The sequence below is a fragment of the Oncorhynchus keta genome, chromosome 2 (genome assembly GCF_023373465.1).
Source record: "Oncorhynchus keta strain PuntledgeMale-10-30-2019 chromosome 2, Oket_V2, whole genome shotgun sequence".
NCBI lineage: Eukaryota > Metazoa > Chordata > Actinopteri > Salmoniformes > Salmonidae > Oncorhynchus > Oncorhynchus keta.
The window spans coordinates 49,564,619-49,636,707 of NC_068422.1; the positions used below are offsets into that span (position 1 = coordinate 49,564,619).

A 72,089-nucleotide genomic window follows, 5' to 3' on the forward strand; every position below is an offset into this window, starting at 1 on the left:
CATTCTACAAAAACAAAAATGTGACAAAAATGTAAACCTTTCTGCTAAATTAGGTGAGACATGTTTGTCATCACTGGCATTTGCGCTAGGAAAAGAAGTACATCTTGAGGGAAAATATTTCAGTAACACAGTAATAGTTTTACCTACTTACAGTAATAAAGTAATAACTAAGTAGTAGTAACCTTTTTAAAAAGCATTACAGTGTATGGAACTATTAAAGAAAAGTAGACTCAGAAATATGACACCATACAGAGCGGGGCAACTGCCTGCTTAAAGCATACATTGATACTTGACAGTAAAGGTAACAGCAGAATATGTGTGTGCTATGCAGAACAGACATTGTATGTGTTATGAAGCGATATACCACGGTGACACAAATGATTATATTGAGGGTGGTTGGTTTTTTGACAAGCTGATAGTGTTTGTTATGTCGTCATAGTACTATTTACAATAACATATTTCATAACAGAGTTGGCCTACGTTGATTGTAAAACTGTCATGATATGTTATATATTTGTCCTTGCTTTGGACAGTATGAGGGATGTATGACAAATTATTCAGTGAAACATGAATGTCATAAATTATCACAGATAAATTGTAATAAACAGGTTAACTCGAGCCCTTGTTACATTCTGTACTGATAGTTTGGTTTTCTGGATGTGTTAAGTTAGTACACAGTGTATTACTAGTAAAAAAATATAACCAATAGCCTTTGTGGAGAGCAATTAGTCAAGAGCACTTTGATCTGTCAATGGGCAGTGTAACATTTTAACGAAATCAATACATTTAAAATCAGCCTGCAAATGCATTGCTATGTAGCTAGGTACCTTGATTATATTTCCTTCATATAGTTAAAAAAAAAAAAAAAAATTCAAGCAAGAATCAGTAAATATAAAATATAACAAAAATTGAACCACTTCTACCTAATGGAATCCTATTTTCTCTCTGTCGACAAACAACGACAGATCACAAGAGTAGAACGGATGTCATTCAGACGTGTTCCACTTGAGTACACAATATAATGATTCAAAGTGTAAACAAATTTGTGGACACCAATAGAATATTAAACATGTTGCTAAATTATGATTGCACTTCATCTTTCTGTCTGTGTAAAGCCATACAAGTAGAGTAAAGTGAGAATAACTTGACCAATGGTTTATACACATTTCTGTATGACAATGTATGGGCCTACACTTAATGCAAATTAAGGTCATACAATGCGCTTGATCCTAAAAACAAAACGACAGTCATCAAGAGTCACTGAAAGATCTGAAATAACAAACCCAAAAGCAATGACTTCAGAGTTGATATGCTGGAAAATGGTAGCTCTTTGAATGAATTAACTTTGGTGTAGATATAAAGGGGGCTTCAATAGCAGTGTCTTTAGTTTGCCTCCACTCAATTACATTCTGCACCTGCACGATGCCCAGACATTCCATATCATCAGAATTGACCAAATAATACAGTGTTGACCTGTTGTTTAGTTTTCACTGCAAGGTCACAAAATTGGAATTCAGTGTCACATTGTTTTTGGATGCGTGTTTGGAAATGAATGCCTTGAGTAAAAAAAAAAAAAAAAAAAAATCAGTAGTACCTAGCCTCATAAGAGTACCTTTAAATAATATATTTTTGTACTAAGATATTTTTGTACTAAGATGGCAAATGTCAACAGATACTGTAGGTTCAAACCATTCTAATGCCAAAAAGCTCACATCAGTCACAGACAGGCAACAACAGTATGTTCATACCTGCATATCAGTATATCAACACAATCTTGTATTGCAGTAAGTGCAGTGCCGGGCTGATTGGCAGAGTGTAGAGTTTGTGTCATAATCCTGCGTCTTGGTCTGAAGTGTAAACACAGTCATTAAATGCTCTGCAGTACCACTTGACCACTGCCAAAAGAACACGACTGCCTCTGGAGCATCTGGTAAACATATACTTGACTACATTCACATTATAAGAGCATCTGAATACCGCATCAAGCGGCCATATTTGTTATGGTTATATGTTGGTTCACGCTTTCATGTCAGACCTATTAAAAATTGCAAACCCTATTCAATTGACCCTTCACTAAGCCCGACCGCAGAATGGGGCAATCAATCAAAGCACTCCAATGGATAGAAAGTGTTGTCAAGGGGTCAAGACCGACCCCTCGGACAAGCTCATGTTTTAAAGCATGGAAGCCATTGAGGGCATTGCAAAAAGTGAGTTTATCCAAAACCAAAATGTTTAAATGGCTAAATGATTGAACAGTGCACCAGGAGAGCTTGCTTCTGTGATTCCTGAAACACAGAGACTGTTGGTATATTTTTTTGATTCCGAAAAACTACTTTTGTTACATTGTTTGCTAGCTCAGCTGGTTATTAGTACATCACTGGGACCGTGCTCCCGCCCATCCTGGTCATCTACTCGAACCGGTGCTTGAGGAAGGCCTGCAGCATCATCAAGGACCCCACACACGAGTGGTTCACCCCTTCACCGTCGGGGAGGCGGTATTGGAGCATGAGGTCTGATAACAGTCTCAGAGACAATTTCTAAATAGGGCGGCATTATTTTGGCTTCTATGTGGCGCAGCGGTCGAAGGCACTGCATCTCAGTGCTAGAGGCGTCACTACAGACCCTGGTTTGATTTCAGGCTGTATCACAACCGGCCGTGATTGGGAGTCCCATAGGGCGGCACACAATTGTCCCAGCGTCATCCGGGTTTGGCCATCATTGTAAATAAGAATTGTTTGTTTTTAACTGACTTGCCTAGTTACATTTTAAATATCCGGAACACTTGATTTGGACTGACCACCTGCATGGAGTCTCTGCACCACGCACTTATTCACGCGCACACCCACACAGATACACTCATCCACACCCCTAGACCATGACCTTTTGGTTTTTTAACAATTGTTTGGATACGTTTCAACACTTAGGCCATATACATTTAATTAACTGTTTAACGGAGACATTTTTTTTTTGTTTGAAAAGTGAGGCACGCAATCAAATTAAAAAGTAGACCCTTTTATTAAAATACTATAGCAACTGTAGCCCAATAATGGACTAACTTTACTCCTTGTAGTCCCAAAGACCTTACATGTTCTGTTAGCAAATTAGCTCTGGTAGCCAAAACAGCCAAATACTTCTCAACGTGAATCGATTTTCAATTTTGGTACGGTTCTAGAAACATAAAACCCTCTTCTTCCTTATCACATCAAAATAATTGTATAAATGCAAAATATACACTTACTGTTCAGTGTTTTAACACATTTTCAGTGACAACTCTTTTGTGGCGTCCATCTTCCGTTTACTCACAGGTAGATATGTAATTAGCACAGGTACGCCTCTGTTTTCCGTTAAAAAAAGCACTGCAACATGGAAATACGGCTGTGTGGGAACCCTAACCCTATAAACATTGCATTTTTTGAAAATAATTTCTCACTGATATGAAAGATGTTTATGTTTCAAAAAAACGTACTGCAAGCGATGCATTTAAACGTTCAGAATGAGCACCGGGGCTTTAAACAAAACTTCTCCAGTCAGTTAGCAATTATAAATGGGGTTCGGTAACCTTAGTTCTACACCTAGCGACTTTGAACTACTCCCTTCTGGGCGCAGGTATAGGGCACCGTTCGGCAGGAAAAACAGAACTAGACAATCATTTGTGCCAGGTGTGATATCCCTCCTAAATAGCTCGGGCTAATGTTCCCATCGACCCAGTAAGGCCAGTAAGCTAGTCTCTTTTTATTGGTATGCAACTGTTATGAAAGTTGTATTGTCAATTTGTTTTGCATTTAAACGCTACTTTAAACGTGTACATGACACTGCAACAAAACTTCTCCATGGGGACAATAAAGTCAGTAAAGTAAGGCAACCTAATCAAGAGATTTTAGCCTCATGGAGAGGCTAAAAGAGGCATAGTTCAGTCAAAAATCAGAGAAGTTGTTTCTCTCTTTACTAGAAGCTCGAGGACATTATAAAAAAAAAAAATCTAATCGTGCAATTTCTCAGTACAACTGATTTGTGAGAGGTGATGACATGCATCCTTTAAATATTTAATTAAATCTAGATAGCCTTAGTGTTAAAAACTTAAATCTAGCTTGATGGTGGTTCTACGTTCAAACAACCGCCACAGAAGCTGTCTGGGATTTTCATGTTACGTGTGTGAAAGTGCACAAGTGGGGTTATACCATCCCTGACCGTTTCCCCAAGGCCTTTAATAGTGTATGCCATGGATACACTATTAAAAGCATTGGGGAAACAGTCAGGCATAGGTATAACCCCACTAGTTTGTTCTTCAACATCTCGTAATAAATGGTAAACATAGTCAACACAGTGATAGCTCATTTGAATCCCACTGGTTTCTGCTAAGGTATTCGGATGAATTTGTGACATACATTATGTAATTTCCCATTCTTTCAATTCGCCAGAATTTGAAAAACCAAAAGGAATGCCATGCAAAATTAAAATGGATGAGTGGATCAACAGAGCAACTGATTAAGAGGTTAGTCGACCGATCATAATGGAACAGCCATGGGGTTAGTTATAATGCAAGTGAAATATTTATGTCGTCAGATGTACTTCACTCCACAATAATATTCTGCTGGGGGAACTGGTGTAAACTCAAATCACAGCATACAAAACCTATTTAAAAAAAAGTATAAGCTGCATCAATGCAGTTACTGTAAAGAAATCAAAAACGACTGATTTGGCATTGGTCAATCCCCCCCGTCTCTTCATTTTTTGTTCCATACCCACAATACATTTTGTTTTTAATGGCTAGGACGGGACATTACTGTTACTACAAGCCTCTATTTTTGACCTTCCTCTACCTTGACTCTACTTCTTTTTTGAGATTTTCCCCGCTTTCCTGTTGGGCTCGTAGGGTGTCCGTAGGATGCTCGGCGAATCCTCCATAACGCGGACCAGCAGGTTATCAATGTAGTCTTCCAGTTCACGGATATGGGCGTCCTTCTTTTTCACCACCTCCTTCTGCTTGATGAGCTCGCGCACCACCTCGTCAAAAGACAAGTTGCTATAGGAGGCCACGCTCGGCTGCTTTGTCTCCTGCGGGGGGCAAACCACAGCCATTGTGATGAATTCAACCATGATAGCACCATTTACAAATACCTCAGTAAAAGTGTACTACTCCAAATGATATCCATTTGCTCCCAAATGGGCATCATAGCTAGATGGTAAAAATAGACCCAAGAGTATCTAAAGCAAGACTGAAGGTAGGCCAGGCCAGGGAATCCCACATATTATGGCAGATGGACTAATTGCCTAATTAAAGGTGTTTGAATAATGTCACAAACTATGTCATTACTGCAGGTGTTTATCTCTTCTACCCTGGTGGCAATCAGGACTAATTGAGGGCCTGTGATAAGATGTCACTCCAAAAGGTGTGTTGGCACTGTCAATGCCATTTCATTTCAGGTGCTCGATCTGTTCAAGTCAATGGTATTTAAATCAGAAAACGATAGATGGCTCGAACAATCAGTAATGCTGCGGCGTGGAATCTGATTTGACGTTTTTAGTGTCAGTTCTGGGGAAATAAACGTGTCAACTCTCGTTCCCTATTTAAATCTTAAACCACGTGTCCTCCACAAACCAGCAACGACTGAGACCGTAACCAGCTGGTGGACAAGAGCATCACATTAAGATTAAACTCCCTAGAAAACAGCAATAAAGATTAGAAATGGGACTTTTTCGTTCCCAGGGGAAACAGCAGAGTGCATATTTCGGGAACAAAGGATCAGGCCAATAAACACAAAAAAAACCCAAAGATGCAACCAAACTATTTTGGTTTAGTTTTTTTTCTTTAGAGGAAAACCGGTCTGTGTAGACTGTGCCTCTCTCATTACAGGGGGGACAAGAGGAGCTGCAATAATTTTTAATGAGGTGCCACGTTATCGCTTCAACAATGGACATCCTCCCCCAGGCAGATACAGCGGCAAAGCCATCAACCTGTTTAAAATACTTCACTTATCAGTCTCCTCTCCTCCCCGTTCTCCAAATCAAGCTGCCATCGTTGTGCGGTGTCTATGATGTGAAGAAGTGCCGGACTATATTTACCTGTATACTATATTTCTCTTCCTAGTATGAGAAGAGAAAGATAAACCAGAATGTGAGGGTCCCATCACTAGAGTCTATGTCCAAACAATTCAAGACTATGGTGGGGATCACACTAAGCAGCCTGCACCTTTATTTCCATCATTTTCAATAGTGTGGACATGCTAGGTGTCCTGCATTCCTCCATCGTAGGTAAGCTTCAAGTTATTTTGTCAGCGTTCTGGCAGGCCAAAGTCGAAAGTAACTCCGCAATATGCCTCTTGTTTTCGGTCAGAGAAAAATGTGATTGGGGGTTTAGCGACTGCTTACTCGGGAACTGAATATGCTTTTAGAAACAAAACAGGGAAAATATACTAAGAAATAGGCCTTTTGCACTTCCAGTCATCAGGACAACCAATTTAGCAGATATTTTCCGAACATGAATCAAGTTACAAGCTCAGTTTAACTATACTGTATGAGCAACGGCGTCCAATTCGCACACCAAAGAGCCCCAGATATTATATAAAGCTACACAGCCAGAAGCTGTACTGGCTGGTGACAGATGCCTAGAAATGACCATGAACTAGCTAAGCGAAGACAATTTTTCTGCGATCAGTAGTGAGAAGTAGATAAGGCGAGCACACTTGGCATTCTCCAGTTGTCTCATTACTACATCTAATGAGGTCTACTTTGAGAATTTAAAAGCTCTGTTCTTTGAACTCTCTCATTATCCTTCCCCTCCTCTCTCACTGGTTTATTAGTAAGGGCCTGAAAGCAGAGGAAATGGAACTGCCAGTTCATTTCTGCTAGGCTCTGCAATAGAGTGTATGGAAGGGCACATGTGGCTAAGATAACTCCTCAACACCCACAATGAGAGGTGAGGAAAGCCATTATCTGAATCCCGGTTTCTCATTTCAACATCACTTTGGACATGGCTCTCTTACCATGTTAAACTAATTCAGTAGTGTAATTGCCAGCAACTACTAGAATTATGCACCAGCAGAGCATGTTTTGTGCTTTTTTGGGGGGGTGACAAAACTAAGGTGGCAAATAAACCCCCTCATCAATCCAATGACAATTTCACACATATTTATCCCTACATAGTGCTCCAATTATGGTACCAGTACGATATAATATAACTTTACCTGACCTTAGAGAGACCGAAACTTCACACGGTTTTAAATGATGAGCCAATCAGAGATGATGGCCGTTGTTTTCAGCTGTTAATTAGTTAAATTACACTCATCGTGAAATGTAAACGACAGAAGAGACAACAGCTCAGAGATCAACCTCACAAACTGCAATGTCATGTAAGATCAGGGAGAGCTACTCAATTAAAAGTTGGTGCTGTTCTGAAACTAGGCCCATGCTTTTTGACGTTCTCTCCCCCTTTATCTTTTCCCATGGTCTTTATGAAAGGGTTATTCCTACCAATGTAAACCTTGTTAGAGAATGAATCACTAAAAGTGTGTACGGTGAGCTCTTACATTTTTCTTGCCATGTTTCTCTCGCGCCTTCCGGATGTCTTCATTGCTGGTGGGCTTTTTATCACTGCAAAACATACAAGGATAAGGAATTTAAAAAATCATAAAAATAAAAAAATAAAATCATGTTTACCAACACGGTTAAACCACCCTGTATCATCTTGCCTTAAACCTAAATGACCACAAACGGTAGTGTACGATGGTAGCTGTAAAGACGATGGACTAGCGCCTACAGTGCGATAGGCCTAAGAGGTTCATTGTGTGACAGATCTCAGTGTGGCTAAGAGGGGTCTGTTATCAAGCCGAGCTTCTCTTAAAGCTACACTCCTTAACTGAAGCAATAAAGCATTCTCACCGCCGAGTTTCGCAAAAAAAGCTAAGGGACCGGGGTGAAGAAACGTAACCACTCAAATTCATAGACAAGGTTATGGATACAAAGACTGACCACCCCATGATATCACAATTATAGTTTCAACAAATGATGTGGCTATACAGTGTTTCTCTACATTTCATTTGCTTACAAACATTGGAATAAATCAAGCATATATTTGGGGTTCTGATGGGGTACGACAGTTGACCGAAGCTCACATGGCATTTAGAAGTTATATTGTTAAAGAATCAATGTGTATATATATATCATTATTTATAAGTCAAAAATGGATGCAGCAACTAAGGATTCTAGCTTTAAAGGGGCAATCTGTAGTGCGAACAATAACAAAGTGGACACTCCCACCACTGATTTGGTGGCGGAGCTGAGGGATGGCGCTGGAGAAATGTAACCACTCACAAACTCATTGACAGAGCATCTGACCATCCAGGATATCAAGATTATAGTTTTAACCCTGTTTTGAGGCTAGACAGTGTTTGTTTAAATGTACATTATCCACAAGGAAAGGATTAAAACAAGCTTATACAGTGCCTTGCGAAAGTATTCGGCCCCCTTGAACTTTGCGACCTTTTGCCACATTTCAGGCTTCAAACATAAAGATATAAAACTGTCTTTTTTTTGTTAAGAATCAACAACAAGTGGGACACAATCATGAAGTGGAACGACATTTATTGGATATTTCAAACTTTTTTAACAAATCAAAAACTGAAAAATCGGGCGTGCAAAATTATTCATCCCCCTTAAATTAATACTTTGTAGCGCCACCTTTTGCTGCGATTACAGCTGTAAGTCGCTTGGGGTATGTCTCTATCAGTTTTGCACATCGAGAGACTGAATTTTTTTCCCACTCCTCCTTGCAAAACAGCTCGAGCTCAGTGAGGTTGGATGGAGAGCATTTGTGAACAGCAGTTTTCAGTTCTTTCCACAGATTCTCGATTGGATTCAGGTCTGGACTTTGACATTCTAACACCTGGATATGTTTATTTTTGAACCATTCCATTGTAGATTTTGCTTTATGTTTTGGATCATTGTCTTGTTGGAAGACAAATCTCCGTCTCAGTCTCAGGTCTTTTGCAGACTCCATCAGGTTTTCTTCCAGAATGGTCCTGTATTTGGCTCCATCCATCTTCCCATCAATTTTAACCATCTTTCCTGTCCCTGCTGAAGAAAAGCAGGCCCAAACCATGATGCTGCCACCACCATGTTTGACAGTGGGGATGGTGTGTTCAGAGTGATGAGCTGTGTTGCTTTTACGCCAAACATAACGTTTTGCATTGTTGCCAAAAAGTTCAATTTTGGTTTCATCAGACCAGAGCACCTTCTTCCACATGTTTGGTGTGTCTCCCAGGTGGCTTGTGGCAAACTTTAAACAACACTTTTTATGGATATCTTTAAGAAATGGCTTTCTTCTTGCCACTCTTCCATAAAGGCCAGATTTGTGCAATATACGACTGATTGTTGTCCTATGGACAGAGTCTCCCACCTCAGCTGTAGATCTCTGCAGTTCATCCAGAGTGATCATGGGCCTCTTGGCTGCATCTCTGATCAGTCTTCTCCTTGTATGAGCTGAAAGTTTAGAGGGACGGCCAGGTCTTGGTAGATTTGCAGTGGTCTGATACTCCTTCCATTTCAATATTATCGCTTGCACAGTGCTCATTGGGATGTTAAAAGCTTGGGAAATCTTTTTGTATCCAAATCTGGCTTTAAACTTCTTCACAACAGTATCTCGGACCTGCCTGGTGTGTTCCTTGTTCTTCATGATGCTCTCTGCGCTTTTAACGGACCTCTGAGACTATCACAGTGCAGGTGCATTTATACGGAGACTTGATTACACACAGGTGGATTGTATTTATAATTAGTCATTTAGGTCAACATTGGATCATTCAGAGATCCTCACTGAACTTCTGGAGAGAGTTTGCTGCACTGAAAGTAAAGGGGCTGAATAATTTTGCACCCCCAATTTTTCAGTTTTTGATTTGTTAAAAAAGTTTGAAATATCCAATAAATGTCGTTCCACTTCATGATTGTGTCCCACTTGTTGTTGATTCTTCACAAAAAAATACAGTTTTATATCTTTATGTTTGAAGCCTGAAATGTGGCAAAAGGTCGCAAAGTTCAAGGGGGCCGAATACTTTCGCAAGGCACTGTATTTTGGGTTATGATGTAGTACAACAGGATTCTTCAAGAATCAATGGGTACACACAGTGCATTCGGAAAGTATTCAGACCCCTCGACTTTTTCCATAATTTGTTACGTTACAGCCGTAATCTAAAATTGATTAAATAAATTTAAAAATACTCAATCTATACACAATATCCCAAAATGACAAAGCGAAAACAGGTTTACATAAGTACTCTGAACTTTGCTATGAGACTCGAAATTAAGCTCAGGTGCATCATGTTTCCATTAATCATCCTTGGGATGTTTCTACACAGCTTGGAGTCCACCTGTGGTAAATTCAATTGATTGGACATGATTTGGAAAGGCACACACAATTGACAGTTCATGTCAGAGCAAAAACCAAGCCATGTGTTTGAAGGAATTGTCCGTAGAGCTCCGATACAGGGTACCAAAACATTTCTGCAGTATTGAAGGTCCCCAAGAGCACAGTGGCCTCCATCATTCTTAAATGGAAGAAGTTTGTAAACCCCAAGACTCTTCCGAGAGCTGGCCGCCTGGCCAAACTGAGAAATTGGGAGAGAAGGGCCTTGGTCTGGGAGGTGACCAAGAACCCAATGGTCACTCTGGACAGAGCTCCGGAGTTAGTCTGTGGAGATGGAAGAATCTTGCAGAAGGACAACCATCTCTGCAGGACTCCACCAATCAGGCCTTTATGGTAGAGTGGCCAGACGGAAGCCACTCAGTAAAAAGGCACAACAGCCCACTTGGAGTTTTCCAGAAGGCACCTAAAGGAATCTGAATACTTTTTGAATGCACTGTGTGTGTGTGTGTGTGTGTGGTGTGTGTGTGTGTGTATATATATATATATATATACACACACATACATATACACACAATACTGCTGCATGGTCCAATGGTGATTATACTTGCGTACTGTTTTTAGTACAGATGAACGTGGTACCTTCAGGTGTTTGGAAAGTCCTCCCAAGGATGAACCAGACCTGTGGAGGTCTACAAAAATAGCTTTTTTCCCCTTTTTCTGAGGGATGGTGTTCTTCGGCTTGCAAGCCTCCCCCTTTTTCCTCCAAAAATGACGATGGTCATTATGTCCAAACAGTTCTATTTTTGTTTCATCAGACCAGAGGACATTTCTCCAAAAAGTACAATCTTTGTCCCCATGTGCAGTTTCAAACCGTAGTCTGGCTTTTTTATGGCGGTTTTGGAGCAGTTTTGGCTTCTTCCTTGCAGAGCGGCCTTTCAGGTTATGTCGATATAGAACTTGTTTTACTGTGGATATAGATACTTTTGTACCCGTCTCCTCCAGCATCTTCACAAGGTCCTTTGCTGTTGTTCTGTGATTGAATTGCACTTTTCACACCAAAGAACGTTCATCTCTAGGAGACCGAACGCATCTCCTTCCTTAGCGGTATGACCGCTGCGTGGTCCCATGGTTTTTATACTTGCGTACTATTGTTTGTACAGATGAACGTGGTACATTCAGGCATTTGGAAATTGCTCCCAAGGATGAACCAGACTTGTGGAGGTCTACAATGTCTTTTTCTGAAGTCTTGGTTGACTTCTTTTGATTTTCCCATGATGTCAAGCAAAGAGGCACTGAGTTTGAAGGTAGGCCTTGAAATACATCCACAATACATCCACAGGTACACCTCCAATTGACTCAATTAGCCTCAATCAGAAGCTTCTAAAGCCATGACATCATTTTCTGGAATTTTCCAAGCTGTTTAAAGGCACAGTCAATTTAGCCTATGTAACCTTCTGATCCACTTGAATTTTGATAGTAAATTATAAGTGAAATAATCTGTCTGTAAACAATTGTTGGAAAATTTACTTGTGTCACGCACAAAGTAGATGTCTAACCGACTTGCCAAAACTATAGTTTGTTAACAAGACATTTGTGGAGTGGTTGAAAAACGAGTTTTAATTACTCCAACCTAAGTGTATGTAAAACTTCTGGCTTCAACTGTATATCCAATAGTTCTTCCTGGCTGTGTGTAATAACACTTAAGATTTACTGGGCTATCAATGTAAAAATAATAATACATTAAACAAAAGCATAGCATAGTAGCATAGTTTCTGGTTTGTTCAAGCCTACCAGTGTTTTGTGTCTCAGTTCCTGCTTTTTCCAGTTTCTCTTTTATCGTCCTCGCTGGATTTTGACCCTTGCCTGTCCTGACCCTGTACCCGCCCCCACCTGACCACTCCGCCTATCCCTGAGCCTGCCTGCCATCCTGTACCTTGGCCTCTACCCTGGACTATCGACCCCTGCCTGCCTTGACATGTCATTTGCCCGCCCGTCAGCAAATGTACTGCGCCGTTATTTGTATAACAGTGGTGTGCAGAACAGCATCTCAGAATGCATAATCCCCTGTCACGGATGGGCTGTTGCAGCAGACGACCTCACCAGGTTCCACTCCTATCAGCTAAAATCAATAAGAAGCGGCTCCAGTTGGCCCCCGATCACCAACACTGGACAATTGAGTGAAGAAAAAGAAACATGACAGCGAGTTAATTTTACTTGAGTGGCCTGCACAGTCCCCAGACCTCAACCCAATAGAGCATCTTCGGGATAAGATGGAACAGGCCGTTCACAGCATGAATGTACCGCCGTCCAATCTGCAGCAACTTCGTGATACTATTGCGTCAGCAGGGACCAACATCCCTGTGGAATGTTTCTGACACCTTGTACAACGCCCTGAAGAATTAAGGCTGTTCTGAAGGCAAAGGGGGGTCCGACCCGGTACTAGATGGGTGTACCTAATAAACTGACTAGTGAGTGCATAAACGAGCAATATGGGCAAACATTATGTAACACAGGAACCTGATATGATTGGTTCAGTGAAACAGCTTAGAAAAGGTACATTTTTATGAAACAGCTAAGAGTAAAACAATGTACACTGCTCAAAAAAAATATAAGGGAACACTAAAATAACACATCCTAGATCTGAATGAATGAAATAGTCTTATTAAATACTTATTTCTTTACATAGTTGAATGTGCTGACAACAAAATTGGTCACACAAGGGGTCTGAGGAGCTCATCTCAGTACCTAATGGCCGTCAGGCTACCTCTGGCGAGCACATGGAGGGCTGTGCGGCCCCCCAAAGAAATGCCACCCCACAACATGACTGACCCACCGCCAAACCAGTCATGCTGGAGGATGTTGCAGGCAGCAGAACATTCTCTACCGCGTCTCCAGACTCTTTCACGTCTGTCACATGTGCTCAGTGTGAACCTGCTTTCATCCGTGAAGAGCACAGGGCGCCAGTGGCGAATTTGCCAATCTTTGTGTTCTCTGGCAAATGCCAAACGTCCTGCACGGTGTTGAGCTGTAAGCACAACCCCCACCTGTGGACGTCGGGCCCTCATTACAACCCTCATGGAGTCTGTTTCTGACCGTTTGAGCAGACACATGCACATTTGTGGCCTGCTGGAAGTCATTTTGCAGGGCTCTGGCAGTGCTCCTCCTGCTCCTCCTTGCACAAAGGCGGAGGTAACGGTCTTGCTGCTGGGTTGTTGCCCTCCTACGGCCTCCTCCATGTACTGGCCTGTCTCCTGGTAGCGCCTCCATGCTCTGGACACTACGCTGACAGACACAGCAAACCTTCTTGACACAGCTCGCATTGATGTGCCATCCTGGATGAGCTGCACTACCTGAGCCACTTGTGTGGGTTGTACACCGCCAGCATTCAAAAGTGACCAAAACATCAGCCAAGAAGCATAGGAACTGAGAAGTGGTCTTCTCACGGCCCGCAACCAAAACATGCGGACTCTCCTTCACTGCAGCCGAGGTGAGTAAAACATTTAAACGTGTTAACCCTCGCAGGGCTGCAGGCCCAGACGGCATCTCCAGCCGCGCCCTCAGAGCATGCGCAGACCAGCTGGCTAGTGTGTTTACGGACATATTCAATCAATCCTTATCCCAGTCTGCTGTTCCCACATGCTTCAAGAGGGCCACCATTGTTCCTGTTCCCAAGAAAGCTAAGGTAACTGAGCTAAACGACTACCGCCCCGTAGCACTCACTTCCGTCATCATGAAGTGCTTTGAGAGACTAGTCAAGGACCATATCACCTCCACCCTACCTGACACTCTAGACCCACTCCAATTTGCTTACCGCCCCAATAGGTCCACAGACGATGCAATCTCAACCACACTGCCCTAACCCATCTGGACAAGAGGAATACCTATGTGAGAATACTGTTCATCGACGAGAGCTCAGCATTTAACACCATAGTACCCTCCTAACTCGTCATCAAGCTCTGAGACCCTGGGTCTCGACCACGCCCTGTGCAACTGGGTACTGGACTTCCTGACGGGCCGCCCCCAGGTGGTGAGGGTAGGTAACAACATCTCCACCCCGCTGACCCTCAACACTGGGGCCCCACAAGGGTGCGTTTTGAGCCATCTCCTGTACTCCCTGTTCACCCACGACTGCGTGGCCACGCACGCCTCCAACTCAATCATCAAGTTTGCGGACGACACTACAGTGGTAGGCTTGATTACCAACAACGACGAGACGGCCTACAGGGAGGAGGTGAGGGCCCTCGGAGTGTGGTGTCACGAAAATAACCTCACACTCAACGTCAACAAAACTAAGGAGATGATTGTGGACTTCAGGAAACAGCAGAGGGAACACCCCCCTATCCACATCGATGGGACAGTAGTGGAGAGGGTAGTAAGTTTTAAGTTCCTCAGCGTACACATCACAGACAAACTGAATTGGTCCACCCACACAGACAGCATAGTGAAGAAGGCGCAGCAGTGCCTCTTCAACCTCAGGAGGCTGAAGAAATTTGGCTTGTCACCAAAAGCACTCACAAACTTCTACAGATGCACAATCGAGAGCATCCTGTCGGGCTGTATCACCGCCTGGTACGGCAACTGCTCCGCCCACAACCATAAGGCTCTCCTGAGGGTAGTGAGGTCTGCACAACGCATCACCGGGGGCAAACTACCTGCCCTCCAGGACACCTACACCAACCGATGTCACAGGAAGGCCATAAAGATCATCAAGGACAACAACTACCCAAGCCACTGCCTGTTCACCCCGCTATCATCCAGAAGGCGAGGTCAGTACAGGTGCATCAAAGATGGGACCGAGAGACTGAAAAACAGCTTCTATCTCAAGGCCATCAGACTGTTAAACAGCCACCACGAACATTGAGTGGCTGCTGCCAACACACTGACTCAACTCCAGCCACCTTAATAATGGGAATTGTTGGGAATTGATGTAAAATACATCACTAGCCACTTTAAACAATGCCACTTTGTTGACATACCCTACATGACTCATCTCATATGTATATACTGTACTCGATACCATCTACTGCATCTTGCCTATGCCACTCTGTACCATCACTCATTCATATATCTTTATGTACATATTCTTTATCCCTTTACACTTGTGTGTATAAGGTAGTAGTTTTGGAATTGTTAGCTACACTCGCATTAACATCTGCTAACCATGTGTATGTGACAAATAAATTTGATTTGATTATCACCTGCAAAACCACTCCTTTATTGGGGGTGTTTTGCTATTTGCCTATAATTTCCACCTGTTGTCTATTCCATTTGCACAACAGCATGTGAAATGTATTGTCAATCAGTGTTGCTTCCTAAGTGGACAGTTTGATTTCACAGAAGTGTGATTGACTTGGAGTTACATTGTGTTGTTTAAGTATTCCCTTTATTTTTTTGAGCAGTGTATTTAACCTTTATTTAACTAGGCAAGTCAGTTAAGAACAAATTCTCATTTATAATGACAGCCTACTTTGTTTGTGTTCTAAAAGCATGTTGCAATGTTTTGTAGTGGAAGTTCTAGTTGTATTAGCTACCCAACTCTTCCTGAATAAGCCAGCTGACCGAACGAAAGCACACTGACTGCAAAAGCCATTCAGTTGTGTAAGTCTTCTAATATTTGAAACTTCTCTAAGGGATCAGGAATACTGTGCAATACATGTGCATCTGGGTCGTGTTCATTAAAGCACATAATTGAAAGCGTTGGAAAATGTTTTTCAATGGAAAATGAAAAGGTAAATTTCCTATTGGCTAAGCCCAGGTAGTCCCCACATGTTTCAGTAAGTTGTTTTTGCCGTTTTATGCCTAATGAACATGACCCTGGCTTAGATACCAAACATAGTTGTGTGGACGTGGAAAGCTTTACCTTGCTTTGTAGTGTGAGCTGAAGGGGTTGGTTGGTTGGATGTCGCCCTGAGACTCGCTGTTGAAGGGATTGGGCGAGCGTAGGTCTCCAGAGCTGCCCGAACGGCCCCCGTCGGTCTTGCGTCCCTCCTTCTTCCCAGTCACACGTTCAAGTAGGCTGACCTTCTCCTTCTTCTCCTTCTTCTCCCCTTGGTCCCACAGCTGGCCCTGCTCCACCTCAAATGGGTTGCGGTTGCGAGGAAGGGTGGCGTACTTCTGTGGCAGGCCATCGCTGATATCAGTAAAAGGGTCACAGTGTTCCTCTGTGTTCTGGTAGCCTTGCACCTCACTCTGGGAGCGCCTGTGAGGGGCGGCACCACTCCCTTTCTCTAAGAAACACAACAAACAAAATAACTGATATTTTTATAGAAATAATACTAATCACACAAAAAACTAATGTCTCCTTAGGGGTACACACACACACACACACACACACACACACACACACACACACACACACACACACACACACACACACACACACACACACACACACACACACACACACACACACACACACACACACACACACACACACACATACACACAGTTGAATTCAGAAGTTTACATTAAACTGGAGTCATTAAAAGTTGTTTTTCAACCACTCAACAAATTTATTGTTAACAAAACTATAGTTTCGGTAATTCGGTTAGGACATCTACTTTGTGCATGACAACTAATTATTCCAAAAATGGTTTAGACAGACAGATTATTTCACTTATAATTCACTGGAAAAAAAATTTATACCTCCACAAGTCTGGTTTATCCTTGGAAGCAATTTCAAAATGGCTTAATGTACTACGTTCATCTGTACAAACAATAGTACGCAAGTAGAAAAACCATGGGAACACGCAGCGGTCATACCGCTAAGGAAAGAGATGCATTGTCTCCTAGAGTTGAACGTGCGAAAAGTGCAATTCAATCCCAGAACAACAGCAAAGGACGTTGTGAAGCTGCTGGAGGAAACGGGTACCAAAATATCTCTATCCACAGTAAAATTAGTCCTATATCAACAACCTGAAAGGCTGCTCAGCAAGGAAGAAGCCACTGCTCCAAAACCGCATAAAAAAGCCAGACTACGGTTTACAACTGCACATCTGCACATCGTACATTTTGGAGAAATGTCCTCTCGTCTGATGAAACAAAAATAGAACTGTTTGGCCATAAGGACCATCGTCATGTTTGGAGGAAAAAGGGGGAGGCTTGCAAGCCGAAGAACACCATCCCAACCATGAAGCACAGGGATGGCAGCATCTTGTTGCGAAGTTGCTGCAGCGTCACCTTCCAACAGGACAATGACCCTAAGCACACAGCCAAAACAACACAGGAGTGTCTTTGGGACAAGTCTCTGAATGTCCTTGAGTGGCCCAGCCAGAGCCCGGACTTGAAACCGATCAAACATATCTGGAGAGACCTGAAAATAGCTGTGCAGTGACACTCCCAATCCAACCTGACAGAGCTTGAGAGGATCTGCAAGCTTGTAGCGTCATTACCAAGAAGAATTGAGGTTGTAATCACTGCCGAAGGTGCTTCAACAAAGTACTGAGTCAAGTGCGTGAATACTTGTGTATGTGATATCATAATTTTCTTCTTTTTTTTTAAATGCTACATTTGCAAAAATGTATTTTAAAAACTGTTTTTGCTTTGTCATTATGGAGTATTGTATGTAGTAGATTGTTGAGGGGAAACTAAATATTGAATTAATTTTATAATAAGGTTGTAACGTAACAAAATAGGCCTAACACTAGAAGAAGCTGCTGTCCTTACCCAGCTCCTCGATTGAGTTCATAGAGTCCAGCTTGGGGCGGAAGTGGGTGCCAATGAGGTCAGACATGGAGTGGGCAGCGGAAAGCTTATGGGAGCCGGCCAGTAAGGGTCTCTTGATCTTGGGCTCTGGCTGGTGCTGATGGTCCGGAGCACTGGGCTGGCGAAGGGTCTCCGAGTCACACATGGCGGAGCGGGGCAGGATGGCTGAGGAGGTGTCGGAGAAGCCACCATCGTGCTTGCGACCCTTCAGCTTGTCCTTGAGTTTAGTGAAGGGCGAGCGGGGCTTGTCCTTTACGGAAAGGTCGAACATGCTGGCCGTCATGTTGTTCCTCATGAACTGGATGCTGACCTGGATCTTCCCTCTCTCCTTCCTCTTTTTCCCTGGCCTGGAGTCCAAAGAGTACCAGCTGAAAGAAGGACATAGGGATAATTACTAGACAGGTAATTGTTGTTAGTGGCACATTAAAATGAATACAGGAATATAAGATGAAAACATCAAAGAAAACATCAGGTGTCTTAATGGGTGGTAAAAACGTCATAAATTCAAGTTAAAGCTGTTTGTTTTTGTTCTGAGATAATTTGGGTTTGTTATAGCAACAGGGGTGGTTACATATTCATCCTTTTAAAAATGTATGAATTATGAACATGTTCAGACCTTTTTCCACAAGGAAATATCGGTGTAAGTACCTTTTTTTTTTAATCAGTGGAAAATATAGGCCTATTAATTAATTAATCTAAATTCTAGGCTTTGTTTATGAAATGTTAGCTCATAAATGGGCTAAAGTGATATCCTCTATCGACTGAGGTAAAAACTATCAGTAAACGTACAACACAGAAATCTGAGAGTACTACCTAAGTGAGTTGAGCCATTTCATTTTGAAGAAATTATTAGAAAAGTGGGGATCAAAAAACTGTTCGAGTCTGACATTTCCCTGAGGAAGAGTATCAACTTGTGTATTCAATAAATTATTAGGGTAAAATGTCTGTGGTGGAAGTCCCCAATTTCACCTCGCATAAATCCACAGGCGACGTCGCTTTTCGTCTCCCTGTAAATACATATTATACGAGGGATAAACATAATTCCCTGCTAACTGTGATGGTCTGAATCGTGAAAAGAATGTTGAATAATATGGTTCATCAAGGCCATTCTGCTACTCTGCTCCTGTTTATTTAACCTCGGCCTTTTCTGCTGGAAGTAATACGATTGATGCCTTCGCTGTGAGAAAAAGGGGTGACATTTGCACAAATCTGGCCTTTGTTCAGAACTGCTACGACAAGCAATTGGGAAATTACAAAGGCAATGGTGCAGGATAACCATGCAACTCATACATGCTAATGAGAATGCTGGCTTCTCCATAGCCTAGGTCTAGCCCAGTGGTCACCAACCATTGTGGTGAGATCACTTTTTAAGTCAAAATGCAGGCTGAGGTCTAAGCGCTCAGATAAAAAAAAAAAAAAACATGACTTAAAAAACATAAGCCTATGCAACATTAACCAATTAAAAACAGCTCTGTAGCAATGATGTGTGCAATAGGCAATAGGCCCAATACATTATCAATGCATATTGACTAAGCTTGAATTTCCCTGCCAATGGCATTGCAATGTTGTTCTTCTCAGACAATTTTATCATTATATTTTAAAACTTGAAGTATATGATCACACTTGGTACTAGATCATTTGCTGTATTACTTGTGAGGCATAGCTGAGTGAACATGAATTTAAATAATTTGCTTTTTTTTTTTACTAATTGTGCCTGCATCGGATGGTCAATCTCAGCGGAGGGAGACTGACCAAAAAGAAGACACAGTCTACAAACAGCGTGAAACAAATATAACAAATATAAAAACACTCTTTATCAAAGATAGGCAAAAACTGCTTCTCCAATAGAAATGCCCGATCACACTTGAGGCGACGTCATGGAGACGTTGGCTAGCTAAACATGTCATCGGATCCAAACGGTCGTTTCCCGCCGAACTGCGCATGTGTAGGCTGTCAAATCAAAAAGGCACTCCTTCAATATAAAGTTGTTTAAGACAAACATTAAAATGTGTCAGTTTGTCACGATCACAAGGTTGGAGTAATAACATGGTAAACTACTTAAGAAATGAGCTGGAATCTAGGTTGTGCCTTTAGATTTCTGAGAAATTAAAAACTAAGGAAGAATTTTGCACTTCTCATTGACTTCTCATGCCCCGGCCTGGTCTATTTGGTCTGTTTCACAAGCGTTCCCGGAAGTCTCACGAAGTTGCGCTTCTGGGTTTAGAAACTCTGTGGTTTATTATTGTTTTTTTATAGAAATTGACATTTTTTATAGAAATTGTCGGTGATCGACTAGGAATGCTTTGGAGATCGACCAGTAGACCGCGATCGACCGGTTTGTGATCACTGGTCTGGCCTTTTTAAACCAATGGTTTGTCGACTGCAACAATGTAGAACTGGGAACAAAGCTCACTCAAAATACAAAGTCAACATTTAAACCACCTCTCAAACAGCAGGTGCTCTGGTAAATTCCACAATTCCTCAATGAGCACAACCTCTGTCTGTTCAAGCTATAGGCTACTTCTGTCATTGGAAAAGTGGACAGGCGTGATGTTTTTTGCCCTAAACTGTGGCTAAAGAATCTCCAAGGCAAGGGCCTCTTGGTCAAGCTAGCCTTATTCACATAGTGTGCTCTGTCCTTCGGAGCACGATCTAGGAGCCACAGCATGCTGCTGAGGGGGCCAGCCCTGTACTTCACATGGGTGTCAAGGCCAAGATAAACCTCCCTCTGCCTGGAACCACAATACTCCCACTCTACCAAGACCTCTGAGAAACTCCTCACAATCAACACAGGTGTGCGATAATTAGGGGCTGCCTACCTCAATGTCTAGATGGGGAGGAGAGTCTGTGTCAGCTTGAAAATACAGTTGACGGACACAGCTAGTTAGCAAATTGGGACTGCTCCAGTATTTGGATATGGCAGCACAAGAGTGGGCCTTGGGCTCATTCTAGTTGAGTCAGTTGTGTGGGATGACTAAATACTGGTACATTGACATCTCCACAACAGCTCTGTACTTGAATGACTGCAAACCCTGGAGGTGCATCAGCTCCGGCACCTTAAATAAATACTACCATCAACGGTTGCTTATGACACATCGCAATTCTCCCCAACTAATGGGTGAAGAGGAAGTGTGCTAATGTTTGCATGATGAAATGTACCAATGGCTAATTGACACCAGATCCTCTTATGTTCCTGTTCCTCTGAGCAGAATGGAGGCTTACTCATCATGTAGCCTAGGCATAGCTAACTACAACACATTGTGCCATACTTATTCTACACAGCCAAAAATAACTTTTAAATAGCGCAACTGGATTGGGTGGAGCTGGTGTAGTGTTTTTTCCATACATCCACACCACTGGAAAAATATATATCATTTGAGTCAGAATTAGTAACAAGACATGTTTGGCCAGTTCCACCACTTTCAGTTAGCATAGGCTAATACCCAAAAGAGCACAACATAATGTTTAGCCTATGCCATGTCCATAAATTACAGTTTACCATCTCAATTCCAGTATAAGGCAAGAATAAGCAAGGACAGTATTGCCATTTGTTGATTGTGTGATTGCTGGAATTGAGGCGGAACAGTTTGCTGCTATTAGACAGGAAAGATAATCTGATGGCCTGCTGACTGCTGTTCTTGATGGACTAGTTCACCACCTACAAAGGCTGCACCCAGTCAACTCAATTACAACATGAATGCAAGTCTATTCTCAAAAGACTAACCTCTTGATTCATTGTTCGGTGTCAACAAAGCACATCTTTTAACTAGCACAATGGTGTAGCCTGTGTCACAACAAGACAGATGTACAGGTAACTAGGGGTGAAACAGGTCACCAAACCCAGTTTAGTACGTATTGCTTTTTTGGGGTTTCAGTACAGCGGGAAAAATAAACACCAACAGTTACTGTAGTTCATTTTGGTTAATTTGAGAAAATACAAAACGTTGGTATTCCCGATTCCATAAATGATCATGAGTCATATAATGACTGGTGAGAGCACAATCAGAATACCAACACTTTGTATTTACTTAAATGAAAAACACACGATTACTCAGCAACACTAAAATAAAGTGCAATATGCTTGTGAAATCAATGTGTAAACATGGCTCAGACATCGTATAGGCCTATGGTATGATGTTTTCTTACAAAGATGAAAATATGTGCACTTGTGTGTGACTCATAAAGGGGGCGTGTCTCCAGCATAGTATCTCTCATCTCCCACTCTGGGGTAATGTGATGGGCCGTCATTGAGTACCTTTGCGTGGCACTTGAGGCCCATCCATCTGTAGTAAGCGCAACACAATGCACCATTGCTTATATAGAGCGGGTCCTACCCGTTTGCTGAAAATTGGTGCGATAGGGCGAAGTTAGTAATGGGCGCATATCCGCGGCTATAAACATGCCTATCGCTCTTGTAATTTATTTGGCACGGTCAGAATCAGCTGCGAAGGGCTGCTTGTATGCGGAGGGAAGAAAGAGTTGATGTTTTTTTGCGTTTCCGTCTTGCTCAGGTGGTGGGAACACAATGGTGATGTCGACATAAATTTTGCCAACGTTTGAGGTGTTGGCAGCTGCATAGGCTATTTTCGTTATCAGTGGCGACATAGTACTGGTAACTCTTTGTCCATCGCTATTGTAATCTACTGGGAAGCCAAAATGTTCCCAAACCGGAGATTTAAACGATGGAGAATTTTCCTGGTTTATTGATCCCATCCTACAGGGCCCGGGTTTCCCGATAGCGATGGAATGTAGGCTTACGAGTGTTTTCACATTGTTCCTACAACGGTCGACATGCGTTTCCCAGTCGTTGTGGCCTGTGTCAATACGGATAGGATCAAAATAAATTCAGCATGCTCTCTGATCAGCGTTCTCCCTTTCCAATCCTACCATAACATAATTATTCCACAATAGTGACGACGAATCAGCTCTTAGAGAACTATTATCAACTATGGCTACAAATATTGAGGTAGGGTATTCTAATTCTTACCCCAGCTTCGCAAACTAGGGGTCACAACCGGATATGAAAATGGGTTTGCGGGATATATATATATATATTTTTTAAATGCTGTTTTATAAATGACATTATATACTGAACAAAATATAAACTCAACATGCAAAAACTATAAAGATTTGACTGAGTTACGGTTCATGTAAGGAAATCAGTCAATTCAAATTAAATCATTAGGCCCTAATCTATGGATTTCACATGACTGGGCAGGTGCCCTTCCCCACCCACTGGAGAGCCAGGCCCAGCTCATCAGAATTAGTATTTCCCCCACAAAAGGGCTTAATTACATACAGAAATATTCCTCAGTCCGTTTTTTATTTATTTAAAAGGCACACGTAGCCTACATATCAATACATACATACGATCTAGGTCAAACATGGGAGAAGTGTTGTGCCGCAAGGTGTTGCTTGCTATGTTCTTTTAAACCAGGTTTGCTGTTTATTTCAGCCATATGAGATGGAACGGAGTTACACACAAAAGCTCTATAAAAATACTGTATGCTTTCTTGAATTTGTTCTGGATTTGGGGACTGTGAAAAGACCCCTGGGTGGCAGGTCTGGTGGGGTAAGTGTGTGTGTAAGTTGACTATGCAAACATTGAGATTTTCAACACAAGTGATGCAGTCAGTCTCCTCAACTCTTAGCCAAGAGAGACTGTCATGCACAGTATTTATATCAGCCCTCTGATTATAATGAAGAGCAAGATGTGCCTCTCTGTTCTGGGCCAGCTGCAGCTTAACTAGGTCTTTCCTTGCAGCACTCGACCACAATCAAAATAAGAAAACTAGAGCCTGCAGAACTTGCTTTTTGGAGTGTGGTGTCAAAAAGCAGTTTAAACTGTTCTGCCTGCGGCAGTTCACAGGACGTAGTAACTTGTCCCGGACATTCGGATTTCGACTCTCTACTGCAACTGCTGTCTCGAACTCTGAATGCTCAACTAAAATGTACTCATGAGGTGCTGACCTGTTGCACCCTCTACAACCAATGTGATTATTATTTGACCCTGCTGGTCATCTATGAACGTTTGATCATCTTGGCCATGTACTGTTATAATGTCAACCCGGCACAGCCAGAAGAGGACTGGCCACCACTCAGAGCCTGGTTCCTCTATAGGTTTCTTCCTAGGTTCCTGCCTTTCTAGGGAGTTTTTTTTCAAGCCACTGTGCTACTACATCTGCATTGCTTGCTGTTTGAGGTTGAAGGCTTGGTTTCGGTATAGTACTTTGACATTGGCTGATGTAAAAAGAGCTTTATAAATACATATGATTGATCTCTTTACTACAGACATCTTTACAAACCCATCTTTACAAACTTTGAATGTCAACTCAGCAAAAAAAAAGAAACACCCTCTCATTGGCAACTGTATTTATTTTCAGCACACTTAACCTGTATATATTTGTATGAACATAAGATTCAACAACTGAGATATAAACTGAACAAGTTCCACAGACATGTGACTAACATAAATGGAATAATGTGTCCCTGAACAAAGGGGGGGATCAAAATCAAAAGTCAGTATCTGGTGTGGCCACCAGCTGCATTAAGTACTGCAGTGCATCTCCTCCTCATAGACTGCACCAGATTTGCCAGTTCTTGCTGTGAGATGTTAACCCACTCTTGTACCAGTTCCAGGACATTTCTGGGGGGACTGGCCCTAGCCGTCACCCTCCGATCCAACAGGTCCCAGACGTGCTCACTGGGATTGAGATCCAGGCTCTTCACTGGCCATGGCGGGACACTGACATTCCTGTCTTGCAGGAACTCAGCCATACTGCTCTTTCTGTGCGTGGTGGCATTGTCATGCTGGAGGGTCATGTCAGGATGAGCCTGCAGGAAGGGTCCCGAGTTTTAAATTAACACACTGAAACTCTGTTGTTAATTTGTGTACAGAGAAATGCCAGCTAAGAGCTGGCAGCAAGCTGATAGGCCAACCAGTAAAGGCTGCTTTACCACTCTTGGGTAGCGGAATGACTTTGGCTTCCCTCCAGGCCGGTGGACAAAGACTTTCCTGTAGACTCAGATTAAATATATGACAGATGGGAGTGGCTGTAGAGTCAGTTACCATCCTCAGTAGGGTTGCATCGAAGTTGATAACAATAATTTTCCACTTCTCCCACACTAACTTTATAAAATTCTAAATGAAAATGCTTTACTTTTATTATTAGTTTTTTGTGTGCATGAATACGATAGCTCACTGTTCATTGTTGGCATTTCCTGCCTAAGTTTGCCTACTTTGCCAAATAAGTAATCATTCAAATAAATTGGCAACATCAAATGGTTTTGTGATGAATAAGCCATCTGATTCAATGAAAGATTGAGTTGAATTTGTCTTTCTGCCCATAATTGAATGTAAATTACATCTAAAGTGATCTTGGCTTCATAATACAGTGTCTTCTTTTTGTTGAGTTGAGTCACATAATATCTAAATTTGCAGTAAGTCAGCCAGTCAGATGTGTAGCCAGACTTATTAGTAAACACCTTTTGCCCCATCTCTTTCAACCATACAGTTTTTCAATTTCTCATCAATCCATGTTACCTTAACAGCTCCAACAGTCAGTTTCTTAATAGGTGCATGTTTATTAATAATTGGAAGAAGCAATTTCATAAATTCATTAAGTGCAGCATCTGGAGATTCCATATTAATCACATCAGACCAACAAATATGTTTTACATCATCCACATAAGAGTCACAGCAAAATCTTTTGCATGATCTCTAATACACTTTTTAGGCCCAGCTTTTGGAACTTTGGCTTTCCTGGATATAGCCACTATACTTTTTTCCAAGATGGCGTAGCAGTCGGACGTCTTGTTTCTCTTGTCCCGTGTATATATCTTTTTCTTAAAAAATAAATACACATCTCAAAAAGATATAGGGAACACTAAAATAACACATCCGAGATCTGAATGAATGGAATATTCATATTAAATACTTTTTTCTTTACATAGTTGAATGTGCTGACAACAAAAATCACAACAATTACCAATGGAATTCAAATTTATCAACCCATGGAGGTCTGGATTTGGAGTCACACTCAAAATTAAAGTGGAAAACCACACTACAGGCTGATCCAACTTTGATGTAATGTCCTTAAAACAAGTCAAAATGAGGCTCAGTAGTGTGTGTGGCCTCCACGTGCCTGTATGACCTCCCTACAATGCCTGGGCATGCTCCTGATGAGGTGGCGGATGGTCACCTGAGGGATCTCCTCCCAGACCTGGACGAAAGCATCCTCCAACTTCTGGACAGTCTGTGGTGCAACGTGGCGTTGGTGGATGGAGCGAGACATGATGTGCTCAATTGGATTCAGGTCTGGGGAACGGGCGGGCCAGTCCATAGCATCAATGCCTTCCTCTTGCAGGAACTGCTCACACACTTCAGCCACATGAGAACTAGCATTGTCTTGCATTAGGAGGAACCCATGGCCAACCGCACCAGCATATGATCTCACAAGAGGTCTGAGGATCTCATCTCAGTACCTAATGGCAGTCAGGCTACCTCTGGCGAGCACATGGAGGGCTGTGTGGCCCCCCAAAGAAATGCCACCCCACACCACGACTGACCCACCGCCAAACCGGTCATGCTGGAGGATGTTGCAGGCAGCCGAACGTTCTCTACCGCGTCTCCAGACTCTGTCACATGTGCTCAGTTTGAACCTGCTTTCATCAGTGAAGAGCACAGGGCGCCAGTGGCGAATTTGCCAATCTTGGTGTTCCCTGGCAAATGCCAACGTCCTGCACGGTGTTGGGCTGTAAGCACAACCCCCACCTGTGGACGTTGGGCCCTCATACCACCCTCATAGAGTCTGTTTCTGACCGTTTGAACAGACACATGCACATTTGTGGCCTGGTGGAGGTCATTTTGCAGGGCTCTGGCAGTGCTCCTCCTGCTCCTCCTTGCACAAAGGCAAGGAGGTTGTTGCCCTCCTACGGCCTCCTCCACGTCTCCTGATGTACTGGCCTGTCTCCTGGTAGCGACTCCATGCTCTGGACACTACGCTGACAGACACAGCACACCTTCTTGCCACAGCTCGCATTGATGTACCATCCTGGATGAGCTGCACTACCTGAGCCACTTGTGTGGGTTGTAGACTCAGTCTCATGCTACCACTAGAGTGAAAGCACCGCCAGCATTCAAAAGTGACCAAAACATCAGCCAGGAAGCATAGGAACTGAGAAGTGGCCTGCAGAACCACTCCTTTATTGGGGGTGTCTTGCTAATTGCCTATAATTTCCACCTGTTGTCTATTCCATTTGCACAACAGCATGTGAAATTTATTGTCAATCAGTGTTGCTTCCTAAGTGGACAGTTTGATTTCACAGAAGTGTGATTGACTTGGAGTTACATTGTGTTGTTTAAGTGTTCCCTTTATTAGTTTGAGCAGTGTATATACAAAATATATACAATCTCAATTTACATCTACGGACGGAACATACTCTCCTGCAACCCACCTCGCCCAATGTGGTACGGAGCTGCAATTCTTTACACTTTTTAGAACACTTTTTAGAACTGGAACCCCATCAGTGGCGTGCCAGCTAATTAGCTGGTAGTCAGTTAGCCACTGCAAGCGGTGATCACCATTAACACAGACATCAGCCAGCCTCAGCCCGGTCAATTCCTGCCAGTCTGCACAGCGTGATATCAACCCAGAGCATATTGGACTGCTTTTTCTCTACCACATCTCCAGATTCCTACCACAAGCTCTGAACCTTTACACCGGATCATCGCAGCAAGCTAGCAGCTATCAAAGTTGCTACTCCTGGCTAACGTCTCTGTCCCGAAGCAAGAATCAGTTAGCTCCAGGCATGCTCCAGGCTAGGCCCATCTCCCGGCTAGCCGAAGAGGTCCATCAGACAATTCTTGGGCTACAATACCTATTTTGCCTGGACCCTTTTACTGCAGACACGGAGCCCCGCCAATCCATTACGACTGGTCTGCCGACGTAACCATCCGAGGGGGTTTCAACAGGCTCTTCCGTTGCGACGTCCCCCGAAGGCCCATCTGCTAGCCCCGGCCCGCTAGCTGTCCGAATCGCCGTGTCTCCAGCTCGCCTAGCTACTCACTGGACCATATGATCACTCAGCTACACATGCCTCTACCTAATGTCAATATGCCTTGTCTATTGCTGTTTTGGTTAGTGATTATTGACCTATTTCACTGTAGAGCCTCCAGCCCTGCTAAATATTCCTTAGCTAGCCCTTTTGTTCCAACCCCCACACATGTGGTGACCTCACCTGGCTTAATCAATTAAATGTATTTATTTATAAAGCCCTTCTTACATCAGCTGATGTCACAAATTGCTGTACAGAAACCCAGCCTAAAACCTCAAACAGCAAGCAATGCAGGTGTAGAAGCAGGGTGGCTAGGAAAAACTCCCTAGAAAGGCCAGAACCTTGGAAGAAACCGAGAGAGGAACTAGGCTGAGGGGTGACCAGCTTCAATGATGCCTAAAGAGAAAAAACCTCTCTTATTACTCTTATGCCTAGGTTTACCTCCACTGTATTCACTTCCTAACATATACCCTTGTCTGTACATTATGCCTTGAATCTATTCTTCCACGCCCAGAAACCTGCTCCCTTCACTCTCTGTTCTGAGCGCACTAGACGACCAGTACTTATAGCCTTTAGCCGTACCCTTATCCTAGCCGTACCCTCTCGTACGGCTACTCCTCTCGTAATGTAGAGGCTAACCCAGGCCCTGCAGCCCCTAGCTTCACTCCCAATCCCCAGGCGCTCTCATTTCTTGACTTCTATAACTGTAAAAGCCTTGGTTTCATGCATGTTAACATGAGAAGCCTCCTCCAGAAGTTTGTTTTATTCACTGCTTTAGCACACTCCGCCAACCCGGATGTCCTAGCAGTGTCTGAATCCGGAAATTTTCATCCCCAACTATAACCTTTTCCGACAAGGTAGAACTGCCAAAGGGGGCGGAGTTGCAATCTACTGCAGAGATACCCTGCAGAGTTCTGTCATACTAGCCAAGTCTGTGCCCAAACAATTCGAGCTTCTACTCTTCAAAAATCCACCTTTCCAGAAACAAGTCTCTCACCGTTGCCGCTTGTTATAGACCCCCTTCAGCCCCCAGCTGTGCCCTGGACACCATTTGTGAATTGATTGCCCCCCCTGTCAATCTTCAGAGTTCGTACAGTTAGGTGATCTAAACTGCTTAACACCCTGACTGTCCTACAATCTAAGCAAGATGCCTTCAATCTCACACAAATTATCAAGGAACCTACCAGGTAAAACCCTAAATCCGTAACCATGGGCACCCTCAGATATCATCCTGACCAACTTGCCCTCTAAATACACCTCTGCTGTCGCGGTCATCCCCGTCTTCAAAGGGGGAGACACTAGAGACCCAAACTCTTAGACCTATATTCCATCCTGCCCAGCCTTTCTAAAATCTTCGAAAGCCAAGTTAACAAACAGATCACCGACCATTTCGAATCCCACCGTACCTTCTCCACTATGCAATCTGGTTTCCGAGCTGGTCATGGGTGCACCTCAGCCACGCTCAAGGTCCTAAACGATATCATAACCGCCATCAATAAAAGACAGTACTGTGCAGCCATCTTCATCGACCTCGCCAAGGCTTTTGACTGTCAATCACCGCATTCTTATCGGCAGACTCGATAGCCTTGGCTTCTCAAATGACTGCCTCGCCTGGTTCACCAACTACTTCTCAGACAGAGTTCAGTGTGTCAAATCGGAGGGCCTGTTGTACGGATCTCTGTCAGTCTCTATGGGGGTGCCAAAGGGTTCAATTCTCGGACCCACTCTTTTCTCTGTATATATATATCAATGATGTCGCTCTTGCTGCTGGTGATTCTCTGATCCACCTCTACGCAGACGACACCATTCTGTATACATCTGGCCCGTCTTTGGACACTGTGCTAACATACCTCCAAAATGAACTTCAATGCCATACAACAGTCCTTCTGAGTCCTCCAACTGCTTCTAAATGCAAGTAAAACTAAGTGCATGCTCTTCAACCGATTGCTGATCGCACCCTCCCGCCCGACTAGCATCACTACTCTGGACGGTTCTGACTTAGAATATGTGGACAACTACAAATACCAAGGTGTCTGGTTAGACTGTGAACTCTTCTTCCAGACTCACACTAAGCATCTCCAATACAAAATTACATCTAGAATTGGCTTCCTATTTCGCAACAAAGCCTCCTTCACAAATGCTGCCAAACATACCCTCGTAAAACTGACTATCCTACCGATCCTCGACGATGTCATTTACAAAATAGCCTCCGACACTCTACTCAGCAAATTGGATGTAGTCTATCAGAGTGCAATCCATTTTGACACCAAAGCCCCATATACTGCTGCGACCTGTATGCCCTTGTCGGCTGGCCCTCGCTACATATTTGTGGCCAAACCCACTGGCTCCAGGTAATCTATAAATCTATGCTACGTAAAGCCCCACCTTAGCTCACTGGTCACCATAGCAACACCCACCCGTAGCACACGCTCCAGCAGGTATATTTTACTGGTCACCCCCAAAGCCAACACTTCCTTTTGCTGCCTTTCCTTCCAGTTCTCTGCTGCCATTGACTGGAACGAATTGCAAAAATCACTGAAGCTGGAGTCATTTCCCTCTCAAACTTCAAGCATCAGCTGTCAGAGCAGCTTACCGATCACTGTACCTGTACACAGCCAATCTGTAAATAGCACACGCAACTACCTCATCCCCATATTGTTACTTAACCTCTTGCTCTTTTGCACCCCAGGGTGAACAAACTTGCACATCATCATATGCACATGTATCACTCCAGTGTTAATGCTAAATTGTAATTATTTCGTCTCCATGGCCTAACTATTGCCTATTAACTATTACTACCTCCCTACTCTTCTACATTTGCACACACTGTACATATATTTTTATATTGTGGTATTGACTGTACGTTTGTTTATGTGTAACTCTTGTTGTTTTTGTTGCACTGCTTTGCTTTATCTTGGCACGGTCGCAGTTTAAATGAGAACGTGTTCTCAACTGTCCTACCTGGTTAAATAAAGGTGTATTAACATTTCAAAAATAAGAAATTGTGATCACTGCATCCAATGGATATGGATACAGCTTTAGAACAAAGTTCTACAGTATTAGTAAAAATGTGATTGATACATGTGGATTATCTTGTTCCTGTAGTGTTTGTAAACACCCTGGTAGGTTGAATGATATTTAATCTGCTTATTCATATACCACACCTGTTAGGTGGATGGGATCATGTTGGCAAAAGACAAAATGCTCACTAACAGGAATGTAAATCCATTTGTGCAAAATACTTTAAAGAGGGCCTCCCGAGTGGTGCAGCGGCCTAAGACACTGCATTTCAGTGCTCGAGGCGTCACAATAGACCAGGGTTCAATCCGGCCGCGATCAGGAGACCCATGAGGCGGTGCACAATTGAGCCAGTGTCGTCCGGGTTAGGGGGGGGTTTGGCCGGGATGTCCTTGTCCTTTCGCGCTCTAGCGACACCTGTGGCGGGCCGGGCGCATGCACGCTGACACGGTCACTAGTTGTATGGTGCTGCCTCCAACACATTGCTGCGGCTGGCTTCCGGGTTAAGCGAGCAGTGTGTCAAGAAGCAGTGTGACTTGGCAGGGTCGTGTTTTGGAGAGTGCATGGCTCTCGACCGTCACCTCTCCCGAGTCCGTACAGGAGTTGTGCAGCGATAGGACAAGACTAACTACCACTGAAGAAATGGTAATTTAAAAAAAGTAAAAAGACCATTAAAACTCATGGTACGCTTATTCAGTGCTCTTGACCACATTAAAAACAAATATCAAAGCAGGTTGGATGTGACAGGAGAGATGAGGTGCGCACTGTCAACCTCGCCCCCTGACTTTGAGAAGATACGACGCGACATGCATCAAGCACACCCATCGCATTAGTGGCGGTGAGATAAGACAGGCAATGTCAGACTCATTTGAAATTGACTGTCATAGCCCCACATTAAAAGTATATGATTGTGAATTGAGAATACAAATCAATAATACTGTTAGAATGTTTTCCAATTGACTGCCACATGAAAACGTTTGCAACGCTGACCACAGAGACACATCATTGGTGATTAGGGACAGTTTTTCCAAACCATCAAATGATTTAGGCTAGTCTACCCAACCCTCTGAATCATGTTCCAAATTATTTCTGCAGGTTAGTCCTGTGACATTGAACAAGACAGTTCCGCAAATCCAACCTACTTCTTCCTGTTGGCAGTTCCTTAAACATCAAACACAGAACTAGAAAACCAAAGGCTTAGCATTGTCCGTTGTGACTAGGGATGCTTTACAGCCTATGTGTTTATACATGTAGGTTTGAGAGCAGAGAAGGCAAATTTCCTATTTAACAGTTGGACAAAAAGTTATATTGTATTTGGCTTAATGTTCCGAAACTTCCTTGAAAGGCAGCAAAAACATAATTTAGTTAGATTAGTTTGGTGATACTTACTCAGTTTTCCTTCTCTCCTTGTTATCAAAAATCTCATTGAGATTGATGGTACTCTGGCCCAGGAATTTATCCATTCCCACCAGGGACCTGTGCATCACGATGAGGCATAGTTCGTAGATTTCTGGGTTGTCCTCCAGAAGCAGACCTGGCAGCTCAAAGGAGGCTTCTTCTCTCCACACTGGGCTAAGTGTTTTCTCTGCCACAGATGTCGAGTACTTCTCCTTTCCCAGCTGAATGATAGTGTAGGCATCGTTGGTGCCATTCTTACTCTTAGCTTGTAGGTCAGTTGCTTGAAGAACAGTGGCTTGGACATGAGTCGGGAACCACTTTTGGGACTGCTCTACTAGTGACATGATCAGCTCTGTTTATGTGTGGTTAGCAAAACAAATGTATGTGGAGGTGAATTGACCTTAAAGTGACGACAGAGCATGCAAACAGTAACAACTTATTTCTTAGTACATGATGTTCATGTAGATTGGTGATTTGTAGGCAAAGACAACTTAAAGTGCTTATTGGTCATATATGTTTTATATGTACAGCTAGTAGCACATCTCAATAGTTAGCAACTAACTAATTACTTCAGTCCATTTTACACACTTGTCTTTTGTGATTATCATATCACAAATGCCCAAGCCACTGTTGTTAAGCAAGTCACCTGAAAGCAACATGGGAGAGAAGAGTACATTGTAAGCAGTTGTGCAGGTTGACTAACGTTAGTTAACCTAACGTATGTAATACAGATGTGCTATGATTCAAGTTCAGCAGGCCAACTAACGAACAAGCTAAACAGCTGACACCAATAACCATTGCTAGTTTGCCTGAAGGATTAGCTAGCTATTTAGCTATACAGCAAAAATAGCGTGTTTTTCAGTTCTGTTGCCTTTGTCATATTGTGACAGACCAATCGTTATTCTTATACAATAATAACGTGTTGCAAAGTAGTAGCATTGATTACTAGCCGTACAGTAGATTGGACAGCTGATTATGTTAGCTAACTAAACAAGCTTGCTCAATACTGTACCTCGTCATTTTCTCCAAACTTGCGACATTTTGCCATCATGTAAATCCATTCGATTGTTTAACATATTTCACAAATAAACTTCAAAATTATTTATTGGAGGTAGATTTCGTGATTTTACAGCCTGCTAGTTGTACCAACCAAAAACTCTAATTTCCTTATTAGCCAACTACATCCGCAACAGTCACAGGTGAAAGTTCAAGCTCCTCCTCTGTTGCCGTAGAAACAAACGGGGTTACAGGAGCATGTTCATATTTGTACATGCCCTAGGTATATTTTTATTTCTATTTATTTAATTAGGCGAGTCAGTTAAAAATACATTACTATTTACTATGACTGCCGGGAAAAACCAGACAACGCGATGCAAATTGTGCGTAGCCCTATGGGACTCCAAATCACGGCCAGATGTGACGCAGCCTGGATTCGAACCAGGAACTGTAGTGACACTGAAATGCAGTGCCTTAGACTACTGCGCCACTAGGTACATAGCCACTAGGTACAGAAAGGAGCCAAGACTGTGGAAGAGGAATGTGCCTTTTCGAAAAAGCAGGAAACATATGTCCATGTGGTTCTAATGTAGGTGATACAGTTTTCTCGATTTGGAGAGTTGGTGCATGCCGAAAATGGAAAATGCATGAAAGTGTTTCATTAGAGTGGTGAATCCAATCATATCGTGACTAACAGTAATTAATTCAAACAAGGAAGTAATAATGAAACAATGGAAAGTATGTGTCTATGATTTACAGCCCCAAATATCTGGTTTCCACTAGTTATCATAGCCACAAAGTCATAAACCCTGCCTTCTACAATTTCTTAGATGATGAACTTTACCCTAACTAACCTCAACCCTAACCTTAACCACACCGCTAAATGTATTTCTAATCCTAAAATTAAATTAAGGTTAGGGTTAAGGTTAGGATAAAGGTTTAAAATCAGATACATTTTAGAAAGCAGGGTTTATGACTTTGTGGGTGTGGTTGTGACAACCCAAATCTCTACAATGTGTGGTTGTTGACGACCACAAATAACAATAAGAGTAACGACCCTGTGTTTATAAACCTGGATATAGACTTTGTAACTTCTGCATGATGTTGTGGCACAGTTGATGCCACGCAGGACTACGGGCCATAAGGTTTAGAGTTTGCTGACCAACACAGACAAAGTCCCTCAGTCTGTTTCATAGCACTACGATCAGAGCCATCTGCAGACAATGATCAACTAGGGGAATAATGAGATTTTCAATATTTTGATGTCAAATTTATAATTATGTAAAATATATGCAACAAATGTTCCACCAACTGGTTTCTGTGCCAATGCAACACAAAACTAATAAACCAAATAAATCAATATCACGGTTTGCGTTTTCAACACCACAATAAATAGACTATGTCAATCTCGACAAACAGAAAATACATCCCTCTCTACCTTGAAGGCGTGGCTTGACAATCTCCAAATGTCATTCAACTTTTTGGTGTTTTGTAACAGATGTCTCTTTCCATTCATCTATTGACAACGGCACAGTTTGGATTGATTGATTGATTTTATCTGTCAGTAAAAAAAATACATATACACACAAAGATTTTTTAAAAGTGACCAGGATTGCACAATACAGTTGGGGATTTATTTCCATTGTGGTCCCTATTTTTTCACATACATACATATACATACACTACATTACCAAAAGTATGTGGACATCTCATTCCAAAATCATGGGCATTACTATGGAATTGGTCCCCCCTCTGCTGCTATAACAGCCTCCACACCTCTGGGAAGGCTTTCTACTAGATGTTGGAACACTGTGGTGGGATTTGCTTCCATTTGCTTCCATTCAGCCACAAGAGCAATGGTGAGGTCGACCAGTCGGCGTTCCAATTCATCCCAAAAGTTTTCAATGAGGTTGAGGTCAGGTCTCTATGCAGGTCAGTCAAGGTCTTCCACACCGATCTCAACAAACCATTTCTGTATGGACCTCGCTTTGGCCACGGGGATATTGTCATGCTGAAACAGGAAAGGGCCTTACCCAAACTGTTACTACAAAGTCGGAAGCACAGAAACGTCTAGAATGACATTGTATGCTGTAGCATTAAGATTTCCCTTCACTGGGAAATCAGCCCCAGACCATTATTCCTCATCCACCAAACTTTACAGTTGGCGCTATGCACTGGGGCAGGGAACTTTACACCACTCCAGCAGATGCTTGGAATTGTGCATGGTGATCTTTAGGCTTGTGTGCATTGCTTGACCATGGAAACCCATTTCATGAAGCGCCCAATGAACAGTTTTTCTGCTGACGTTGCTTCCAGAGACAGTTAGGAAATTCAACCGAGGACAGATGATTTTTATGTGCTACACACTTCAGCACTCGGCAGTTCCATTCTGTGTGCTTGTGTGTCTTATCATTTCGCGGCTGAGTCATTGTTGCTCCTGGATGTTTCCACTACACAATAACAGCGCTTACAGTTGACAGCGGCAGCTCTATCAGGGCAGAAATTTTACTAACTGACTTGTTGGAAAGGTTGCATCCGATGATGCTGCCACATTGAAAGTCTCTGAGCTCTTCAGTAATGCCATTTTACTGCCAATGTTTGGCTATGGAGATTGCATGGCTGTGTGCTCGATTTTATACACCTGTCAGCAACGTGTGGCTGTAATAGCCGAATCCACTCATTTGAAGGCGTGTCCACATACTTTTGTATATATAGTGTAGATACAGACACATTACAGAGACAGAGATGGAAAAAATTGGGGCTGCTGGTGAACCATGATGTACAGGCATAATCAAAGTGACACTGGACTAGCACACTTGCCAGTCTTTAGGGTGTCTATAACTAGGTGTCCATCCAATTGGTGACAGATTTGTGAATATTCAAAATTCTTCATAAAAACAATATGATATTTCCTTTAGGAAAATTTTCCGCCGGACAACATGACTGGGACGATTTTAATCTACCGTACATTTGAGAACTTTAATGGACATTCATATGAATTTAGATTCAACCTGGTGCAGCCGGCACCATCAATAAACGAGGGATTTTAGCAAAATGAGCCACATTTACTTGTCCTTAAACAGCCTATAAGAATATACAAACACACTACTCCTTGTATTTCGATGTGTAGCATATGCAAAACTTTATAGCCTATTTTTAGGCTACTTTCCTAAACAAACATTTGTCCACCTCGCGGTTCAGCTGTCAGAGATTTGAGCACTTAATATATCAGGGAATTGCATGCAAATGCCTGTAGGCATAGGGGTTCAATGTATAATATTCATATTTTAATATGTTAATTGCACAATTTTTTACCTCAGCTACATGTACCCTCTGTATATAGCCTCATTATTGTTGTTTTATTGAGTTACTTTATTACATTTTTTACTTTATTGTATTTAGGAAATATTTATATATAAAGGAAAAGCAGCTTTGGCCTAAACCCAGAGAGATAAAAATGTGTTGGTGGGATGCTACGACACCGACATTTATTTATTTATGTCAGATGGCTAATGCGTCTGCTATACAGATATAGACGTACAGAATGAGGGTAATTTGTTCATTTTCGATCCAAATATTTTGTTTAAAGATAAGCATTATTTTTGTTAGATTACAGGAGTAACTCTGGTAGGCCTGAAACAGTCTTCCTCACCTCAAGTTCAATTGTCGGAGTCAGTTGGAGCGCCGGGGCACACTGCCTTCACATCATAGGCCTGCAGTAGCTAAAGCTTAATAATAGCCGCACAAACCTTCACAAACGTTTCTAAACTTGAAAAGTAAGTCAAGCCACTGTTTATAGGGAAAATAGGAGCAGAAGAGTGAAAGTACACAAGAAAATACACCCTCCGCAAAACAAATACAACCATCTCCAATTTTGGACCATCAATCCCCACAGTAAATATGAATCTGTCCATTACATTACATTTACATTTACATTTAAGTCATTTAGCAGACGCTCTTATCCAGAGCGACTTACAAATTGGTGCATTCACCTTATGACATCCAGTGGAACAGCCACTTTACAATAGTGCATCTAAATCTTTTAGGGGGGGGGGGGTGAGAAGGATTACTTTATCCTATCCTAGGTATTCATTTACATTACATTTAAGTCATTTAGCAGACGCTCTAAAGAGGTGGGGTTTCAGGTGTCTCCGGAAGGTGGTGATTGACTCCGCTGTCCTGGCGTCGTGAGGGAGTTTGTTTCACCATTGGGGGCCAGAGCAGCGAACAGTTTTGACTGGGCTGAGCGGGAACTGTACTTCCTCAGTGGTAGGGAGGCGAGCAGGCCAGAGGTGGATGAACGCAGTGCCCTTGTTTGGGTGTAGGGCCTGATCAGAGCCTGGAGGTACTGAGGTGCCGTTCCCCTCACAGCTCCGTAGGCAAGCACCATGGTTTTGTAGCGGATGCGAGCTTCAACTGGAAGCCAGTGGAGAGAGCGGAGGAGCGGGGTGACGTGAGAGAACTTGGGAAGGTTGAACACCAGATGGGCTGCGGCGTTCTGGATGAGTTGTAGGGGTTTAATGGCACAGGCAGGGAGCCCAGCCAACAGCGAGTTGCAGTAATCCAGACGGGAGATGACAAGTGCCTGGATTAGGACCTGCGCCGCTTCCTGTGTGAGGCAGGGTCGTACTCTGCGGATGTTGTAGAGCATGAACCTACAGGAACGGGCCACCGCCTTGATGTTAGTTGAGAACGACAGGGTGTTGTCCAGGATCACGCCAAGGTTCTTAGCGCTCTGGGAGGAGGACACAATGGAGTTGTCAACCGTGATGGCGAGATCATGGAACGGGCAATCCTTCCCCGGGAGGAAGAGCAGCTCCGTCTTGCCGAGGTTCAGCTTGAGGTGGTGATCCGTCATCCACACTGATATGTCTGCCAGACATGCAGAGATGCGATTCGCCGCCTAGTGATCAGAAGGGGGAAAGGAGAAGATTAATTGTGTGTCGTCTGCATAGCAATGATAGGAGAGACCATGTGAGGTTATGACAGAGCCAAGTGACTTGTATATAGCGAGAATAGGAGAGGGCCTAGAACAGAGCCCTGGGGGACACCAGTGGTGAGAGCTCGTGGTGAGGAGACAGATTCTCGCCACGCCACCTGGTAGGAGCGACCTGTCAGGTAGGACGCAATCCAAGCGTGGGCCGCGCCGGAGATGCCCAACTCGGAGAGGGTGGAGAGGAGGATCTGATGGTTCACAGTATCGAAGGCAGCCGATAGGTTGGTCTGTAAGTGAACTAAATGACTATTGCCCTGTTGCACTCACTTCTGTCATCATGAAGTGCATTTTGTTTTCTCTCACCCTGTTCAATTGGGTCCTGGACTTCCTGATGAGCTGACCCCAGGTGGTGAAGGTAGGCAACATCACCTCCGTTACGCTGATCCTCAACACGGGGGCCCCACAAGGGTGTGTGCTCAACCCCCTCGTGTACTCCCTGTTCACCCATGACTGCGTGGCCACACACATCAAGTTTGCAGATGACACAACAGGGGCAGGCCTGATTACCAACAATGATGAAACAGTATACTGGGAGGAGTTGAGGACCCTGGCGGAGTGGTGTCAGGAAAATAACCTCTCCCTCAACGGCAACAAAACTAAGGAGCTGATCGTGGATTTCAGGAGACAGCAGAGAGCGCACACCCTCCACCACATCGACGGGGGCACAGTGAAGAGGGTGAAAAGCTTTAAGTTTCCACTGCGTACACATCACTGAAATCCTGAAATGGTTCATCTACACAGTCAGGAGGCTGAAGAAGGCTGAAGAAATTCACCCCTAAGACCCTCACAAACCTTAACAGATTGAGAGCATCCTGTGGGCTGAATCAACAACCTGGTACGGCAATTGCCCCGTCTGCAACCGCAGGGCTCTCCAGAGGGTGGTGCAGTCAGCCCAGCATATCACAGGGGGCACACTGCCTGCCTTCCAGAACATCTACAGATCAAATCAAATCAAATGTATTTATATAGCCCTTCGTACATCAGCTGATATCTCAAAGTGCTGTACAGAAACCCAGCCTAAAACCCCAAACAGCAAGCAATGCAGGTGTAGAAGCACGGTGGCTAGGAAAAACTCCCTAGAAAGGCCAAAACCTAGGAAGAAACCTAGAGAGGAAACAGGCCAGTCCACAGGGTGGAGATTATAACAGAACATGGCCAAGATGTTCAAATATTCATAAATGACCAGCATGGTCAAATAATAATAAGGCAGAACAGTTGAAACTGGAGCAGCAGCATGGCCAGGTGGACTGGGGACAGCAAGGAGTCATCATGTCAGGTAGGCATGGTCCTAGGGCTCAGGTCCTCCGAGAGAGAGAAAGAAAGAGAGAAAGAGAGAATTAGTGAGAGCACACTTAAATTCACACAGGACACCGAATAGGACAGGAGAAGTACTCCAGATATAACAAACTGACCCTAGACCCCCGACACATAAACTACTGCAGCATAAATAGAGACAGGAGGGGTCAGGAGACACTGTGGCCCCATCCGAGGACACCCCGGACAGGGCCAAACAGGAAGGATTCAGCACCCGGTGTAACAGGCAAGTCAAGAAGATCATCAAGGACATCAGCCACCTGGGCCACATCCTGTTCAACCCGCTACCATCTAGAAGACGTTTGTGTCAGTACAGGTGCATTAAAGCTGGGGCTGAGAGACTGAAAAACAGCTTCTATCTCCAGGCCATCAGACTCTTATATAGTCACGGCTAGCCGGCCTCCAACCAGTACCCTGCCCTGAACTTTAGTTACTGTTACTAGCCGGCTACCATCCGTACTCTACCCTACAACTTAGAGACTGCTGCCTTATGTACATAGTCAATTTAATGTTTACATGCTTGGAGCTGTTTCTAAGCAGAATAGAAAGAGGAGTGGGAGGACCCCGTGCACAACTGAGCTTAGAGGACAAGTACATTAGTCTCAACTTCAACAGTGAAGAGGCAACTCCTCAACAGTGAAGGCCAGCATCCCTGGAATGACCATCTGATCATTTATCACTCGTGTTAATCTGCAAAATTGTAATTATTCGCCTACCTCCTCATACCTTTTGCACACAATGTATATAGATCTTTTTTTTCATTTTTTTTTCTACTGTGTTATTGACTTGTTAATTGTTTACTCCATGTGTAACTCGGTGTTGTCTATTCACACTGCTATGCTTTATCTTGGCCAGGTCGCAGTTGTAAATGAGAACTTGTTCTCAACTAGCCTACCTGGTTAAATAAAGGTGAAATAAAAAAAATAAAAAAATAAAATCCCAAGTCACCTCTTCACTGTTGACATTGAGACTGGTGTTGTGCGGGTACTATTTAATGAAGCTGCCAGTTGAGTACTTGTGAGGCGTCTGTTTCTCAAACTAGACACTCTAATGTACTTGTCCTCTTGCTCAGTTGTGCACCGGGGCCTCCCACTCCTCTTTCTATTCTGGTTGGAGCCAGTTTGCGCTGTTCTGTGAAGGGAGTAGTACACAGCGTTGTACGAGATCTTTAGTTTCTTGGAAATTTATCGCATGGAATAGCTTTCTATTCTCAGAACAAGAATAGACTGATAAGTTTCAGAAGAAAGTTCTTTGTTTCTGGCCATTTTGAGCCTGTAATCGAACCCACAAATGCTGATAATCCAGATACTCAACTAGTATTAAGAAGGCCAGTTGTATTGCTTTAATCAGGACTACAGTTTTCAGCTGTGCTAACATAATTGCAAAATGGTTTTCTCATGATCAATTAGCCTTTTAAAATGCCAAACTTGGATTAGCTAACACAACGTGCCATTGGAACACAGGTGTGATGGTTGCTGATAATAGGCCTCTGTACACCTATGTAGATATTCCATTTGAAAAAATCAGCCGTCTCCAGCTACATTAGTCAGGAACAACATTAACAATGTCTACACTGTATTTCTGGTCAATTTGATGTTATTTTAATGGACAAAAAATTGTTTTTCTTTCAAAAACAAGGACATTTCTAAGTGACCAAGAAACTTTTGAAAGTGAGTGTGTGTCTACATGAATTCTGATTATTTCCAGGGATACATGAAATATATGTATATATCTTTGTTAGAAAGAATGCTATAGTTCCCTTGATGTTGTGGCTCCAGAGTGATGCAGTGGTCTAAGCACTGCATTTCAGTGCAAGAGATGCCACTACAGTCTCTGGTTCAAATCCAGGCTGAATCACATCCAGCTGTGAATAGTTGCACACAATTGGCCTGGGTTTGCCTGGGGAAGGTCGTCATTGTAAATAAAAATGTGTTATTAACTGACTTGCCTAGTTAAATAAAGGTAAAATAAGCCCAAAAATATATAGTGATGCTGAATGTAAAAAATAGCTCAACATACCTCACTCTCCCCTACATCTTAACCAAATGCACCTGCCTATGTTGGTTTTATCGTTCTGTCATGAACAGTGCAGTATGCACAGTCCCAGAGATGGAGCTGGGCCATCCATCACAGTGAGATTATAACTCTTATCTAGAGTTCATCTTTAAATTAAATGCTATGGCTTATTGAAATATTAGGCTGTATTAAACATGCTTCAGGCCGCTTTAAATAAGAAGGTACCTTTCCCCCCTGCCATTTTGTGTCAAGTCTGACTGCAAACACCAGAAAACAAAATCAAATCAAATCTTATTTGTCACAGACACATGGTTAGCAGATGTTAATGCGAGTGTAGTGAAATGCTTGTGCTTCTAGTTCCGACAATGCAGTAATAACCAACGAGTAATCTAACCTAACAATTCCACAACTACTACCTTATACACACACAAGTGTAAAGGGATAAGAATATGTACATAAAGATATATGAATGTGTGATTGTACAGAACGGCATAGGCAAGATGCAGTAGATGATATAGAGTACAGTATATACATATACATATGAGATGAGTAATGTAGGGTATGTGAACATTATATTAAGTGGCATTGTTTAAAGTGGCTAGTGATACATTTTTTACATCAATTTCCATCAATTTCCATTATTAAAGTGGCTGGAGTTGAGTCAGTAGGTTGGCATCGGCCACTCAATGTTAGTGGTGGCTGTTTAACAGTCTGATGGCATTGAGATAGAAGCTGTCGTTGAATCCGTCTCGTCGTTGTTGGTAATCAAGCCTACCACTGTAGTGTCGTCCGCAAACTTGATGATTGAGTTGGAGGCGTGCATGGCCACGCAGTCGTGGGTGAACAGGGAGTACAGGAGAGGGTTCAGAATGCACCCTTGTGGGGCCCCAGTGTTGAGGATCAGTGGGGTGGATATGTTGTTACCTACCCTCAACACCTGGGGGCGGCTCGTCAGGAAGTCCAGTACCCAGTTGCACAGGGCGGGGTCGAGACCCAGGGTCTTGAGCTTGATGACGAGTTTGGAGGGTACTATAGTGTTAAATGCTGAGCTGTAGTCGATGAACAGCATTCTCACATAGGTATTCCTCTTGTCCAGATGGGTTAGGGCAGTGTGCAGTGTGGTTGCGATTGCGTCGTCTGTGGACCTATTGGGGCGGTAAGCAAATTGGAGTGGGTCTAGGGTGTCAGGTAGGGTGGAGGTAATATGGTCCTTATTAACTAGTCTCTCAAAGCACTTCATGATGACGGAAGTGAGTGCTACGGGGCGATAGACGTTTAGCTCAGTTACTTTAGCTTTCTTCGGAACAGGAACAATGGTGGCCCTCTTGAAGCATGTGGGAACAGCAGACTGGGATAAGGATTGGTTGAATATGTCCGTTAGCACACCAGGCAGCTGGTCTGCGCATGCTCTGAGGATGCGGCTGGGGATGCCGTCTGGGCCTCCAGCCTTGCAAGGGTTAACACGTTTAAATGTTTTACTCACGTATGGTAGCGGGCCGTGTCAGTGGCACTGTATTGACCTCAACGCGAGCAAAGAAGTTATTTAGTCTACCTGGGAGCAAGACATCCTGGTCCGCGACGGGGCTGGTTTTCATTTTGTAATCCGTGATTGACTGCAGACCCTGCCACATACCTCTTGTGTCTGAGCTATTGAATTGCATCTCTACTTTGTTGCGGGAATGCTGCCATCAATCCACGGTTTTTGGTTTGGGAATGTTTTAATCGTTTCTGTGGGTATAACATCGCCGATGCACTTTCTAATGAACTCGCTCACCGAATCAGCGTATTCGTCAATGTTGTTGTTGGACGCAATGCGGAACATCTCCCAATCCACGTGATCGTATTCCTCTTCCAAGGGGAACCATTTGAGTAAAATGTGTTTGAAGTAGGCTACTTATTGTGTAAAAAAAGATATCAGAAGACCATACAAGATAAAGACATGTTACACCCAGTATAAGAAATAAATGTTTCTGGGACCAATATGACACTTGAATTACCAACCAGCTGCTTTCCTTCTTCTCTTCAGCCTATATGTTCGATTCTGTTCTATGTTCATGTGTTGTCAGGATGTACTGTATATAGTGAAATAGCATGATTTTGCATCCATGAGCATACACTGCCACAGTCATGACACAGATCCTTAATTAAAGGCCCAGTGCAGTCCAAAACTAGATTGTCCTCTGTTTTATATGCATTTCCAGACAATGTGGTTGGAATAATAATAATTATGAAAATGATGATAATGCCATTTTAATGTGAGAGCTGTTTGAAAAGGCCGCCTGAAATGTCAGCCTGTTTTGGTGAGACCAATAAGAAAGAGAGTTCCAAACCTCTGTCAAAAACAGCTAGTTTTCAGTTTCCCCCTCCCCACTTGGGTCACTCCCAGACAGTTATAGCAAAATTCTTGCTTGAGAAATTGCACTTTGCTAAGAAGCGACTGTTGTTTCTTTTTAACCATTTTAATTCAAAACAATAATAATAGGGTACTTAATTGTTACCCAGAAATTATTATTATTCTTTTTATTTTATTTTGGAGGGGGGGATTTTTACCCCTTTTTCTCCCAAATTGTGTGGTGTCCAATTGTTGTAGTAGCTACTATCTTGTCTTATCGTTACAACTCCCGTACGGGCTCGGGAGAGACGAAGGTTGAAAGTCATGCGTCCTCCGATACACAACCCAACCCAACCTAGTGGGTCTAGGCTTCTTAACACAGCGCGCATCCAACCCGGATGCCAGCCGCACCAATGTGTCGGAGGAAACACCATGCACCTGGCCACCTTGGTTAGCACGCACTGCGCCCGGCACAGGAGTCGCTGGTGCGCGATGAGACAAGGACATCCCTACCGACCAAGCCCTCCCTAACCCGGACGACGCTAGGCCAATTGTGCGTCGTTATTTATTATTTGATATTGAGATAAAAAATGGCTGCATTGTACCTTTAATTTGATCATTTGTCAAACGCTTTAATGTATTATCCTATTGGAAAACAGTACCTCAATCTCTCTGTCTTATGTGGGATATAAACATGAAAGGCATTGCATTCCAACATCACCTATATCCTTTTATTGTTTTCCTCTAAATAAATAATAAGGAAACATCCTCACTCAGCTAAAGGTTAGAGATGCCGCTCTCAAGGAGCAGGACACTAATCTGGATACTTATAAGAAATCCCGTCACCCACTTACCCCAAGGTGGCTCAACTTACCCTGTCCCTATACTCAACTTACCCCATACCCGAAGTAAGTTGTGCCAAGAGACCCCTTTTTATGGACAAGCTATGTGTCACGTTCTGACCTTAGTTATTTTGTTATGTCTTTGTTTTAGTATGGTCAGGGAATGAGTTGGGTGGGTTGTATATGTTATTTTTTCTATGATTAGCTATTTCTGTGTTTGGCCTGGTATGGTTCTCAATCAGAGGCAGCTGTCAATCGTTGTCCCTGATTGAGAACCATATTTAGGTAGCCTGTTTTCTATTGTGTTTCGTGGGTGATTGTTTTCTGTTTTCTGTTGTGTGTCTGCACCAGCCAGAACTGTTTTCGGTCCTTTCTCTTTGTTATTTTGTTATTTCCGTGTTAATTTAATAAATATGGACACATACCATGCTGCACCTTGGTCCTCACCTTCTTCCACCGACGACGGCCGTTACACTATGTGTTCAAAACTTATGTTTACATGAATTCTGATTATTTCCAGGGATACATGACATCCTGAAATATAAACATGAAAGGCATTGTAATCCAACATCACCTATATCCTTTTAATGTTTTCCTCTAAATAAATAATAAGTAAACATCCTCACCGAGCTAAAGGCTAGAGCTACTGCTTTGAAGGAGTGGGACATTAATCCAGACGCTTATAAGAAATGTCACTATGCCCTCAGACGAACCATCAAACAGGCAAAGCGTCAATATAGCACTAAGATTGAATCCTACTACACCGGCTCTGACGCTCATTGTATGTGATAGGGCTTGAAAACTATTATGGACTACAAAGGGAAACCAAGCCACGAGCTGCCGAGTGACGCGAGCCTACCAGATGAGCTAAATGCCTTTAATGCTGGCTTTGAGGCAGCAACACTGAAGCATGCATGAGAGCACCAGCTGTTCTGGATGACTGTGTGATCACGCTCTCCATAGCCGATGCGAGCAATACCTTAAAACAGGTCAACAGTCACAAAGCCGTGGGGCCAGACAGATTACCAGGACGTGTACTCAAAGCATGCGCTGACCAACTGGCAAGTGTCTTCACTGACATTTTCAATCTTTCCCTGACCGAGTCCGTAATACCTACATGTTTCAAACAGACCACTATAGTCCATGTGCCCAAGAAAGTGAGGGTAACCTGCCTGAATGATTACTGCACCATAGCACTCACGTCGTTAGCTTTGAAAGGCTGGTCATGGCTCACATCAACACCATCATGCTGAAAACCCTAGACCCACTCCGATTCGCATTCCGCCCCTACAGATCCACAGATGATGCAATCTCAAATTGCACTCCACACTGCCCTTTCCCACCTGGACAAAAGAAACACCTATGTGAGAATGCTGTTCATTGACTACAGCTCAGCATTCAACACCATAGTACCCACAAAGCTCTTCAACAGGATCCTGGACTTCTTGGCGGGCCCCCCCCCAGATGGTAAAGGTAGGCAACAACACATCTGCCACGGTGATCCTCAACACTGGGGCCCCTCAGGGGTGCGTGCTTAGTCCCCTCCTGTACTCCCTGTTCACCCACGACTGCGTGGCCAGCACGGCCCAACACCACCATTAAGTTTGCTGACGACACAACAATGTATAATGGTAGACCTGATCACCTACAACGTTGAGAGAGTCTATAGGAAGGAGGTCAGAGACCTGGTAGTGTGGTGCCAGGACAACAACCTCTCCCTCAATGTGAGTAAGACAAAGGAACTGATCGTGGACTATATAAAAAGGAGGTCCAAACAGGCCCCCGTTAACATCGATGGGGCTGTAGTGGAGCGGGTCGAGAGTTTCAAGTTCCTTGGTGTCCACATCATCAACGAACTATCATGGTCCAAACACACCAAGAAATTTGTGAAGATAGCATGGCAACACCTTTTCACCCTCAGGAGACTGAAAATATTTGGCATGGGTCCCCAGATCCTTAAAAAGTTCTACAGCTGCATTCTGACCGGTTGCATCACCACCTGGTATGGCAACTGCTCGGCATCTGACCATAAGTGGCTACAGAGGGTAGTGTTTATGGCCCAGTACATCACTGGGGCCAAGCTTGATGACATCCAGGACCTATATACCAGGCGGTGTCAGAGGTACTCAAGTTACTCAAGTCATAGACTGTTCTCTTTGGTACCGCACGGCAAGCGATATCAGAGCGTCAAGTCTAGGACCAAAAGGCTCCTTAACAGCTTCTATCCCCAAGCCATAAGACTGCTGAACAGCTAATCAAATGGCCACCCCCCTTTGTTTTTAACTTTACAAATGACCTCAACTAACCTGTAGCCCCCGCACATTGACTTGGTACCGGTACCCACTGTACATAGCCTCGTTATTGTTATGTAATTTTCTTGTGTTACTTTTCCATTTAATACATTTTCATTTAATTGAGTTTATTTAGTAAATATTTTCTTGACTCTATTTATTGAACTGCAATGTTTGTTGTAAAGTAAGCATTTCACGGTAAGGTCTACACCTGTTTTATTCAGCGCATGGGACAGATAAAATTAGATTTGATTTTATACACCGGCGTATATAAAAACATCAAGCCATAAGTTAAAGAACAGTAACGTATGGCCTCAGTCTATGTGTTCCAGGTGAACAACACTGAAGCCACATAAACTGTCCAACATGTAAAGAATACCTCTATTGCATAGCAGCCAGGTCCACATGTTGAGCAATATTAGACATCCCCTTTAATGTCCACAATCTACCAAGGGTCTCGCCACGGTCAGGCAGATGTTTTTGGTTTAGCCTCCTTTCTTCAACACTATATAGGTTGTATTACATTTATTATACACTGGTCCTTCTGTGGCTCAGTTGGTAGAGCATGGCGCTTGTAACGCCAGGGTAGTGGGTTCGATTCCCGGGACCACCCATACGTAGAATGTATGCACACATGACTGTAAGTCGCTTTGGATAAAAGCGTCAGCTAAATGGCATATATTATTATTATTATTATATTAAAAAAGTCTCTGGCTGCAAGATTTTCCATCTGTTGGAGGCAACACAATATACTATGTAGAAAGTATGAAACCCGGTGGGGAGAGGTGAAATTGTCAGTGCTGCTCTATATTTGGTACATGTCTAAGTTGCAGGTTGATGTTTATTGGAATCAGCCTTGTCCTTGAGGCAGAACTGAGTGATTTCCACCAGACTCAAAATGGTACAATTTCATGAAAAAAAATAGCTTTTTTGGTCTTGATTTAAGATTAGGTTTAGACATTAGGGTTAGCAGTGTGGTTAAGGTTAGGATAAACATTTAAATGACTTATATTACAGATTTAATGACTTTGTGGCTGTGCCAGCTAGTGACCACTCTGCAGAGCTGCCTCCAGAACAAGATTCATGACGAAAAACGATAATCTGCATCTAAATTCGGGATGGATGAGTGATTTAAAAAGGTGGGCTTTTAGCTGAGAAAACATTTAGATCACAGATGAAAATGTAATAAAAAAGAAGGAGAAAGGAACACAAATCACATCTAGCATTACTCTCTGGAATGTTTTTGTGCACAGGTTTGATATATAGTGGTGCAGATGTGCGACTGGCGCATGACGAAGAAAGCTAAAAAAAAAGTTGCTAAATCAGGGTCAGCTTGGTGACCCCCAAAAAGGTATTTTCTTAATAACCCATGATTCACTAGTGTTTATCGAGAAGGCATCCCTACTTACTCACCTCATAATTCCCTTTTGGTATAATGGCAGAAATGGGTGCAATGAAGGCTGATGCACAGAAAATAATAATTTTGTTCAATAATACCACGAAAGGCTGAATATACACTACCGTTCAAAAGTTTGGGGTCACTTAGAAGTGTCCTTGTTTTTTTGTCCATTAAAATAACATAAAATTGATCAGAAATACAGTGTAGACATCGTTAATATTGTAAATGACTATTCTAGCTGGAAACGGACGGTTTTTATGGAATATCTACATAGGTCCATTATCAGCAACCATCACTCATGTGTTCCAATGGCACGTTGAGTTATCTAATCCAAGATTATCATTTTAAAAGGTTAATTGATCATTAGAAAACCCTTTTGCAATTATGTTAGCACAGCTGAAAACTGTTGCACTGATTAAAGAAGCAATAAAACTGGCCTTCTTTAGACTAGTTAAGTATCTGGATCATCAGCATTTGTGGGTTCGATTGCAGGCTCAAAATGGCCAGAAACAAAGAATGCTAACGATTTTATCTTTGTTTATTACAAAATAAACATTTTGTTGAATACCACAATCAAAACATGTATTCACGGAGTGCAAGGAGAATTTTATCAAATGTTTTACCCTAAAAACCTGGTAACAAGGTTTTAATTGAATAGGGTCCTTTATCTGCCTCTTGTTCTTAGTTCTATTGAGCATGAACAGCTCTATTGAACAGACTAAGCTGTAGTCTTTGGTTTTAACCTGACAGCTGTCTGAGAGCTGGGATGTAGTCCTACTGTCTTTGGGTGCTGGCCGGGGTGACAGAAGAGGGGTCATGTTTTAACTTGCTATTTGGAAAGGTGGAACGAAACCTGCACATAAAAGCACCAGGTGGTAAACAACACAAGTGTTGCTTGTTTTGAATTTTTCACACACACTTCTTGTACACATAAGCAAATTAGAGGGGAGGTTTAACGAGCAACCTTGCCACTCACAATTGTCTCACTACGCCACTTGTTTTTTCCTGGGAAGGCATGGGAATTTCTCCGGAACAAAAACAGCCACTCAACGGTAGGCACAGAAAGTTGGACAAGAAATCCAACACAAATAAAGTTCTATTCATGAAATCTGAGTACTACATTGTATACTGACATTTGTATAAGGACTATTAATACATGAATGGAATGTAGGGAAATTACTTTCCTTTTTATTCAATGGACTGGTTATTCATTTTTTTGTCCATTAAAATAACATCAAATTGATCAGAAATACAGTGTAGACATTGTTAATGTTGTAAATTACTATTGTAGCTGGAAACAGCTGATTTTTACATAAGCATACAGAGGCCCATTATCAGCAACCATCACTCCTGTGTTCCAATGGCACGTTGTGTTAGCTAATCCAAGTTTATCATTTTAAAAGGCTAATTGATAATTAGAAAACCCTTTTGCAATTATGTTAGCACAGCTGAAAACTGTAGTCCTGATTAAAGAAGCAATAAAACGGGCCTTCTTAAGACTAGTTGAGTATCTGGAGCATCAGCATTTGTCTATTTAGAGAAACAGACGCCTCACAAGACTTCAACTGGCAGCTTCATTAAATAGTACCTGCAAACACCAGTCTCAACGTTAACTGTGAAGAGGCGACTCTGGGATGCTGGCCTTCTAGGTAGAGTTCCTATGTCCAGTGTCTGTTCTTTTACCCCATCGTAAGCTTTAATTTTTATTTACCAGCCTTAGACATGTCTTTTGCCTAGAAAGCCAGCAAGAACCCGATGGTCACTCTGACAGAGCTCTGGAGTTCCTCTGTGAAGATTGGAGAACCTTCCAGAAGGATAAACATCTCTGCAGCACTCGACCAATCAGGCCTTTATGGTAGAGTGGCCAGACGGAAGCCACTCCTCAGTAAAAAGGCACATGACAGCCCCCTTGGAGTTAGCTAAAAGCCACCTAAAGGACTCTCAGACTATGAGAAACAAGATTCTCTGGTCTGATGAAACCAAGGTGCAACTCCTTGGCCTGAATGCCAAGTGTCACGTCTGGAGGACACCAGGCACCGCTCATCACCTGGCCAGTACCATCCTTACGGTGAAGCATGGTGGTGGCAGCATCATGCTGCGGGATATTTTTCAGCATCAGGGACTGGGAGACTAGGGAAAGATAGAAGGAGCAGAGTACAGAGAGATCCTTGATTAAAACCTGTTTCAGAAGACTCAGGACCTCAGACTGGTTCACCTTCTAACAGAACAACGACCCTAAGCACACACCCAAGACATCACTGAAGTGGTTTCGGGACAAGTCTCTGAATGTGGCCCAGCCAGAGACCGGACTTGAACCCGATTGAACATCTCTGGAGAGACCTGAAAATAACTGTGCAGTGACGCTCCCCATCCAACCTGACAGAGCTTGAGAGGATCTGCAGAGAAGAATAGGAGAAGCTCCCCAAATACAGGTGTGCCAAACTTGTAGCGTCATACCCAAGAAGACTTGAGGCTGTAATCACTGCCAAAGGTGCTTCAACAAAGTACTGAATAAATGGTCTGAATTCTTATGTAAATGCGATATGTCAGATTTGTATTTTTAATACATTTGCAAAAATGTCTTTAAACCTGTTTGGCTTTGTCATTATGGGGTATTGTGTGTAGATTGATGATTTAAACATTTTTAATAATCTATTTTAGAATAACGCTGTAACGTAACAAAATGTGGAAAAGGTGAATGGGTCTGAATACTTTCTGAATGAATTGTATGTTGCATATTGTGCGTCTTGAATTAATTTGCTTCATCTTCATTGTTGCAGGTGTTTTCAACATCCTTGTATGCAGATTTGAATGTGTAATCGGTTATTAAGTAATAACTGTATTTCACTTCTACATACTGTAAATATTTTTTTGCATCCATTTAGGATACTTGTAAATAGATATATGTAAAGATATGCGAGATGAAGGATTAATGTGTCAACGAGCTAAACATGAGTTACTTATTTTATTCTCAAACTCAATGCAAAGCGAACATCTGAGTCATTTGTAACAGAACAGGTTGCTGAACATGGTCATTCATGTATTCACACACATATGGTCAAGATTATAAAGCTGGTTGAAAGAGAATATCACTGACATGTCCCTGGACTGGAGGTCTAGATGATTGCTTAAATGTTCTTGAGTTTATAGTGAAACGGCTGCTCAAGATCTTTGACACAAAGAACGCAAAAGCATCAAACCTGAATAGAACAATTCATCAAATGTGCTTTTTGTTCCCTTGTCACCTTACTGACAGCATTACCTCCTGTCTTAGGCATTACTTCCTGTCGTAGGGATACCCTACGCAGTCAGTATGGAAATAGTGATCTGCTGTACTGTACCACTGCATATTTGAGTTGGTCTAGATCAGAATGGCTGTACTTCTATAGGCAGCCATGTGTTAAGCAGTCACGAAGCTTAGAGATTGACATTAGAGCTCTGAGGTCATGTCTTGTGGAGGCATAGGAACAGGTGTCCTTCCTGCTCCAGTTTAAAAAAGAAAATATACCAAGGCCTAAAGGAAGCTAGCAGGCAGGCCCACATGTGTGTGCCCCACGGTCCATCCCAGCCTCTTACAGGATGAAATGATCCTTCAGTACACTGCTGAGGAGGTATTTGAGGTGTAGATTTCAGAAGCATGCTAATGACAAGTACATGTTGGGAGAGAGAAGAAGAACTGCCAGCTTTGAATCAATTGAGGAAGGCGGTCAAGGGAGGTCATGTCATTAGACCAAAAAAAATAGCTGTACTGTTAGGGGGCGCTTGTAAAATAAGCTGATGAGATTGGTCGAAAGACGACAGGATGGATGTTGTCCCCTGTCGGTTGTTGTGCGTCTCTACACTTCAGAGGGGTATATTACAAAGCAGAATCAAGGAGTTAGCCATCCTAGAAATTGGCATGGTCTAATTGACTCAACAACCAAAAACACATATGTGTTTAGCTTTGTTATTGAATCAGGTTGAATCAGGTGTATCGAAGTTATCTGGCTCACTCATTGATCCTGCTTTGTAGTAGACCCTCTGGTGGATATTGGATATAGGCTACATATTTATGTCAAGAGACTAGCTCTCAAGCACTAGTATATTTGTTGTAATAAATAGCTAATTGCATTCTATGATAATAACTTTAATTCGAAACATGTTTCCTATTTGTTCTTTATAGCCTTACAACCAGAAAAAAATGGGAATGTCATTTTTTTGAAAAAACAATTTCCCTATAATTATTTAAATGTTCAAAGTTATTCAATTTGACTCTACATAGCCTCAAGTGGAATATGTAACACATTGAATAGGTCTGTCCAAATTACCATTGGAAAAATAAAAAGGTAGGCACTACATTTGCATACTATTGACATATTTACCCTGTGATACATGCAAGAGAGAATCTATTTATATGAAAGCAAGTATAAATTTAAGGTGATCATGTAAAAATCATAGTATTACCTTGGCATGAAAATCCAAAGAGTGGGAGGTATCATTAATTCTCGTCAGCTTCAAAGCGGTAAAGCAGAATTGAATAAATGTATTACCCATCACTATAGGGATAAACGTCCCACTCAGCAGCTCAGTCTGTTCATGTAGCAATTTGCTTACATTATGCATTGCATTTGATAATATTCAACAGCATGCGTTTACTGTCCCTCGATAGAGCAATTGGATGCAACAAGGTTGATATTTGGCCATAAAACACTATCTACTGTAGAGTAATGTCAGTAAGGTCACATGAGAAAAGATAATAATGCTCCTCCTATTGCTAACACTTTACCAAATTGATAGTCTTGAGCCATACTCTATGTCTCATGTTAGCTAGCTAATGAAAATCGGGCCAAGAGAGAGATTAGCAAATTGATGACCTTTGTATGCACTCTTACGCTAAAGGCCAAGCACATGTGTTCATAACGTTGAATGTTATGTTTGACAGAACACCACCATAGATGACTTGATGTGCACTGTACAGGACAGATGTCAGGGTGGATTTCACCTCCAGTGTTACATCAGAGTTTAGATGGTGTCAGAAGCACAAAGAAGTTTTCATTTTAGTGACATCCCACTGGGCACACGCAGGTTGAATCAATGTTGTTTCTAAGTCATGTGTAACCTTATTGTGATGTGGAATCAATGTGAAAAATAGATTGGATTTGGAACTTAAATACAATTGACTTAACTAGACAAACAGGTTGTTATGTTAATCTAATTTCAACATAATCCCCAGAACTAAACTCAGCAAAAAAAGAAACGCCCTCTCACTGTCAACTGCATTTATTTTCAGCAAACTTAACATGTGTAAATATTTGTATGAACATAACAAGATTCAACAACTGAGACATAAACATGTGACTAACAGAAATGGAAAATGAAATATGTCCCTGAACAAAGGGGGGGGGTCAAAATCAAAAGTAACAGTCAGTATCTGGTGTGGCCACCAGCTGCACTAAGTACTGCAATGCATCTCCTCCTCATGGACTGCACCAGATTTGCCAGTTCTTGTTGTGAGATGTTACCCCACTCTTCCACCAAGGCACCTGCAAGTTCCCGGACATTTCTGGGGGGAATGGCCCTAGCCCTCACCCTCCGATCCAACAGGTCCCAGACGTGCTGAATGGGATTGAGATCTGGGCTCCTCGCTGACCATGGCAGAACACTGACATTCCTGTCTTGCAGGAAATCACACACAGAACGAGCAGTATGGCTGGTGACATTGTCATGCTGGAGGGTCATGTCAGGATGAGCCTGCAGGAAGGGAACCTTCCCTGTAACGCAGAGCATTGAGATTGCCTTCAATGACAACAACGTTGTTGCCGGTGATGTCTAGTGAGGACCTGCCTTACAACAGAACTACAAGCCCTCAGTCCAGCCTCTCTCAGCCTATTGCGGACAGTCTGAGCACTGATGGAGGGATTGTGCGTTCCTGGTGTAACTCGGGCAATTGTTGTTGCCATCCTTTACCTGTCTCGCAGGTGTGATGTTCGGATGTACTGATCCTGTGCAGGTGTTGTTACATGTGGTCTGCCACTGCGAGGACAATCAGCTGTCCATCCTGTCTCCCTGTAGCGCTGGCTTAGGAGTCTCACAGTACGGACATTGCAATTTATTGCCCTGGCCACATCTGCAGTCCTCATGCCTCCTTGTAGCTTGCTTAAGGCCTGTTCACGCAGATGAGCAGGGAACCTGGGCATCTTTCTTTTGGTGTTTTTCAGAGTCAGTAGAAAGACCTCTTTAGTGTCCTAAGTTTTCATAACTGTGATCTTAATTGCCTACCGTTTGTAAGCTGTTAGTGTTTTAACGACCGTTCCACTGGTGCATGTTCATTAATTGTTTATGGTTCATTGAACAGGCATGGGAAACAGTGTTTAAACCCTTTACAATGAAGATCTGTGAAGTTATGGATTTTTACTAATTATCTTTGACAGACAGGGAGGGTCCTGAAAAAGAGACGTTTCAGTTTATGTAAATGTTGAAATTGTTGTGGAATTTAATTTTATTTGGTTGAAATTTTGATTTGATTAGACACATTTTATTTGACTTTGTTTCAATGTTGATAGTAAACTGGTATGTTTTAATCAATGTCCTTGTTTGAAGTCACAGTCCAACGATTTCTGCCTGATCAGTGGCTCCTAGTGGTATCTAGCCTACCATCCAGATGCCGACCTCTACATACCCTGCTTGGCTTTGGAAACAAGCTGTGTACAATTCAGCTGACCTGTCATGTCAACATAATTAGACACTGATCAGCTTCCATACTCATTTGCGTAGACTACCTAAATAACATTGAATAGTTGAAAGTAACTCCTGTAACTTTTCTTACTGCTGCATGAGGTTTGATTTATGTAGGCTACATTAATGTCTCATTTGCCCAACAAAGGTAACCATCATTTTAAAGTTTTAGCTAGGTATACTACCATTCATTAATCCAAGGTTAATTGGGTCTTTGAAAGTTTAGAAGTAGTTACCATTAGTCCTACAAATAGGATGCCAAAATCATGATATTAATAATCATATTTTACATTTAAGTGGAATATTCAACTCAATTTAAATGGACAGTATACATAGTTCTGATGATTATGTTGAAATTAGATTGATGTAACAACCTGTTAGTCAGGTTAAGTCACTGTATTAAGTTTAAGTATTACTCTAATTTCAATGTTTACAATACTGGTTGAAATGAGATGAAAACAGTACTGGTTGATGACTTTTTTCAAATCTAATGTATTTACACATTGATTCCACGTCACAAAACGTTGACAAATTATTCTTATTTCTATTTCTTGTGTTTCTGTTCTACTTGACTTTTTAAACTTTTTCAATTTTCCCCTAAAATTACATACCCAAATCTAACGCTTGTAGCTCAGGCCCTGAATCAAGGATATGCATATTCTTGGTACCATTTGAAAGAAAACACTTTGAACTTTGTGGAAATGTGAAAGGAATGTAGGAGAATATAACACATTAGATCTGGTAAAAGATAATACAAAGAAAAGATATATATATATATATATATATATATATATATATATATATATATATATATATATATATATTGTACCATCATATTTGAAATGAAAGAAAAAGGTCATAATGTATTATTCCAGCCCAGGTGCAATTTAGATTTTGTGTATGTGTATGTGCAGTGTAAGTGCAAAGTTTTCGACTGATCCAATTAACCATTGCAATTCTGTTGAAAATGTTGTATCAAGACTGCCCAAATGTGCCTAATTTGTTTATTAATAACTTTTCATGTTAAGAAATGTGCACTCTCCTCAAACAACAGCATGGTATTCTTTCACTGTAATATCTACTGTAAATTGGACAGTGCAGTTAGATTAACAATCATTTTCTGCCAATATCAGATATCTATATCCTGGGAAATGTTCTTGTTACTTACAACCTCATGCTAATCGCATTAGCCTAAATCAGCTAAACCGTCCCGCAGGGGACCCACCAATCCTGAAAAAGTTGAATGCATTTTTAAAGTTCAACTGATATTGATTACTGCATTGCTGGGAAAGAGCATGCAAGAAAGGCATTTCACTGTACTAGTGCACAATAAAAACTTGAAATTAAGTTGAAACAACGTTGACTCAACCTGTGTGTGCCCAGAGGGATATACAGTTGAAGTCGGACGTTTACATATACCTTAGCCAAATACATTTAAACTCAGTTTTTCACAATTCCTGACATTTAATCCGAGTAAAGAGAATTATTTATTTCAGCTTTCATTTCTTTCATCACATTCCCAGTGTGTCAGAAGTTCACATACACTCAATTAGTATTTGGTAGCATTGCCTTTTAATTGTTTAACTTGGGTCAAACGTTCTGGGTAGCCTTCCACAAGCTTCCCACAATAAGTTGGGTGAATTTTGGCCCATTCCTGCTGACAGAGCTGATGTAACTGAGTCAGGTTTGTAGGCCTCCTTGCTCGCACACACTTTTTCAGTTCTACCCACAAATGTTCTATAGGATTGAGGTCAGGACTTTGTGATGGCTACTCCGATACCTTGACTTTGTTGTCGTTAAGCCATTTTGCCACAACTTTGGAAGTATGCTTGGGGTCATTGATCATTTGGAAGACCCATTTGTGACCAAGCTTTAACTTCCTGACTGATGTCTTGAGATGTTGCTTCAATATATCCACATAATTTTCCTACCTCATGATGCCATCTATTTTGTGAAGTGCACCAGTCCCTCCTGCAGCAAAACACCCCCACAACATGATGCTGCCACCCCCATGCTTCATGGTTGGGATGGTGTTCTTCGGCTTGCAAGCCTCCCCCTTTTCCTTCAAACATAACGATGCTCATTATGGCCAAACAGTTATATTTTTGTTTCACCAGACGAGAGGACATTTCTCCAAAAAGTACAATCTGTGCAGTTGCAAACCATAGCGTGGCTTTTTTAATGACAGTTTTGGAGCAGTCTTCTTGCTGAGTAGCTTTTCAGGTTATGTTGAAAATAGGACTCGTTTTACTGTGGATATAGATACTTTTGTACCTGTTTCCTCCAGCATCTTCACAAGGTCCTTTGCTGTTGTTCTGGGATTGATTTGCACTTTTCGCACCAAAGTACGTTCATCTCTAAGAGACAGAACGTGTCTCCTTCCTGAGCGGTATGCGTGGTCCCTTGGTGTTTATACTTGCGTACTATTGTTTGTACAGATGAACGTAGTACCTTCGGGCGTTTGGACATTTCTCCCAAGGATGAACCAGACCTGTAGAGGTCTACAATTTTGTTTCTGAGGTCTTGGCTGATTTCTTTTGATTTTCCCATAATGTCAAGCAAAGAGGCACTGAGTTTGAAGGTAGGCCTTAAAATACGTCCACAGGTACACCTCCAATTGACACTAATGATGTGAATTGGTCTATCAGAAGCTTCTAAAGCCATGACATAATTTTCTGGAATTTTCCAAGCTGTTTAAAGGCACTGTTAACTTAGTGTATGTAAACTTCTGACCCACTGGAATTGTGACACAGTCTGTAAACAGTTGTTGGAAAAATGACTTGTGTCATGCACAAAGTAATGTCCTAACCAACTTGCCAAAACTATAGTTTGTTAACATGAAATTTACGGAGTGGTTGAAAAGCCAGTTTTAATGACTCCAACCTAAGTGTATGTAAACTTCCGACTTCAACTGTAAGTACAATGGTTACTGTATGTGTAACTATTTTGACACGTTCTCATGACACCATGTTGATCTTGTGAATATGCCGGATAATAACAAATTCATGCAGAATGTTCACACATTGTTTCTCCCACTCAATGTTATTTAGAGAAACTTTGAAAAAGTATATTTAAAAGTTTTTATTATCAAACTCAACTTGCATGTCCCGTTATATTTCCAAGTTTTAAAAAATGATATTGGCTACCTATAAAAATGGTACCAATAACAAGGTGGGGAGAGTTCCTACTGCATGACAGCTGAGAGATGACAAAACATTTATATATAATGCAGTTACTAAGGAAATTATTCTACAAAATAGTGTTGTTTTCTTGTATCCTTTCAGTACAAAGGGCATGCCCTATCAGAGTAGCATGATTAGGAGGAAATGATGGAGTATTGTCTGATTCAAAAATGTTATCCACCACAAAAGGTTACCCAGATGACATTATGCATGGCAGATGTCTCTGATGGACAATTTGAGGCATATGACCTTTCGTGTTGCACATGCTCTTTGACACACACACACACACACACACACACACACACACACACACACACACACACACACACACACACACACACACACACACACGCACACGCACACACACACACGCGCACGCGCACACGCACACGCACACGCACACGAACACACGAACACACGCACACGCACACGCACACGCACACGCACACGCACATGCACATACACATACACACACACACACAGATATATTGTATTTACATGTCTCATCAATTTAAATGACCAGCTATTAAAACAACAGTTATCAAGCTGAAACTACAAACAGACTGAACTAAAGAAGAACAAAGAATTGACTCAATAATTTATTGCAGATGTTTTTTCATCGGAAAAATGTTATGCCCTTGGACAAAAACAATGACGTTGTGGACATACATGTGTCTACAATATTTAGTTATTGTGCAGACCATCCCAGTAACATAAAAAGCCCAGCCCACAGCATTCAATGGTTTACCGACCCACTATTCCTTTAATTTAGCCTATTGTTTTTTAATTCCATCTTTGATCCAGCTATAGGGCTATGAACTCTAAGCTTTGATGTCAGTATGCTTGTAAATAACTCAAATGGGATTATAATTCAATATTTTCTATTGGAACACATTTTAGTCAGTGCTAGAAACATTTTCAATTATAAAATATTTAAATCACAGCCTGACACTGAGAAGTCACCCCAAAAGAATCCCTTTGTCATACATTAGAAAGGCCCATTTGATGCTGATCATTTGCCCTTGTGGTATGATACCTCGAGCAGTTCAAAGAAAGTCAATGCAACAAAATTAGCATTTTGCTAATTATTTATGAAATGCTTAATTATTTCATCCACATGTTGAGTGGATTAGACAACATAGATTAGTTATTTTAATTTTAATATTACTGTACCTAAACCTGACAAAGTATGAAATATAAATATTACTGTGAATGATAAACACAGTTGGCAGAGCTACATTGGGGTTCATATTGCATGCAATGGGAATGTCTAATCCATGACATGTGGGTGGGGTGATTGAAACAGACAGCAGCACTGGAGACATGTTTGCTTTGAAACCCCCCTCCTCCCTCTCTGCAGATGACTTCGTCAACCATTTTGAAAAGAAGCTCGACGACATCCGATCCTCGTTTGCTAAGTCAAAAGACACCGCTGGTTCTGCTCACACTGCCCTACCCTGTGCTCTGACCTCTTTCTCCCCTCTCTCTCCAGATGAAATCTCGCGTCTTGTGACGGCCGGCCGCCCAACAACCTGCCCGCTCGACCCTATCCCCTCCTCTCTTCTCCAGACCATTTCCGGAGACCTTCTCCCTTACCTCACCTCGCTCATCAACTCATCCCTGACCGCTGGCTACGTCCCTTCCGTCCTCAAGAGAGCGAGAGTTGCACCCCTTCTGAAAAAACCTACACTCGATCCCTCCGATGTCAACAACTACAGACCAGTATCCCTTCTTTCTTTTCTCTCCAAAACTCTTGAACGTGCCGTCCTTGGCCAGCTCTACCGCTATCTCTCTCTGAATGACCTTCTTGATCCAAATCAGTCAGGTTTCAAGACTAGTCATTCAACTGAGACTGCTCTTCTCTGCATCACGGAGGCGCTCCGCACTGCTAAAGCTAACTCTCTCTCCTCTGCTCTCATCCTTCTAGACCTATCGGCTGCCTTCGATACTGTGAACCATCAGATCCTCCTCTCCACCCTCTCCGAGTTGGGCATCTCCGGCGCGGCCCACGCTTGGATTGCGTCCTACCTGACAGGTCGCTCCTACCAGGTGGCGTGGCGAGAATCTGTCTCCTCACCACGCGCTCTCACCACTGGTGTCCCCCAGGGCTCTGTTCTAGGCCCTCTCCTATTCTCGCTATACACCAAGTCACTTGGCTCTGTCATAACCTCACATGGTCTCTCCTATCATTGCTATGCAGACGACACACAATTAATCTTCTCCTTTCCCCCTTCTGATGACCAGGTGGCGAATCGCATCTCTGCATGTCTGGCAGACATATCAGTGTGGATGACGGATCACCACCTCAAGCTGAACCTCGGCAAGACGGAGCTGCTCTTCCTCCCGGGAAGGACTGCCCGTTCCATGATCTCGCCATCACGGTTGACAACTCCATTGTGTCCTCCTCCCAGAGCGCTAAGAACCTTGGCGTGATCCTGGACAACACCCTGTCGTTCTCAACTAACATCAAGGCGGTGGCCCGTTCCTGTAGGTTCATGCTCTACAACATCCGCAGAGTACGACCCTGCCTCACACAGGAAGCGGCGCAGGTCCTAATCCAGGCACTTGTCATCTCCCGTCTGGATTACTGCAACTCGCTGTTGGCTGGGCTCCCTGCCTGTGCCATTAAACCCCTACAACTCATCCAGAACGCTGCAGCCCGTCTGGTGTTCAACCTTCCCAAGTTCTCTCACGTCACCCCGCTCCTCCGCTCTCTCCACTGGCTTCCAGTTGAAGCTTGCATCCGCTACAAGACCATGGTGCTTGCCTACGGAGCTGTGAGGGGAACGGCACCTCAGTACCTCCAGGCTCTGATCAGGCCCTACACCCAAACAAGGGCACTGCGTTCATCCACCTCTGGCCTGCTCGCCTCCCTACCACTGAGGAAGTACAGTTCCCGCTCAGCCCAGTCAAAACTGTTTGCTGCTCTGGCCCCCAATGGTGGAACAAACTCCCTCACGACGCCAGGACAGCGGAGTCAATCACCAACTTCCGGAGACACCTGAAACCCCACCTATTTAAGGAATACCTAGGATAGGATAAGTAATCCTTCTCACCCCCCTAAAAGATTTAGATGCACTATTGTAAAGTGGCTGTTCCACTGGATGTCATAAGGTGAATGCACCAATTTGTAAGTCGCTCTGGATAAGAGCGTCTGCTAAATGACTTAAATGTAAATGTAAATATGATTATGACACTGAATAATTGTCTGAGAATGGCAGCCCGGTTAGATTTAGAACTCACATGCAGTTTACGACTAATTGTGTTAAGTGAAAATAAAGTGCACTTTTGTTCTTGGGATAATGAGCATTTTTAAATGTCGCAAGAGTGATTGTGAAGGCGTACTTGGCTCTAGTGCTTTAGGAGTGAGCCCTCAGCTCTCCCATGGGGTGACATTGTTAAGCATTATAGTCAATATTATGGAGGTATTGTTTTGAGAAAATGTGTTGATTCAAATTCATAAATTATATTCTGATTTTCTCATCAAAATGTTTTGAGTTTTTCTCATGTTTTTCACACACCCCACCCCCATGTCTCCCCCAAGCTCGATCCCAAAAGTTTTGGCCAGAGCTGGCCTGCTCTGCCTGTAGACCAACCACTCAGAGCCTGGGCACTGGATAATTAGAATCAGTTATTCAAAACATCTCTAAATGTGATTTAAATTGTAAAGATGTATTAACATAGAAGGAAACCAATAAAGCGGGGAGAGGGAAATTCCGATTTAGGAGCAGAAGACGATGTTGAGGAATGAGGAAAGGGGTGGGGGGAGGTGAAGTTAGGGGGAGAAAGCAATTACTTGATGTAAAGGCCACGAACAGAGCACCTGCCGTCACTGAGAAATCAAATCTGTCAGCAATTAGAAGGATCTGAGGGGGCCAAGCAGCACTTGCCAGTGGACAATGGGGCAAGGGGAGAGGGGGTTAGCAATTATGTGAGCTGATAGAGTAGCTTTATTTATCTAAACAGTAGGTTAGTTGCCCAATCTCCTCTTTTGTCACTTGTTGCACACATGTGAAAGGGCCACTACTTAATCCGAATGGTGTTCCTTGTCGTAGCCAATCGGTATTGTACGTGAGGGCAAGAGCTGGAGAGGAAGTTATTTCCTTTCAACACAGGGTCAGCGTAAAATTGGGCTGATCTCATGCTCTTGCAATGCTTTCTTCACTCCCAAGAGCTGATCCGGATGCTTTACATTTGAAGCTATTTATTGAGGGTAGGGAAGGGGGGCACACTCCTCTAAAACATGTACTCAGTATCAAAGACTCCAAAGACTCCTGCTCCTTGATGAGGGCAAAAAATCCACGTCTTAGGAGGGGTATTGAAGATCTGCATAAGATCTACCTTTCACTTGAGACCCCAATGCAGACATGGCACACTAATAACTACTCAGCAGCTCTCTCAGAAATATATTGAATATGCTCACAAACTTTTGTCACAAGAATCTTTATACGTCATGCACATAAAAACATGCACATGAATAAATAAATAGCCCAGTGGATTAAGTGCTGTCCAGACCAATGGTGGTCAGTGCCATTTATGATGAGGGAGGACAATGTTTTTTCATGAGCATAGCCTTATTTCTATTACAGCATGTTGGACAACTGTCATTCATATTCCATTCACCCAGTTCAATGTAACATAAATAGGTTTAGGCTGCTACATGATACTCAAATGTTCACTTTTCACATGAGGTTGCTACAACCTAGCCTATGAATGAAAGTTTACAACGTAGGTGCACACAGGTCAACTGAAAAATATGAGATAACAGACACATTCATTCAATACCGCCTTACACACTCTTGCCTGCATCTAGCTTATCTAGGGTGTAATCATTAGCCCAACAGTTGCAAACGAGAGTTTATATTGGACAAATTCAGGTACTTTTATCCCGTTTCGTTTGCTTCCTTTTAACAAAAGTTTTTAACAGAATCGGTGGAATGAATACACCCCTAATCACGCATAAACACAGTTCACTTTCATAGCAGCCATGTTGCATTCCCTCTCACCTTTTCCCTTCATTTGTGGACTTCAATGAACAGCACATCAGCTTTATGTGACCAGAGGAAAAAACCTTTCCAAGCAAAACATTGTCATAACCGCTACACACAGCCTACATAGTTGTCCCTATATTATCTAAAGTAACATCCTAGTCAAAATAGCTAATAGAACTAATGCGTTAGTAAACCCACTACAATCGTGCAGTAACTTTACAGTGTATAGTCAGTAAGCAGTTACACCAGCGGTCACCGGTGGCAATAAATTAATAAAACCAAAAGCGTACCTTAACTTGGAAGAGTTCCAGTGTTGTGTTGGATAGTCATAGCCAGCTAGCTAACATAGCATCCCTCTGTTTGAGCCGGGTGTTTGAGTAACTAAACTAGCCATCTGGTAGGTAGCCTAGTGGTTAGAGCGTTTCAGTTGAATGCATTCAGTTGTACAACTGACTAGGTATCCCCCTTTCCCCATTTGCAAAAAGTGAAACTGGAAGCTAAATAAAATTAAATCTCTCTCTCTCTCTTGCTTCTCCTTCATATTTGAAGAAATTAATTTGTTGAAAACTGTTCAACTATTGTCTTTCTCTCTCTTTGAATCAACTACTCAACACATTTTATGCACTGCAGTGCTAGCTAGCTGTAGTTTACTCTTTCAGTACTAAATTAATTGGCTGATCCTTTTATTGGGTGGACAACATGTCAGTTCATCCTGAAAGAGCTCTGATAGGTTGGAGGATGTCCTCCGGAGGTTGTCATGATTACTGTGTAAGTCTAAGTCTAACCAAGAGCCTCCTAGGTTTGGTATTGAAGTCAATGAACCAAGAGGAGGACAGAAGCTAGCTATCCTCTGGCTACACCATGGTGCTACCCTACAGAGTGCTGTTGAGGCTACTGTAGACCTTCATTGCCAAACAGTGTGTTTTGATACATTTTTTGGTGACGTGAATATATTTAGCACAGTTTTATCAAAAAGGATAACTTTTTCAATGTTTTACAACTTTATTTTTTATAAAAATACACCGAGGAAGATGGTTCTCCCCTTCCTCCTCCTAGGAGCCTACACTGGTCCAGACATATTTAGTCTCTCCATTTTCCTTCCAAATCCTACTCATTTACATTTACTCTTCTGTAGCTGTCTCTATGTCTTGTCCGGTGTCTCTCTCCGTCATATCCTACTCTTCTGTTGCTGTCTCTGTGTCTTGTCTGGTGTGTCTCTTTAGTTTTGCAATCCAAATGGTCAAGGGGATACTAGGGTAGCTCAAATTGTTTTGGGCCTGTGTCTGGGTCACCTAAATTATCATTTTCCCTATCAGTTGACCCTGGCTGTTGTTGCTGTAAGTGCTCCACTGGCTTGTTGTTCTCATCTGTCCTCCTCCTTGGCTCATCTGCTAGGTAGCAAGATAACAAGTTAGAGGTGCAACATGTCAGTATACAGTAACTTTAAAACTAACTAATGACATGACCAGGGCAATTCAATTGTAAAGAAAAATGCAAGTGTCTGAATAACAGAGCCACACAACTCCAAACATGCATAACCCCTAGGCAATATGTCTATTAAAAAAGTACTTGTAGAATGGAGTAAGTTGTAAGACCTATATACTTAATTTAAATTTCTACCAGATAATGAGTTTTTTATATTACATAACATTTGAGGACATATTCAGAAAGTATTCAGACCGCTTCACTTTTTCCACAAATTGTTACGTTAGTGTTATTCTAAAATGGATTAAATACGTTTTTAAAAACTCAGTAATCTACAAACAATACCTCATAATGATGAAGCGAAAACAGGTGTCTAGCAATTTTTTCAAATGTATAAAATGTGGGAGAAAAAAACAACTTTATTTACATAAGTATATGAGACTCGAAATTGAGCTCAGGCGCATCCTGTTTCACTGATCATCCTTGAGGTGTTTCTACAACTTGATTGGAGTCCACCTGTAATAAATTCAATTGATTGGACATGATTTGGAAAGGCACACACCTCTCTATATAAGGTCCCACAGTTGACTGTGCATGTCAGAGCAAAAACCAAGCCATGTGGTCGAAGGAATTGTCCGTATGGCACAGAGACAGGATTGTGTGGAGGCAGAGATCTGGGGAAGGGTAGTAAAACATTTCTGCAGCATTGAAGTTTGGAACCACCAAAACTCTTCCTAGAGATGGCCGCCTGGCCAAACTGAGCAATCAGGGGAGAAGGGCTTTGGTCAGAGAGGTGACCAAGAACCCTCTGACAGAGCTCTAGAGTTCCTCTGTGGAGATTGGAGAACCTTCCAGAAGGATAACCATTGCTGCAGCGTTCCACCAATCAGGCCTTTATGGTAGAGTGGCCAGATGGAAGCCACTCCTCAGTAAACAGCACATGACAGCCCTCTTGGAGTTTGCCAGAAGTCACCTAAAGAGAAACAAGATTCTCTGGTCTGATGAAATCAAAATTTACAACTTTCCATCATACCCAAGAAGACTCAAGGCTGTAATCGCTGCCAAAGGTGCTTCAACAAAGTACTGAGTGAAGGGTCTGAATACTTACGTAAACTGATATTTCCAGGGGGTTTTTCTTCATAAATGTGCAACATTTTTGTCATGACTTCTGCCGAAGTCGATGCCTCTCCTTGTTCGGGCGGTGCTCGAGTGAACGTCTGTTCCACCTGAGGCAGGAGATGAGGAGCACCCAGGAGTTCGCACTGGAATTTCGGACCTTGGCCGTCGGAGCGGGATGGAGCGACAGGGCCCTCATCGATCACTACCGTTGCAGCCTGCACGAGGATGTCCGTCGGGTGTTGGCCTGCAGGGATACCACTCTTACTTTTGACCAGCTGGTGGACATGTCCATTCGGCTGGATAACCTGCTGGTCACCCGCAGACGTCCAGAGAGGGCTCTGTCGATTCTATTTCCCAGCACCACCTATGGAGCTGGGAGGTGCTGCGCACAGAGAGACTGGAGGAGGGGCTTTCACGTGTACCATCTGTGGCCGCAGAGGTCACACTGCTGGTCGGTGCCGTGTTGGCTCCTCTAGGGTTCGAGGCAGCAGGCAGGGCACTCTGGTGTCACCCCAGGTGAGAAGGCACCATTCTCACCCAGAGCCCTCTGTTGCACACATGTTTTTGTTTGTTACTTTTCCTGAGTTTTCCCCGATTTCCCAGCTTAAGGCACTCATTGATTCAGGCGCGGCTGGAAATTTAATTGATAGATCATTTGCACATAGTTTAGGGATCCCCATCGTTCCCGTGGATGTACCCTTCCCCGTTCTCGCCTTCGATAGTCAACCATTAGGGTCAGGGTTGATTAGGGAGGTTACCGATCATTTGGGTATGGTGACGCAGGGGGGTCATACGGAGAGAATTAGTCTCTTTAATATTGACTCTTCTGTGTTTCCCGTGGTGCTGGGCCTACCCTAACTTGTCATAACCCCACTGTTTCTTGGCCACAGAGGGCTCTCACAGGGTGGTTGCGAGAGTGCTCAGGTAAGTGTTTAGGGGTTTCCGTTGGTGCCAATACGGTGGAGAGGTCACCACCATGCGCATTCCCCCTGAATATGCCGATTTGTCTCTCGCCTTCTCTAAAAAGAAGGCGACTCAACTACCACTTCATCGACTGGGCGATTGTGCGATAGATCTCCTGGTAGGTGCTGCACTTCCCAGGAGACACGTGTATCCCCTCTCACAGGCGGAGATGGAGGCTATGGAAACATATGTCTCCGAATCCCTGCGTCAGGGGTACATTTGGTCCTCCACTTCACCCGCCTCCTCAAGTTTATTTTTTGTGAAGAAGAAAGAGGGAGGTCTGCACCTGTGTATTGACTATCGGGGTCTGAATCAGATCACTGTGAGGTATAGTTACCCGCTACCGCTCAAAGCCACAGCGATAGAGTCAATGCACGGGGCGCGCTTCTTCACCAAACTAGATCTCAGGAGTGCTTGTAACCTGGTACGTATCCGGGGGAGGGAGATGAGTGGAAGATGGCTTTCAGTACCACCTCTGGGCACTATGAGTACGTCGTCATGCCCTATGGGTTGATGAATGCTCCATCAGTCCCAGCCTTTGTGAAGAAGGCACTGTCCCGGCTGTATGACACAGAGGAGCGGCCCATGGATCCCACTCCCATACTCCCGGCCTCCTGCCTGGTGGTGCCGGTAGTGTGGGAGCTGGATGCGGACATTGAGTGGGCGTTGCGTACAGAACCCGCTCCCCTCCAGTGTCCCGTTGGGCATCTGTACGTCCCATCTGCTGTCCATGACCGGCTGATCTATTGGGCCCACACGTCACCCTCCTCTGGTCATCCAGGCATCGGTCGGACGATGCGCAGTCTGAGCGGGAAATACTGATGGCCCGCTTTGGCTAAAGACATGAGGATTTATGTTTTCTCGTGTTCGGTGTGCGCCCAGTGTAAGGGTCCTAGGCACCTGCCGAGAGGTAAGTTACACCCCTTGTAGCTCAGTTGGTAGAGCATCCCGTTGGGCGCGTCCCATCTTGTACGCCAGGGTAGTGGGTTCGATTCCGGGACCACCCATCCTCTAGAAGGTATGCACACATGACTGTAAGCCCGCTTTGGATAAAAGCGTCTGCTAAATGGCATATTATTATTATATACCCGTTCCACAGCGGCCATGGTCACACCTGTCGATCGATTTCCTGACCGATCTTACCCCATCACAGTGAAACACCACGATCCTGGTCGTTGTGGATCGTTTCTCTAAGTCCTGCCGTCTCCTCCCTCTACCCGGTCTCCCTACGGCCCTACGGCCCTACAGACAGCAGAGGCCTTGTTTACACACGTCTTCCGGCACTACGGGGTGCCTGAGGATATAGTGTCTGATCGAGGTCCCCAGTTCACTTCAAGGGTCTGGAAGGCATTCATGGAACGTCTGGGGGTCTCGGTCAGCCTTACCTCAGGTTTTCAAACCGAGAGTAACGGGCAGGTGGAGAGTGTGAACCAGAATGTGGGTAGGTTTCTGAGGTCCTATTGCCAGGACAGGCCGGGAGAGTGGGCAGCGTTCGTGCCCTGGGCAGAGATGGCCCAGAACTCGCTCCGCCACTCCTCCACTAACCTCTCTCCCTTTCAATGTGTATTGGGGTATCAGCCGGTTCTGGCTCCTTGGCATTGCCCATTCACTAAATATACTGTTACATAACTCTGACTGACACCCAATAGCTTAAGAATGCTAAGCGCTAATGCTAGCTTATTAGCATTAGCCAACCCTTATGTTGAGGAAGACTAGCTCGTTAGCTACGACCAACCATGCACCAACCTGTGGATAACTCTGCTGCTGAACTTTGACTTTCTGTCTGTTCTGCCTTCTCCACCCCATTCACTGCTTCCTCAACCTGCTCACTTTTTTTGTCTGTCTTACGGTAGAAGTTCAAAATACCCATATTTGCTCTGAGCTATGCTGCACACTCTGACTGGCAGTCATTTTGCTGAGTGATGACATCTAATTGGCGATGTGGGGGAGGGGTTAAGGGACGTGAGCTGTCCACTGCGTTTTGAAATCTCGACCCATAGCAGTCACCTCGTCCAATCAGTGCGGTATATTGTACTGTTTATTTTTGTCATAAAAACGTGTCAGTAAAAATGTGGCTGTGTGTGTATATGTATATATATGTATGTATGTATGTATGTATATATATATATATATATATTAGTATATCACAAAAGTGAGTACACCCCTCACATTTCTGTAAATATTTTAGTATATCTTTTCATGTGACAACACTGAAGAAATGACACTTTGCTACTATATATATATATATATATATATATATATATATATATATATATATACACTGCATAGCACAAGTGATGCATATGGTTGTGGAAAATAAAAATACATTTGGATCATCAAAATGTTCGGGGCTGGACCAAAAAGCCCTAATGACGCCACTGTTCCGTTGCACATAAAAGCATCCGTATTTAAGCTCTGGATCAATTTCCCTCCTTTATGCCCTAATTTGCTAATGAAATTGGTGTCTATACCTATACCAAGTTGTATTGGAATTGACAAAGGTCTTAACCTAGCCTAATAGTGGCAATAGTATCAGATGCAATAGATTCCTCAAGAAGATATTGGTGTTCAAAGACAGAAATGCAGCATACTCTTTTCTGACCTTTTCCATAAAACATTGTGATGTTCCGTACAGTATGGTCTTGTAATGAATAAAAATATGTAAAGTTATCGATAGTAAGATGTACGCCCTTGGGCGTCATCTGTTGCTATTGATTAAGATCTACGTTTGTGACATCTTAGAGGAGAACATCAGGATGATAGGAAAACTGTGAGGAAACCTACACCTGCACACATACATCAATGATCTTGTACAGTAACTCAAATTCAAATGACACATCTTCTTACAATGCCAGCTATCTGCTTTGACCCAGGAGAAAAGAGGATGTGAGGAAACAAGATCTGTAAAGTGTCAGGAGATTAACTATGACATTTATGGAACTTAATTTTTACAAAAATGAAGGCGACTACATTCAAAGGAGAAATGTGTCATTTGCAGATGATGTGGGTCCACCTCGGTAATGACGTAAAATTGTAATTGAATCCAATTAATATTTGTCTGGTTTGAGTACAGCTCTTTTATCAAAAGAAAAAAAACATATAGGCTAATGCATACAGTAGGGTGTCAACTTCATTATCCTGATGCTGACATAGGCACAATTCTAGAACTAGCTCGAGATATATAAAAATAACTTTTCATTTAGGGAGCAAGCTCATATCAACATCCTTCTTCGAGTGTTCTATTACATGAAGAGATTAAAAGTCCAATTGAAATTATATTAATTTGAACTAACTGTAAATATCAGGAATAATTTATGTTTGAAATGCATGTTTGAAGGTTTCAGTTACTGAATTCATAATAAAAGAAAATTGTAATGAGTCCATGGAAAGTGTTTGATACAGCATCAGCATAATTATCACATAAAATGTATATTATTAGGCACGTATGCCGTGCCATTGTAGGTATTTACAAATACTTCACAATTAAAAACATGTCAACTGGTGCTAAGTTGTTGCTTCTCCAGTGGAACCTCAACCTGCTAGTGAGTGAGAAAATAACCTATTGATTAGAGTACCAGACATGATCCCATATTGCAACGCATAAAACAACTTAAATGAAAGAAAGCATGTGAACTCAACAGACAAGTGTGAATAACTTAACCTTAAATGTGTTGAATATACTGCCCAGTATCTTCAACTACATAAAACTACATCAAACTTTCTGATTCACCACCCTATTACCCCTGACATATTCAATTGTCATCCACATGCTTGACTCAGCAGCACACCTTGCAGTGATACAGTAAAGATTGTCAATAAAGTATGTGGACAGTCCAGTAACGCAGCATCTTAAAATGGGATTCATAAATGGAAATGAGATGTCCAAAGAAATTAAATCCCATACTTTATTGACGGTTGATTTATCATTCTTAATTTCTCAATTGAAAAGGACATGTGATGTGGTTTTGAACAGAGAACTCCACGGAGCAGGCATAATAAGCTGGGGAGAACGTTGTTCCATTCTTTCAGTAGACATTTAGGTATTTGTATGTCTCTCATGCATGCTCACATATGTTCCCAAACGACACCACTGTCATGGTGACATGCAGGCCATCTGAGGAAGTATGGTTTGCGTTCGCCATTTTGCATGATGGAGCCCTTTTCTTATAAATATATTTCAATGTTGTGCTTCTACTTTTAGACTTAGAATCGGAAAGAGTGCATCTATTCGGGTATATTCAGAATACGTTCATCATATGAAGTCAGATGTTCCCTTTCAAAAATACGCAAACAAAATCCAATACTCTATTCAGTATTAATGTCAACATAAATTTGTCTGATTTAAAGACCTGTCAGGGGGATATATGTGGGCAAGAAGAACACATAAAGGACATAGTTACCTTTCTTCAAAATGCTTTCACAGCTTAAACACATTTAATAAGAATCTTTTGATTGACAGGAGCGAGGTCTCCCACAATATATTTTTGCTCTCACATTCCTTCTCAGCAGCTGTGTGCTGTTTTGTATGGAGTTGAAGAGACTAAAAACCGGTACAGCTCACGTACTAACTGAACTATTAACTGTGAACCATTTATTCATCTGTGACTGTGCAGTTCAGTTGATTGCACACTGGTTGTGCCTTGTATTTGTGATGCAAGTATTACTTATACTGCATCAATTGTTTTGTGGGTGTGCAATATTTTATCAAAGGGCTTTACAATTTCCTACAACAATTAAAGGAGTACTCCAATTGAGAGGAAAAGATTTACAGGGGGCCTCCTGAGTGGCACAGTGGTCTAGTGGCTAGAGATTCTGGGTTCGAGTCCAGGCCCTGTCGCAGCCGGCCATGACTGGGAGACCCATGGGGCTTCGCACAATTGGCCCAGCGTTGTCCGGGTTAGGGGAAAGTTTGGCCGGCAGGGATGTCCTTGTCCCATCGCGTACTACGACTCCTGGGGTGGGCTGGGCGCAGTGTACGC

The 72,089-nt window shown here is 42.7% G+C and overlaps 1 protein-coding gene across 1 annotated transcript; it reads right to left on the reverse strand.

Moving 5' to 3' along the window:
- Window positions 1-1,521: 1,521 nt before the first annotated feature.
- On the reverse strand, window positions 1,522-33,706 carry LOC118362036 (rab11 family-interacting protein 2). Its single transcript, XM_052478252.1, has 6 exons — window positions 33,543-33,706; window positions 32,522-33,176; window positions 18,020-18,426; window positions 16,215-16,581; window positions 7,527-7,590; window positions 1,522-5,055 (listed from the first exon to the last, which is right to left on the reverse strand). Exons 2-6 carry the CDS (start codon window positions 32,872-32,874, stop codon window positions 4,828-4,830), a joined length of 1,419 nt encoding a protein of 472 aa, XP_052334212.1. The 5' UTR covers window positions 32,875-33,176; window positions 33,543-33,706; the 3' UTR covers window positions 1,522-4,827.
- Between the last annotated feature and the right edge of the window lie 38,383 nt (window positions 33,707-72,089).

Excerpts from the sequence above, each read along its gene's own strand:
- LOC118362036 (XM_052478252.1), bottom strand. The coding sequence starts at position 32,874 with ATGTCACTAGTAGAGCAGTCCCAAAAGTGGTTCCCGACTCATGTCCAA. Across the intron at positions 7,591-16,214 it reads AGCTCACACTACAAAGCAAG|TGATAAAAAGCCCACCAGCA; the intron begins GTAAAGCTTTCC and ends TATGTTTTGCAG. Across the intron at positions 5,056-7,526 it reads AGAAACATGGCAAGAAAAAT|GAGACAAAGCAGCCGAGCGT; the intron begins GTAAGAGCTCAC and ends TGCCCCCCGCAG.